Source organism: Crocodylus siamensis, chromosome 9, assembly GCF_052110815.1.
Source record: "Crocodylus siamensis isolate JL-2025a chromosome 9, ASM5211081v1, whole genome shotgun sequence".
Taxonomy (NCBI): Eukaryota; Metazoa; Chordata; order Crocodylia; family Crocodylidae; genus Crocodylus; species Crocodylus siamensis.
The window spans coordinates 41,960,313-42,030,464 of NC_143403.1; the positions used below are offsets into that span (position 1 = coordinate 41,960,313).

At 51.2% G+C, this 70,152-nt stretch overlaps 2 protein-coding genes across 5 annotated transcripts in view; one reads left to right on the top strand and one right to left on the bottom strand.

Annotated features, from left to right (window-relative positions):
* Positions 1-15,060: 15,060 nt before the first annotated feature.
* Positions 15,061-41,406, bottom strand: LOC149857442 (C-type lectin domain family 18 member C-like). Of its 2 annotated transcripts, none has more exons than XR_016444188.1 (13): positions 40,924-41,406; positions 39,366-39,457; positions 30,692-30,925; positions 28,591-28,688; positions 27,758-27,879; positions 27,495-27,602; positions 25,761-25,853; positions 23,890-23,996; positions 22,709-22,838; positions 18,453-18,549; positions 18,118-18,209; positions 16,721-16,934; positions 15,061-15,188 (listed from the first exon to the last, which is right to left on the bottom strand). XR_016444188.1 is itself a non-coding variant. In XM_090062881.1 (13 exons), exons 2-13 carry the CDS (start codon positions 41,051-41,053, stop codon positions 16,897-16,899), a joined length of 1,341 nt encoding a protein of 446 aa, XP_089919007.1. In that variant the 5' UTR covers positions 41,054-41,090; positions 41,211-41,406; the 3' UTR covers positions 15,061-16,896. The 2 variants fall into 2 exon arrangements, 1 of the variants encoding a protein (XP_089919007.1); XM_090062881.1 differs by having other exon boundaries at positions 15,061-16,934; positions 40,924-41,090; positions 41,211-41,406.
* A 14,645-nt stretch (positions 41,407-56,051) lies between these two features.
* The window catches only part of LOC149857443 (fibulin-7-like), a 14,408-nt gene continuing 307 nt past the window's right edge, over positions 56,052-70,152 (top strand). The window contains exons 1-9 of one of the 3 annotated variants that reach the window (XM_090063427.1): positions 56,052-56,223; positions 57,123-57,248; positions 58,624-58,780; positions 62,084-62,254; positions 62,973-63,098; positions 63,718-63,840; positions 64,634-64,771; positions 65,889-66,027; positions 69,452-70,152. The exon at positions 69,452-70,152 is cut by the window's right edge and continues 307 nt beyond it. In XM_090063427.1, coding sequence (XP_089919553.1) covers positions 57,177-57,248; positions 58,624-58,780; positions 62,084-62,254; positions 62,973-63,098; positions 63,718-63,840; positions 64,634-64,771; positions 65,889-66,027; positions 69,452-69,812 — 1,287 coding nt within the window. In that variant the 5' untranslated portion in view covers positions 56,052-56,223; positions 57,123-57,176 and the 3' untranslated portion in view covers positions 69,813-70,152. The remainder of the gene's footprint in view (positions 56,224-57,122; positions 57,249-58,623; positions 58,781-62,083; positions 62,255-62,972; positions 63,099-63,717; positions 63,841-64,633; positions 64,772-65,888; positions 66,028-69,451) is intronic. The other 2 variants (XM_090063428.1, XM_090063429.1) reach the window with 2 other exon arrangements.

The window sequence follows — 70,152 nt, forward strand, 5'->3', positions numbered from 1 at the left end:
TAACTGGGAATTTTAGAGGCCCTCACAACTAATGATGGAGATGGAAGCACCTGTGTGTAATAGCATTGTTGGCTGCCTCAGTGTCCCCTGAGGTGTTGGCTCTTCCCAGAACACCTTAACCTCTGATCTACCCCACTGATCAAAAGATACAGGCACCAATTCATTCAGGGGTCAGACCAAGAACACCAGGCAGTCCTAATATGACTGGCCACTATGGTTATATGCTTCCCTCTCATAAGACCTGTGGCCCTTCTCTTCCTCTTCCTGATGGCGTGCCAGCCGGCTAAGCAGCTCTGATGTGGAAAGACCATCAGTTGCCTCCCAGGGCTCATATCTTAACAACTGCCTCCATACCTCCGATTGCCGCAGCAACTGATTGATGGGCCTCTCGCCCCTAAGTGGGGTTTGTATCCTTGGCCTCTGCCTCTGGGCGCTCCAGTAAAAGCTGCAATCCTTTTCTTTCTGGGCGCATCCCCCAGCCTTGCTTCAATCCTGGCCTATGTGGTAGTCTCAGTTAAGTCTCCTGCTGCTACCTTCATTTCACTATTAAGGGACTGCAACAATGAAACTTTGAAATCCCAGTTTGCATATCCCTGCTGTGGGATTGGCACCACTCCAGATAACAAAGCCAAAACCTTTTTTTGCCACAAATGGATTTGGGTGCTCTCCTGGTTTCTGTTTTACTGAGTAAAACAAACCTAACAAACTCACTCCAGGTAATATAAAATGCAAAATGCGTTGCAAGGTCTCCCTCTCGCCCCCTGCATATCCATACTTAAGATCAGGGGGGAGAGCTAAAAACATTGGAGGGCTTAATGAACACTGCAGTAGCATAGGGGTGTCTAGCTGACAGTGAAATGCTGGCAGGTTATGGACTCGGTAACCCAATCTATGAGCGTCTCTTTGTTAAGAGGTCCCAGAGTGGTTACAATAGCCTCAGCCTGAGTGGGTGAAAGGGGTGCTCAGTTCTTGTGTCAGTGCCAATTAACTCTTCATGGGCATTCATCCTTTGGATAGACTGTACAGTTACTGGTGCCATGGGGGCAGTAGGCGGGGACATGTAGGGGGTGCACGTGGGTGCATGTGCACCCCCAAAAAATGTCAGCAGCGCCTGTGAGTGGTCGCCATTCACCACCCTGCCACCTCCACTGCTGGCAGAGTCTGCAGGCAGTCCACGATCCCCGCAGGCCACCGCTGACCCTGCTGGCGGCAGCTGCAGGTAGTCACTGACCCTTGGCCGGTGCTGTGGTTGAATGATGTCTCTATCATGTGCCTGCAGTTATTGCAATATCTGTTGGGTATGAATGCATAAGGCCGTAATTTTGTCACAGTTGTTTTTAGTGGATGTCAGGTCTGAGGTGTATGTGGCAAGGGGAGTGGTATAAGCTGAAAGTTTAGCAAACAAATCAATACTTTTACTGAAAGCATCTCCTTACAGGTGCACTGTCTCATGGGAGTTCAGTGGTGGGTTAAGATTTATTGGGGCCCTGGGCAAACAGAAAATTGAAGACCCCCCACAGCCCATTATAAATATGAATGTATCAAGGCGAAGCATGGGGGTGCCCTGCATGTTTGGTGGGGGGAGGGAGAGGCCCTGTGGCCACAGCTCGGCTGGGGACTTACTGATGTCATGGTGCTTGGGAACCTGGGAGTAGTTGTTGTGAAGCATGTAGCTTTCCACTTGTAGCTCCGCAGACCCACAAGTGTCGGCGCTGTAGTGGGTCAGCCAGAGACACTGGGCCTGCTGGGCATGGGTAGCCTTTGCTAGGAACCCATGGCTCCTCACCTAGCCCTGCCCCAGGCTGGCCTGGAAAGCCGCGCCTGCCCGCAGAGCCTTGCCAGTAATGCAGAAAGTGAGCGGCCATGGACACCCAGCACAACGTAATGATGCTGCCTCTCCAGAACTGCTGCCCCAGTTGCAGGGCCGCCAGGTAGGGGTGTGTGTCAGGCAGCACCACCAGGCCCCTGAACATGTGCTCGTGCTGTGACTGGCTCTTCCCATAGCACTGCCTGTAGCCCAGGGCGGAGCTCCCACTGACCCCCATGCATATTGGCTCCACCTCAGCCTTGGCCTGGTGTGTTGCATCCTCCGGCACCGTGGTACCTGCAGGAAGGCAGCCGGTCACACGCAGTTAGCCTCCCCTCTGAATTTTTCCCAGGGGCCCACACCCCATGGACCTGTGTGTTAATCTGCCCCGTGGCAGCTACAGTGTGGAGATCTACCGACCCCATTCTTTCCTATAGGCCAACATTTCTAGCTGAATGACATCCTGTGCGTCCTGCCTGGTATTGGGCAAGGCACCTTATGGGAGCCACAGAGGTTCTTTGATTTAATGGTTTCAGTGACCTCCCTGACAAAAATTGATCAAGTCCTCCCCTGCCATGAATGCCACATGCCCCCGGAGGCTGGGGGCGCAAGATGAGCTCCTACAGGCAGCAGCAGCGCTGTCAGCGGTGGGACCGTGGCAGTGGCAAGCAGGGAGCTCCTACAGGCAGCCACGGCATGGTTATCATTGCAGGGAGGCAGGTGGCAAGCAGTGACTGGCCGCTCGTGCCACTGGTAGTGTCAGTGGCGCTTTTCACAGGGGATGCACCACCACGCTCAAGGGGTGCACGTGCACCCATTATGCGTCTCCAATGTCCCCTGTCACCTTTTGCTAGACCTGCAAGCCAGGTGGTACAGCTGATGCAATGGTGCTGGGGGAAAGGATCTCCAGTAAGGACAGAAACCAGTTCACAACTTCTTTGCTTATGGCAACCATCCTTCCCAGCCTCACAAATTCAGACAAGCTAAAACCCCTAGTCCCGGCTACTGCATTGCTTCAGACTGCAGCTTGCCAACCATGGCTTGTTCTTCAGTGTTTCAAGGCTGCTGTTATTGATGCTGCTTTTGTGGCAGATGTGACATGGGCAGGCACCAGGTGTACTCCCATTACCTAGGCCCTGTACCCAGTCTCTTCACCTTTTGAAAACCAGATCAGTAGTACAGCAACACTATTAATTCCACTAACACCTCTGCCATGGTGCAGCATCTGACAGCAGAGTCCCGATGCTGATGATGGAGCTAGCTAGTGCAACGAATCCCTCCCTGCAAGTTGATTCCACAGAGATGAGGAGTTGTCTCTGCTCTGGCCTACAGGCCCAGGCAGGTACCATTTCTAATCACTCTGACACCCACACCCACACCCACTTTTGCTGCATGTTCTTTCCTCTAGCCCTGCAGTACAACTGAGACAAAAGCAGCCCCATCATGAGCAGATCCAGCATGAACAGCTATATCACAAGATTCAAGACCAGTAGGCATACGTCAGTGTCTTTTAAAATACAAGTAAAACATTTAGTTCCCTTGTTTTTTCTCCAATAAATGTATTGATTAGATAGGAAGCCTCCCAGAGAAGGGACCATGATTTGCTGGCTCAGACACTCATTCCCAAATAAAGAGATTGTGCTCTGTCACAGGCAAGTCACGGGACCTAGGACAAGCCACTGAATCTCCCTGGGAGATGGTTCCTTTTCTTACAATGGTGATGATAATGATGATGCTGATCCACTTTAGGAGTGCGGGGAGTGCTCTTTCACACTTGCATTCTTGTCTTTATCTTCTGCCTACACACGTGGAGCAGCTTTGGGGTTTGAGCTTGAGAAGATTCTTTGGATTTGTACTCAGGCTATGCTTCTGAGTAGCTACCATGATGGAAAAGGTGACACCATCAGAGGAAACATTCTACAGCAAAGTGGGCTGCAGACCTCATGATGCTGTCTGTAGGGTCTGTACAATCACGACTATAGGAACACTAAATAGGGAACTGTTATTCACTGTGGGTTATAATGCAAGAACTTGGCAGCACCCAATGAAATTATTAGGCAGCAGGTTTAAAATAAAAAGAAATCCTTTTTTTTACACAGCACATAATTAACTTGTGGAACTCCTTTCCAGAGGATGTTTTGGAGATCAAAAACATAATGGGTTAAAAAAGGGTTAGACAAATTGTTAAGGCCTATTAAACACAATAGTTGAGGATGTAATTTCAGGCTCAAGACAGCCATAGACTTATGACTGCTGGTAACTGGAAGGGTCTGACAGGAAAGGGATCACTCTACACATGCGCTGTTTCTTATACTCTGCCTCTAAAGCATCTGCCACTTGCCTCTGTTAGGGGCATGGCACTGAACTTGGTGGGCCTTTGCTTTGACCCAGTAGGACAGTTCTTATATACCTGGCAAGTCTGACAATCAAGCTCACTCACACAGGCCTATAGCATTGGGGCTGTTTCTTCCATGTGCCATGCTTTCCATGTGCTTTCAGCTGCAGCACCCTTGATTACTGGCTGGAAGTTTGCAGCAAGTACTGTGGGCAGCACCAGGGACATGCTTCCCCCTGTGAGGGACAGGAACAATGCAGGGAACAAAACCAGAACAGTAATATCCACTACCATAGACACTGCACTGCCAGGATCTGGGTGACTCTCCCAGGCAGGTACTATGAGTCAGTGGCCTCTCACTTCTCTCTGGGCCTGCCACACTCCACTCCTGCCATCTTCAGTGCCAGTCACTCACCCACAGCTGTTTCCACCACCTTTTTTCCACTGGCCTCCTATCCAAGCAGCTCTGAGCTGAGGTCACAAACAGAGGCATTTCCTAAGTAAAAATTCAATTTAGTATGCCCATCCTTGTGTTCCTCATGTCTCCTCCACTAGCAAACCAAACAGAGATGGCTGTGGGCTACAGCTTGTTTATTATTTTCAATAGTCTGAACCTAAATGAACTGGGAGGGCTAGGAGTCAGTTGCTGGTGACCGATCCTGCCCCAAACACCTTCAGTCCAGCCACTGGTGTGGTTCACAAAATCAATCCTGTCCTTCTGAGCTGATCTTGACTAAATAATGACAGGCCAATCCCAGAGCATCTTGTATCATGGGTGCTCTCAGCAGCCTGTTCCTCTGTTTCCCTCTCTCTAAAATATTAGTGATGATACCTTCCCCTCTTTCTAAAAGCTCCCTGTGAGCCTTTAGCAATCCTTGCTGCCAGGGGAGCTCACTTCCTTCCAACAGGAATGTCAGGCTACAAGCCCACAGTGCCATTCATTTCCATAGCTCACTCCCAGAGAAGCCAACCTCCTTTCTCTTACAAATGCCATGTACCATGCTACACTCTCCTTGGAGACATCCCTAATGTCATTGTCTTTGCACTTCAGTAGAGACCTCCACCTCCCCCTCAGCTGCACGTTCCAGCTCTGTTCGCTTCCTGCCAAGAGGATAGTTGAAAAGTCACTTCTTCCCATCAAAGTAGTCAGGATCTTCCTTAATTATGCCAGGCAGCAGGAGAACCCAGGAACTGCCATGGGAACAGTACTCTGGATAGCTCTGAAGGGAGCTAGAGAAAAGGAAATCGTAACAGCCCTTCCCAGCAGATTGCTGGTATCAGCCCTTCCCAGGAACTAGACAAAGGGATATCATAACAGCCCTTCCCAGCAAATTTGTAGTGTTTGGTGGCCTGGGAGTAGTTGTTGCAAAGCATGTAGCTTTTCCAGCAGATTTATGGAAGCACGAAGCATGTAGCTTTCTCCTTGTCAGCAGATTCGTGGTGCTTGGTGGCCTGGGAGTAGTTGTCCTAATACATCTCTGCCCAAGGGACATTACCAGAGCAACCAATTTTAAGCAAAGCTGCTCTGGATTAGAAACCTCAGTTAATGACGGGCCTGTGGCTTTGAATTTCAGCTTCATTTGGAATGGAAATGAAAGGAAACACAATTTTGTTTTTCAATGATCTCTGAAGGAAAATTAACAGATGCTTCTTGTTTAGTTTTTAATTTGGCAGAATATTATAGAATCAGCATCATGACTTAAACATTGTACAAGTGAAACATTCAAAATGAAAAGTTGTTTCACCCACCACCTGTTGGAATGGTGCATTCACACGAGGGAATGGGGCATTTTAACACTGCTAAGAGGTTTCTTTTTCTTGCTTTTCTTCCTAAATGAAATTCTCATGAAACTGAAATGATTTCACAAAGTCATTTGAGCTTCAGCGAGCTAACTGTGCAATGGAATACAAATCCTTTGAAGAGAGGCATATTGGGATGCCTGGGCACCCTGGCAGTGCTGCCCGCAGCATGTTAGCAGCCAGTCCAGCAGTGCAACTGTTGCTAGTTTTGTGTCCCTCTTCCTCCAAGGTTAGCACCCAGAGCTGGTGCCTCAGTTGCCCCTCCCCTCCCAACTTTGTTACACCTGTACTGTGCTGTTTCTCTGACCAGTTCTCTTACATATTAATATTGAGCGTTAGCAACATTAATGTCTATGTGGCGGAGCACCTTTGGGGGTGCTCACCACTTGAGTGCTTTCACAGGCTCTGAGGGGAGCCTGCTTTGGAGGAGCAGCTGGGGAAACTGTCCCCAGGAACTATATTAAGGAGGGAGGTGTGTGGCAGGGCACTGTTGGTGCCTGCCACTTTAAGAGTGAAGCCAAGCAGCCAGCAGGTGCTTGATTGCTGCGGCCACTTAGCTCTCTGGCTGCCCATATAAACAGAGCAGTTCCCTACTGGCAGGGGAGGTAGTAACATTGTCTGGCTGCAAGGCTGCATGCAACCTCCTGGTAGTAAGGCCAGGAGCTGTAGGGGATGGTTTAGAGGCTCCTGGTCCTGGGCATGACCTAAAACTGCACCCTGCTGCGAGTGGGTGGCCTGGCGAGGCTCTCAGTGGTGTGGGAGCCCCCAGGAAATGCCAGGCCAGTTACCACCCCGGTGAAAGGTGAGTCAGGGTGCCTTAACCCCAGCCCTCACCTTTGGTTGGGTCATTTATCATCGGAGGTAGTTGGGGCCAGGCACGGCTGCAGCCAGCTGAGGCCCATGGGGTGCAAGACCCGGAAGGGGTCAGGCATGGCTACGGCCACCTGAACTCCAATGGGGAGGGAAGCCCATGGCCCCAGGGAGTGGGGTGGCCCCAGGGAGGGGGCAGAGATGAGGAGCCCCAGTGAAAACCAGAGGTTCTGGGAGCCCAATATGCTTGAATGTAGAGAGTTGCCCTGGAAGAGGCCAGGGCAAGCTTAGACTCGGTCAGGTAATTGGCTGGCCACTACCCCAGGGAGGGTCATGGGAGAGGCCCAGAAGACGGTATGTCTGCCACCCAAGGTATGAGCTAGCTAAAGCCTATGGCCCAAGAGGGAGCAAGGCGATACAAGTTGTCGAGGCGTGAAAGAGACCCTGTGAGAGGGGGTGGAGCATGAGAGGCCCTAGTGAGAGGAGGGCAGTATGAATGTGTGCGTGTCTGAGGCCTGACAATGAGGCCTAAGCTTGGTCTGGCTATAGGCCAGGAGCATTGAGCCATCTGGATGTCATCTGCGAGGCTTGGGCTGCGATGTAGGGGAGGAATGGAGCAGCAGATAGCACCCCCTGGCATCGGGGCAAGAATGGGCAGCCTCCTGCCCTAATTAACAACTTAATTAATTAACAACAAGGCATGGCAGGAGAGACAGGTGGGTGGCGTGCCCAAAGGCAAGTGGGGAAACTAGCACTGTGGCTAGTCAGGGAGTCCCATGTTGCCAGTCTATTAGTACCAAAGGTCTGGTATCAGCTACCAACTTGGCAGACCACACAAAGTGACGTTGCTGGTGAGTGCAGTAGCAGTGGTGTTTTGGGTTGAGCAGATAACGGGAAAGCATGTTCTACTCATGTGATCCGAATGTCTCCTACCTCATGGTTTTGTTAATGGTCACCATAGAGCAGTTATTCTCAGTCCAGATACTGTGGCACCCTGAGGTGTTGCAAGAAGATCCTTTTAAGGGTGTATGGGGTACCACACAATGTTAGTGCTGTTAGCTGTGCAAATGCCTATAAGTGATTCACAAGATAACCCCAGAGATTTCAGACAGGAATCCATAGGTCCTGCGCCTCCCCACTTCCCCCTCCCCGCCCCCATGGCACCAGCTAGAGCACAGGTGGGCAAAATGGTGGATCCAGCCAGTGGCCGGACTTCATTTCCCAGAAGCCCCTGATTATGTCACTGCGGCTAATTTCCATGCAGACCCCAGGAGCAGTGGCTCTGTAACAGCAGGGAGCCAGAGTTTCCATGGGGACTGGCCCCAGCAACACTGGCAAGGCTTATGGCTAGGCGAGGAGCTGCTCCGGGGCACAAGAGATCTTGTGGTGGTGACAGTGTGGTGTAGAGCTGCAGTCCGCTACCTACTCACCCCTCCCGGGGGCATGCAGGTAGATTGCAGCTCTACCCTGTCTCTGGACCATGCTGCCACTGCTACAAGATCCCAGCCTCGGCCCTGGAGCAGCTCCCTGCTCAGCCATGGGCCCTGCCAGCACTGCTGGGGCCAGTCTCCATAGAAACCTGGCCCTGTGCTGTCATGGTGTTGCTGCTCCTAGGTCTCCATGGAAACCAGCTGCAGGGACATGGGTAGGGGCTGCTGGGAAATGGAGTCTGCTGTGGGCTAGACTTTACCTGCCCCTGAGCTAGAGTCTAGCTTCTTGGCTCAACCAGGGTGCCTTGAGGCTAAAAAGGTTGAGAACCACTGCAATAAGGCATTAGCTGTGAATGTTTATCTCTTGGCAACTATGGGAGATACTTACTGTCAAATGTCCTTCTTCCACATAGATCCTGTGGTACACAGCTGTGTAAATGCAGTGCCTTTGCTCTGGGTGTTCTGCATTGGTGTACTGCTAGGAATTTTCAGTGAGCAGAGCCAGCAGCCATTTTGTTCTTGGAGCGGCACACAGAGGAGATGCACACACTATGCTCTCTCCAGGACACTTCCTTACATCTTCCTTCTATTTCCTTTCATCTAAAATTGAAGACCTTCAGGCAGTGACCAGTTGTATTTTGCATACTGACATACTGACCAGATCTAGGGAGAATGTGAGGTGACTTTTTATTATTGCATTTATCATGTTTGATATGATAGGACTCAGAGACCAACTGAAAATGGGGCCCCATAAGGCTGGGCACCACACAGTAGCTCACAGCTCCAGCACAAAGACTTTACAATGTTTAGGACAAGACACTAGAGCACTTCACAAGCCCTAGAGTGTAAATCCACTAGTGTTTGTGACAGTCATTCAAACAACTTTTGGTGGAAGGACCCCAGTCTTCCATGCTAGGCCAAGCCATCTCTGTGGAAGGGCAATGTGGGGCTTAGATACCCCAGTGCTTACAAGTACCAATGGAAGGCAAAGACTTCAGCATCCCCTCCTGCTGATATCTTGCAGCTCTAAAGAGCAGCCTCCACCCTCCCTCTGGACAGGGATCTCCAGCCCCGGTGCAGGCCTGAGCTCAGGGAAGAGGATTAGCTAACATGCCCGTTGAGTGTGGGGTGGCAGGGGCAGGGGAGGGGGGCAGCAGACACATACTCAACCCTCACCCATAGCAAAATGGCACCTAGGCACCCCTCACCCTTCATTTGCCTTGTTCCAGCTGCATCCGCGCTGATTCAGATCTGCCTGCTCCTGCAGCTGAGTGCCATCCATCATGATGACAGTGACTGACAGGACTGAGTGTTCACTGACACGCCCCTCTGTTCTCTCTTCCTTGCATTGCTTTCTCTCCCCCAACCCCAAATTCTCTTCCTACTCCCTTTCTCTCCATTATCTTCCTATATCTCCTCTCCCTTTACTGCTAGACATATAGCAGCACTTGGATGTTCCTCTGTGCCCAGTGCTGCCCAGACCCAGTGAAGGAATACCTCTTCCCCTAACAGCTCACAGGCTAAACAAAGGGAACATCCTAGAGCTTTGTTGTGGCTAATTCTCTGCTTTAAACCCTGTGCTTTCTTCCTTGACTCCTGATACTACCCATCAGGTCTTGACTCTGAGCTGTTGGGTTTTCCCTCAGTAGCATACAGATGCTCATTAAGGGTTTGGTAGCTGTAAAACTGGCCTGGTTAAAGTCTGTGGTTATTGTGACTGTAGATCAGTGGTACTCAACCTTTTTAACAAGCTGTGGACCACAGAAAAGCATTGCCACAGCAATGAATTCACCAGCAGGCGAAAAGAAAGGACAAGGAGTAGTTGAGTTCACGCCTGCACTCTGGAGTTGTACAAAACCACTGCCTCCACACCAACAACAGGTGAGCTCAGAGAGCTCGCTGTGCATGCAGAACTCCAACAGGAGCCACAGCGACATGCCAGTGTGCTCGTGCCAGTGATGGCTGTTGACACAGGGCTTCACAGGCCAAATGTTGAGCACCACTGCTCTAAATCAAACTGGCTCAGGTTACAACCATATAGTTATGGTTGGAGTGACCCCATAGTGCTGTTACAGAGTCTTACAAGGAACCTACAGAATATGGTGTTTGAAAAATGCCATGTTACTGTTAGCTGTGCAGTGTGGTACAGCTCGGTGGAACCATTGCAAACAGCCAGAGTTTGATTTCTCTCAATCTTGCAAAGTGGAGTCAATTTTTGGGTCAACATTGGATCCCAGCAACAAGGCAGTGAAGTCTGAGTGAGACTTCTCCATCTGTGTATGATCATCTCCACTCCAGGACCGGTGACTATAATTAAAAGTCACACAAGAAAAATTCCCAGACTCCATGTCTCTGATTTCTCCTCCGATGGGAAGCTGGCCATGACATGAGCTCCCATTCAGCAAAGGTGAACAATAATACTTATAGGTACCTGATTGGTAAATGCAGCCTGATATTGGAAAAGCAAGCTGGGATCTTTCCTTGAGATTCAGACACTTCTGCAGGGCAGATTTGGCCTTCAGTAACAACTGCAGTCACTGCCACCCCAACCTTTATTTGTACTCTCCATAACATATGCCAACTCATTCCTATCAATGGCTTTGCAGAGATGCGCTGACTGAAATGCATTAAACAATTTGGCCAATGATGCACAAAATGGAACAGACTCCAGCTTTTCCCTCTCAGAGGCCATCAGGAAAAGCTTCCATCGTCTTACTGTGAGCTGGCTCAGGATCCCATGCAGGTCAAACAGGAATGAAAGGCAGTCGGGTAAGATTATGTATCATAGAATCATAGAAAATTGGGGTTGGAAGGGACCTCAGGAGTTCATCTAGTCCAACCCTCTGCTCAAAACAGGACAGTCCCCAACTATATCATCCCAGCCAAACCTTTGTCTAGCTGCGTCTTAAAAAACCTCCAAGGATGAAGACTCCACCACCTCTCTGGGTAAACTGTTCCAGTACTTTACTACCCTCATGGGCTAGGGACAAACATTCAAAAAGCCTGAGCCTAAATTGATTCAATTTTTGCAGGTTAGTTTAACCTGGCTAGGCTCTATCACTTTGTAACTGCACAGACATGCCAGACATGCAGGCACATGCCTGTAGTAGCTCAGGCCAGAAGCCAGGGGGCAGTAGAGCAGCCCTCCCTGCCTTGGACAGAGCTGAGCTTGCAGGGGAGGGGAGCATGGCCAGGCCTGAGCAGGATGTTCTGATTAGGGAGGTCTGCCTGCAACATCCTAGGCTTTTCCCTGCTTGCTGCTCAAGAGGCAGATGTTGCTAGACCCCAGATCCCTGCTAGCACTCTGAGGCAATGGGGGAGAGGGGTTGCAGTGCATGCATCTGTTGATGCTACAGAGCTTTTCAATCGCCCTACCTGCTTCTTTATACTGTCTGCAGCACACTGAAAGGCAGCAAGCCAGCAAAGGGCTGATAACAGCATTTTTCACCTCATTAGCAAAACAACAGCCTCTCTCCATTACTTCAACTCTTCTTAAACAGCTTACTGGCTGACCTGTTGATTAGCTCCAAACAGTCACTGTTCTGTCTGCCTATCCCAGTGAAATTGGAGAGACTTAATCACAGACACTTCTCAGCATTAGCTAGCATACCACATGCCTAAGGTCCATGAGGCTAGGGTCCGTGCTGTGGCGGATAGGAGAGGGGGAGCCCTGCTTGTCCAGCAAGCAATGAGGGGGGAGGGGTGGAGCCAGACAGACTGCTGTGCCTGCAAGTCTCTGTCAGAGCGACAGGCAGGGAGCAGAGGGGAGGGGCCAACCCTGCTGTGGAGCAGAGAGCCCTACCCTTCCCAGAAAGCATTCTGGGATGCTGGGGGTCTCTGGTTTATCTTAAACCAGCAAGGGGTCTGGGACAGACATTGCATAAACTGATTTGAGTCAAATCAATTAAGTCTGATACTACATTCAACCAGTTTTATCTCAAACCAGTTTCAGCCATTTTCAAACTGGTTTATGTGCACTGAACATCTGTTCTGTTACAGGTTTAAATCAGTTCCTGATCATTTAAACCAGTTTACGTGCAAGTCCCTAGCCACGGTGAGAAAAATTTTCCTAATATCTAACCTAAACTTCCCTGGCTGCAACTTGAGACCGTTGCTCCTTGTTCTGTCATCTGCCACCACTAAAAACAGTCTGCTTCATCCTTTTTGGAACCATCCTTTAGGTAGCTGAAGGCTACCAAACTAAACTAAACTAAATACACCCAGTTCCCTCAGCCTCTCCTCAGAAGTCATGTGCCCCAGCCCCCTAACCATTTTTGTTGCCTTCTACTAGACTCTCTCCAATTTGTCCACCTCCTTTATGTAGTGGGGGGCCCAAAACTGGACATGGTACTCCAGATGTGTCTTCACCAGTGCTGAATAGAAAGGAAGAATCACTTCCCTCAATCTGCTGGCAGCACTCCTACTAATGCAGACCAGTATGCCTGCAGTCTTCTCTGTAACAAGGACACACTGTTGGCTCCTATTCATCTTACTGTCTACTGTAACCCCCAGTTCCTTTTTTGCAGAGCTACTGCCCAGCCAGTCAATCCCCAGCATGTACCGGCGCATGGGATTGTTCTGTCCTAAGTCCAGGACTTTGCACTTGTTCTTGTTGAATCTCATGAGAATTCTTTTGGCCCAATCCTCCAATTTGTCTAGGTCACTCTGAATTCAAGCCCTACCCTCCAGCATATCTACTACTCCCCCACCCCAGCTTGGTGTAATCAGCAAACTTGCTGAGGGTGCACTCCATCCCATCTTCCAGATCATTGATTTGCTATTTACACTAAATATACATAGGTTAGCTACTCTTAATTAAGAAAGAGCTTACTTTACAGGCTCCTACCCCCCCTTTTTTTAAAGAAATGTTTCGTGTTCCCAGCCAAATCAAGTCCAAATCCATGAGTCGGTCCAGAACTAGAAGTGGCCCTACCACTGGCAAACATCCTCCACCCCCACCAGGGGTTTTATATACTTCCAGAGTCTTTTGGCAGGCATCCTAACATGCAGGCCCAAGCTTGGAGGCTTGGGGTTCAGATGCCCCCAAGTTCTGCCTACCCTCAGCCATATGGCTGCAGGAGCAAGCTAGGGAGGAGCCTCCCATTTCCATAAAATAGGTATTAAGCCCCAACACATCAGTGGATACTAAACCATGCCAGCAGAACAGCTATCACTGAGAACACTTAAGGAAAACTGCTTTAATGGACCCAGACAAATGGTGCTTCCCCTGCCCTTCAAGGGGTGGGAGGAAGGGACAAACTGACCTGCGGACTGACTTGCAAACAGTTTGGAAACTGCTTGTCCTGTGTGCTGCCCCTGTTTCACCGCTCGGGGTCAATTTTCTGCAGAAGGTGGTAGTACAACCATGCCCAGTGCTGGGCACAGTATTTGGTAGACCCTGATGCCTTACAAGAAAAACGACATTTAAACAGGATAAAGGGAAGGATTTCTGGCTAGGTAGAGATGCCAGATTCACAGCTCCCAAATCAACCATGCTCTGCTTAATGATTGGGCAACAGCAGTACCAACTCCTCTGTCATTGGCTGGCCCTAGCACTGCCCTTAGGAGCTCCTTTAGTGGTGAGAAGTGTACAGAACATCACTCTCTTTAGTAGCTATTCTGCTTGTGGACATTTCCTTTCCTGACTCTTTCTTTTAGGGCAGGGGTCAGCAACCCCCCGCACACGTGCCAAGCATGGCACGCAAGGCCATTTTGCTTGGCACACCACTGCCAGCCTGGGCTCTAAGCAGCTGCTGCCAGTCACAGAGCCCAGGCTGCTCCCACCAGGTGGCTGGGAGGCTGCAAGCCCCGCTGCAAGCAGACCGGGCTTCATGGGCAGCTGCAGCCAGGAGACTGCAAACAGCTGTTCTGAGCTCTGGCATGTTGGCACTCTGGCACCTTCCAAGGTAGACATTGTGGTTTTTTCGGCACTCCAGCCAAAAACGTTGCCTACCCCTGCTTTAGGGCAAGAGAATCACCATCCTTTCAGGGGCCCCTCTGCTTCCATTTTATGTTCCTCAGCTGGAGCTCAGTTCCTTTTATTTATGAAACTGCAAGTAGTTTCCATGGAAATACAGAGCTTGGATTGACCATCCTTTGTGCAACACTTTCCACACTGTAATGCTCAAGATGTCAGGATTCAGGATCGATAGGTTCAGGAGCATGGCCTCAGTGCAAGTGGGCATAAGCAGTAGAGTTGATGCTTATCTGGATGTAGTGAGCTGAAGAGTGTCCTGGGCATGACAGAACACCCAAGAACTGTCCTGACTCCCAACTACAGCAGGTACCTGGATCCCAGCACTGCCCTTACTATAGAAGCTGCCACACAGAGCAGCATCCTTACAGCAGAATCCCTCACAGTGTCACTCAGGCAATGAAATGGGATGAGATTTGACTTGTCCAGTGAGGTGACACCATTAGTTCCCGCAAAGGCCCTGCAGGAAAGCTTAAAACCTAGGCTTCTTTAGGGTGGAAGATGGCCTGACAGAAGCACTGGTGGCTTTTCACTTTCAAAATCTTGCTTCTTTCCCTACACTCTAAATAGTACATCCAGCTGTGTTAGCAGGCTGCTGGATGCTTTCAGGGAAATGCATTTGGTGAAGATGAATGTTTAACAAAAGTCCTTCCTCCAGAATATTTGCTAGGAAGTGGACTGCAATAGGCATGAGCAAGCACAGCTGCTTTAAATACTGTGCTTGTGAACCTGCTGGGGCAGGGCTGGTCTCTGCTGAGCACAATGGGTGGATTAAGGAGCAGGCAGGGGAAAGGGCCTGAGGAACAGGGTAAGACCCAGGCCTATTTGTGTTCTCCTTTTACCCACTCCTGAAGGAGCTTGTGTCCCAGGGGCAGCCATACTCCAAGAGAACTCCAGAGGCACCTTCCAAGACAGAAGCAAATCTTTATTAAACCATCCAAGGCTCTTACAGAGGGTGAGGTGTTAATGTCAGCCAGATAAATGTCCCAGCACCAGAGCAAACACCCTAGGACATAGGGCATGAGAACAGGCCTGAAGGAGAAAAAAGCCTAGTTTTCTAAGTCAGCCCTGCTAGAGAGCTGGGAGTCCCCGCCCCCTGAGATCATCTGGTTAGTACTGGAGCTAGACAGACATATATGGAAGCAGCTTGACTATTGCACAGTGGAAAAGCCATGGGACTGCAGGCCGTAGAGGTCACAGTGTGGGCCCTGCCTGCAGGGCACCTGCAGGACTCCCCTGTCTATGGAGCACCAGATCCAAGGATGCTCCTTGCCTGCAATTCCCAATGCCTGGCAATACCTCTGTCATGCCCCTCCCTTCCCCCTCCCACTGCCCCCACCCAAATTCCTACAGCCACAGCCAAAAACCCAGGGATCCAGGAAGTCTAACAGTCCTAGTGTGCACCATTCCTCAACTCTCTGACTTGTACCCCCCATCAGAAATGCAGAGTCCACTAAGCTGGCATGTCTTTTGCCTCAGGGCTGCAACAGGAAACGTTCTGCCTGGGGATCTGGGGCAGAAGTTTAACAGGGAGAGACCCCATAGCACTTCCCTGCTGAATGCCAGGAGCATGGGGTCACCATCCCAAAGGAAACAACAGCGACTGGAGACGGTCCCAGGACACGCCCAGGAGCACTGCCCCCAGTCAACGACAGGAAGCTCTAATCTTATTGCCAGAAGTCAACCCCAGCCCTCAGAGGGGAGGGTCTCTACTGAGTAGAGTCCCTTCTAGAGGAGCAAGGGGGCCTGTTCAGGGCCTGGGCACATGGGCCTGACCCCCCCTGCTCAGGATATCTTCTTCCCCCTGCCTCCCCCCACATGGCAGGGGCACAACTGTCTCACCTCAGCTCCTCTCCAGGTGGGAATGGGGGTGGGGGCAGAAGAGGCAATGAGTGTATACCCTCCAGCACCTTCCCCTTCTGGTCAGCACCTCAGAGCTCCCCCCTCTCTCTAGAGAAACCCTCATCCTACTAATTTAAGCCAGGGCTGTGTCCCTTTGCCACACAATGACCCCCTCTGCCCCTGGGCACTTCTGGGCTAGTTCATGTGGTCGGGGTGATGCCAGAGGGAGTCAGCACATGGTGTGTGATAAACCTGTGCTGAGCTGGCTACCACCTGCCTCAGGACAGCAGAACGGGTTTTGCCCTTTCAAATAGCTCCACTGCTCTTCAATGTCTTTGAGTCCCCTCAGACCAGAGCGAAGGTGGAGGGGCCTAGAAGGTGCTGTAGGGGACAACTCTTTCCCTAAGGAAAAGCCATAGGCCACACTGGGCTGTAAAGAGGTCTTCCTGGGATGGTGAGAGGCATGTCTTTGCTTGGGATTGGCCAAAGCTCCAGAGACACAACCTCACCCTGACCCAGCAGGGGTAAGGATCAATTGCCCCCTTGCACCTTTAACTTTCTATTCCCTCTCTGTGCTACTCTATGGTTTGGAATGTCAGTACAGGATGTGCCCTCTCCCCTCCTTCCCCTGTCCTCCCCTGAGCACTCAGCAGGTCCTGGTGCCACAGCTACCTCATGGCCCTCAGCCGACACACTCAGAAGTCAGTATGTCTGACACTAACCCAAGCACCCAGTTGCCTCTGAGTGAGCCCTGAAGTCCTGGGAGGAGCCATCAGGGGAGCAGCAGAGATGGGAGTCCTCTCTCAAGCTGTGTGCAGGATGAGGGTGACATTGCAGCCATGACTCAGCAGCTAGCACCGTGATCTGGAGCAGGGAGGTGATAGGAAGCTGCATGTTCTCAGGGCTCTGGCTGCCACAGGGAGATGTGTTCTTGAGCTGCAAATACAGACACCAGTGTTAGCAATGCCCAGCCCACCCTGGGCTGGGGAGCCAGCGGGGCAGATGCTGTAGCCCACTGCCTGGTACCCAACCTGCCCAGATCACCCCACACTGTAGCCAGTCAGTTAGTTTGAGCCCTGAACTCTCATCCCCTCATCATCAAATGGGAGGAGGCCATGGGCCTGCAGCAGGAGAAGGCAGTTATCCCCTATCTTGTCCAGCCACCAGAGGATGCCCCAATGCATGGAACACTTTGCTAACAGGGTAACAGGTCATTAGACAGGGTAAAAAGAGGGAGCAGAGGAGGATGAAGAGGACAGCAAGAGCGGGTGGGGCTGGGCTGCATGCTACCATGCTAGATCCCTCAGTGCCAGTCTGAGCCCTGGGCTGCCGAGACCAGTTTTTAGTTCACAGATCTGATCCAAAAGAGTTTTTTAACCAGTGTTAGTGAATTCATTGCTGATAAGAGGCAGCAGACACCAACCCAGGGCCTCTGCTAACCCGCAGACTGGCCCAGGATGGGCAGCAGTACGCATTGTTCCCCCCCCTCAACCGAGTCATAGCACCTCACCCTCTGCTAGGTTGCAGCCTTCTGGGGTAAAGGACTACTCCTGCTCTGCTGAGCCTGATAACACAACTCTCTAAGCTAGGTCAAACATAAGGCAGAACCAGACCTGGACTCACAGGTAAGGACTGAGGGCACTGGCAGATTGGCAGGAAGCCAGGGCTGGAATAGTAGAGGGGCGGCATGAAGAGAATTGCCAGAACTGCATGCAAAGAGCCCAGAAGAGAAGCAAAGAAGTATGGGATGGGACTGCAGGCCATCAGCAGAGCTGGAGGCAGGAGAAGTTGGAGCTGAAAGCTGGGACAGCAGCAGGCTTCCAGCTGGGGTGCAGGACTTCAGCAAAGCTGTGTTTTTAGATAGATCGGCACTGGAATAGCAGAAGAGCAGTGGCTTGGCACTAGGGGGCATTAGCAACACCCCACTGCAGCCACAGCAGGGGATATGCTTGTACAGTACCTGTTAGCTTGTACAGCACCTCCAGGCCCTACACCCACACCAGTCAGTGCTATCCAGGGGCAGATGAATACCCCAAGCAGTCATCCCCTAATTGGAATGGGGACAGGGCATACCCAGCACAGCTGAGAGAGCAGGGCAGAACAAAGCTGTGCCACTCACCAAACTGGCAGATGTACCGGTTTCGGGTCTTGCAGCGCTGGTCATTCCAGTTGAAGGCAGCTGATGCCTGGAGCTCAACACAGTTCCCAAACCTGAGATGCAGAACAGAGTGGAGAAGACTCCGTGGATGGAGTAGGGGGAGGTGGGGAGATGTAGCAGCGAGTTTCAAAGCATGGGGCAGGGCTGCCACAGAAAGCTGTGAGGGGCACAAGTCTATGCTTGGAAGCCCAGAGCTGGAGGTGGCCTAGCAAGAACCTGGCACTATTGTCCCTGGGGACTGAGCTGGAGAGGCATCTTATGGTAGGCTGTCTGAGGAGCCCTGCACAGACACTCACCCCTGGTTGTTCGGCTGCCCAAAAGCAAAGCTGGCGAAGGAGTACTGCCCTCCGGTGTCCCAGCGGAATGAGTCCTTGGATGTTTTATAGGTCAGACCTAAATGAAAGTGGAGCAGTGACAGAGCTTTAGCACATGGGGCATCTGCACTCTGCCATGGCATCAGGCCTGTCGGGACATGCCACCAGTACCAGCAGCACAGCAACCACAGTGCCAGTAGGTGTCACAAGCCCCTGTAGACATGCGCTTCTGCTGGCTAGAATCCTTCAGCACATCCAACGGAGCTGTGACTGCAGAGGGCTCCAGGGCTGTTCCCACTAGGGGCTGTCACTATTTGACACTCACTGAACTTGTCAGTGCTGAGAGCCCACACATGGACACACTATGATCTCCACTACAAACACATGCTTGCTCATGGGAGTGGCCTCCTGGCCCCTGGCAATATCCTGTAGTCTCTATGGCAGTGGGACACCACCTGGGTACTAACCTCACTTCTCTCCACCCTGAGCTCTGACTTCAGTTTGGATACAGCCCACCCAGTCATTCCAGGAGTAAAGCCGGCTGAAGCTGCATGGAGCTCTGCAGCCTCCCACAGGAGCCCTGCTCCTGCTCTGAATGTGGGGCTGTAGCTAGCAGTCTGAACCGTCCATACCCATGTGATCCATCATAGCTTATCCACAATCCCCCTAGGAGCCAGCTGTAACAGAGAGTCAGAGGCTCCTGTTACTTGAAGGCAGAAGCAGCAATAGATATCCCCATGTGAGGGGGAGGCTGCATGTTACAGACCGGCTGCAGGGGAGTACTGGCTGGAGGGGCCATAGAATAAAAATGCCTATTGCAGAACTGGCAGCTCAGCAGTAGGACAATAGGGCAAAACCCTGCCTGAGCAATAAAGGCACTGTTACAGCAACCAGGGCAGTAACAGTAAAGCAGCCCATTAGAGCCAGAGGCAGCTGTGCCAAGGCTAGCACACCACCTGACTGGAAGGGGGCAGGGCTTGTGAGGCATATAAGTCCTGCGCCAGGCAAGGCAGTCAGTGTGGTGCTGCAAGCCATAGAGGGGAGAGGGCTGCTGTGAGAGGCCTGTGGCTGAACTTAATGCCTGAGATCCTGCTGCACCTTGTGGTGAGCTGTGACCCAGAATGCAGATGGTTTCATTAGACAGCTGGTAGGCTTACAGCGTTGTTATAGCCTGTGGGCTTATGTGTTCATTTAAATTTTAAACCAGTGGTCTGGATGGGACTGTAGGGGCATGTGAGGAGACTGCAGTGGGGTGCCTGAGGAGTGTGTAACCCATGGAGATACACCAATGTTCCCAGGCTCAAACCAGGGGGTTGTAGACTGGAGAGGAGCTGAAACCCAACACGGGTGTAAGCCAGACTGCCCAAGTGGGGCAGCATGAGAGGGAGACCAGGGCTGCAACCCAGAAGCCAGGTCAGGCAGTGGCCTAGACTAAGGGAACCAGCGAGAGCAAAGGGGCAGAGGCCAAGAAGGCTGAGCCTCCAACAAGGACTAAAGTGGCCTAATATTGGCTTGGGCCAACCACCCCTTAAAATCACCAACTAGTAATGTCTGTGAGGCATGGGCCTAGCTGTAGGAGAGGTTGGAGGCCATAAATAGACCTAAGGGTACAGGTGCCTGGGGTGGGAGGTACAGACGAGCTGTGAGAGCCCAACTAGCAATATCTGGAAGGGACCTGTTGGCAGCTAGGGGAACTGGGGCTTGCTCTAGGACCCATTAGGCAGCCTCCTTTTCATAGATTTCATAAACATTGGGACTGGAAGGGACCTCAAAAGATCGAGTCCAGCCCCCTGCCCCAGGGGCAGGAAGTCAGCTGGGGTCAAAGGATCCCAGCAAGATAAACATCCAAACGTTTCTTAAAGGAGTCCATAGTAGGTGCCTGCACCGCCTCTGGAGGTAGTCTATTCCAGGCCTTGGGGGTTTGGACAGTAAAGAAGGTTTTTCTTGTGTCCAGCCTAAAATGGTCTTGGAGGAGTTTTGACCATTGGTTCTTGTTGTCCCTTGGGGCACTTCGGTGAACAGGCGTTCCCCCAGATCCTGATGTACTTAGGCAGCCACCAGGCCACCCCTGAACCTGCTCTTTTCCAGGCTGAAGGAGTCCCATGGCTCTCAGCATAAGGTCTATTCTCTTGCCCTCTGGTCATATTCATGGCTCTCCTATGGACTCTCTCAAGCCTCTCCACATCCTTGAATTGTGGAGCCCTGAATTGGATGCAGTACTCCAGCTGCAGCCTCACCAAGGCCAAGTACAGCAGGAGGATGACGTCCTGAGATTTATTTGAGAAGCATCGATGGAGGCAAGCCAGAGTTTGGTCACTTTACCAGCTGTGATATTGCATTGGTGGCTCATGTTCATCTGGTGGTCAATCACGACCCCCAAAGCTGTTTCAACCATGGTGCTAGCAAGTGTAGCACTGCTGAGCCTTTTAAGTGTGCTGTGGGTCCCCCCCCACCCCCGAGGTTGAGTACCTTGCTTTTTTTGGTATTGAACGTCATCAGGTTTATGTCTGCCTACTTTCTGAGCCTATCCACGTCAGCCTAGATCACCAGTCTATCCTCAGATGTGAATGCTGTACCCAAAAGTTTAGTGTCATTGGTGAACTTGGCCAGTCCACTTCTGACACCAGTGTCTACATTGTTGATAAAGATGTTAAAGAGATCCAATCCAAGGACAGAGCCTTGGGGGACACCACTGGTCACAAAGCGCCATGATGAATCACTTCCATCGACTGGTACTCTCTGGGTCCGACCTCAGAGCCAATTCCCCAGCCATCAGACTGTGATGTAGCCAAGGCCACAGTTGGCCAATTTTTCCATGAGGAGATCATGGGACACCAGATCAAAGGCTTTTTTTAAGTCCAGAGATATGATGTCAATCACTTCTCCCTTGTCCAGGTGATATGTCACCTGGTCATAGAAGGAGTTGAGACTGGTCAGGCGAGACTTACAGGTGAACCCGTGCTGGCTGCCCCTCAGGATGCTACCATCAGCCAGCTTGTCAAGAATGGTCTCTTTGATAACTTTTTCCAGAGTCTTACCAGGGATTGAGGTCAAGCTGATTGGCCTGTAGTTCCCCAGATCTACTTTCCTTCCATTCTTAAAGATTAGCAACACACCGGCGTTCTTTCAATCTTCAGGCACTTCTCCTGAGTGCTACGAGTTTTCGAATATTTTTGCCAATGGTTGGGCTATGACATCTGCCTGCTCCTTAAGTACTCTAGGGTGTAATCTACAGGGCCAGCTGACTTGAAGGTGTCCAGCCTCTCAACGTGTTCCTTTACAAGGTCTACACTGATGCTTGGTATAAATTCTTCCTCACCCCAGCCATCCTGCATCATGCTAAGCAGGGCGGTTCCTTTGGGCTGATGGAAAAACTGATGCGAAGTACCCATTAAGTAGGTTTGTTTCAAGCAGATAAATACAGCAAGCCATAGCAGGCAAGTGAGAGGGTGAGGGGAGGGTACTTTAGAGCTGCAGCAGGGCAAAGGTTGCAGGGCCATCAGGAGGTGTCACAGCCACCCTGAAACCCAAACTTGCTACACCAACCCATCACTTTTCCTCAGACTCCTTAGCATGGAGGCAGAATTGTTCTTGGGCCAGATGTCAATAGGATCCAAAGTATACCACCAGCTCCCTGGGCAACCCCTAGCAAAACAAGTCACTTCTGTACCTTAGTGCCATCAATGATAAAACACTGGTCCCTTCCACACTCTTGAGGAAGCCAGGGGGTAAGAACTTAAAATGCTCTGTGGAAGAGCTAAAGGTCATCAGAAAAGCAGTCAGAGGGGCAAGGGGAAGCTGGGCAGTGCCTTAATTAGCAAGTAGTGAAGAACCCCCATGCAGCATGCCACAAGCACAGCATGGCACAGCAGCAGTCATGCCCAGGCACCTGTGTAGCTGCATCCAAGCTTATTATTGCACTGGAAGGAGTGAGATCCCTGTGAATGCTTAGGGCTGGGATCTCCTGACATGGAAAGGAGTGATGTTTACTGTAATGCAAACAGATGACTTTCTACAGCTGGTGCCTTGGCTGCCCCAGGCTTCAGGTGCAGAACATAAGAGCTCTGCTTGCATTGTAGTAACCTAGAAATGGGGCATTGTAGCACTCTGTGCCTTCCAGGCTAGCAGCATCATGGAGAGACCCAGATTGGGAAATCCTCCATGCTAGGACTAGCTCCTCCTTCCCTTCAGTGCAATGTGTGCACGCCAAGGGCATCCAGCTGCCTCCAGGTACTCACCAATCCAGAAGTTGCGAGTCTCAAAATCAGTGTCTGTCACCTCATTGGTGGTTTCCAAACGGCCCAGGTAAAAGGCCAGAATGTCCTGGACTTTCTGATTCTTGATTTGAGCCAGTACTGCTCCTTTCTCCTGCAGAATATCAAACAAGGCAGCAATGCAGGGACAGCCGAGATCAACATGGGCAGAAAGAGACAGGCAAAGCACTAGGGTGAACTCAGCTACATTTTAGAACTTTCTACCTAGAAAACCAGGTTCCCTTTCTGTGTGTTCCCACCAGATGTACCCAGAATCCACTCCAGACAAACAGGGAATCCCATCTGTACTCTCCTTAATCCCAGTGAAATGATGCAGAGGATCCCACCAGCACAGAGCCCATTATTGTATGGGAGTGAACACTACAGAGCTTATGTAGACCATGGAAACTAAAGTCCAGATCTCTCTGCTCGGATGAAATGGTCTCTCCCTCCATGGTGGCTTTTTTGTTTTTAATTGGTTCCATGAGCACTAATTATTGTGCCTTTGGGCTGATTAACTTTCCTGTATCCGGGGGTCAAATGGAGCCAGTGTTCTCACTGTCATTCATCACTGTGAAGTGAATAATAATCACGCATGACACTGAGATCAGAAGTAAAAACCAAAATCTTATTGCAGATGTAGCAGAAATTACTTTCCTAACAACATATGAGGTGACTTGCTCCTAATGAGCTGGGTTACATTTTCAGCTGAAACTTTTTTCTTGATCAGTGCAGGCTTTGCTTGAGTGAAATATTTGCAAACTCATGTCAATTTTGCTGACTGCTTCAGCAGGAATAAAAAAAACCCTGAAGACAATTCTGAAGACATCAAAACATTTTGCTTCAACATTTTCTCATAGAAACATTTTGATTTGAAATGGTTCCTTTCAACAGCTACTGGAATTAATTCAAAGTTTTCCAAGACTTGAAGCCTAAATGAAACTAGGTCAGACAAAACCCTTTGTTCCACCTCAGACGTGTTGCTTTTTTTTTTCAGTTGGCCACAAATTTCAGTTTTTATTGTTTATGTCGAGTCCCCTGGAAATCAATTGAATTTTTCCTTAATGTTTTGCATCCACAAGTGAACCAAAGAATCATTTATTCACACATGCCTATTCCCAACCTGGTGAAAGGAGCCTGCCTTGGCCCAGGGTGAGGGGGGTTACCTGACATTTGAGTTTGGCTCCGTAGTATGTGTCTGCCTCAGAGGAAACCATGAAGCAGTCCCCATCTATCCTCAAGTCACAGGCATGGAAGGGGAACTGGATTTTGGCTACAAAAAGAGAGAGGGGAAGCTCAGTCCTTATTCTGGCTCTAGTGACTTGTAATCCCTGCATGTAGGAGAGAAATAGAGACTTCTTTATAGAGACAAGAGGGCTCTCGCTTTTAACAGTTCCCTGCCCAATAAATGAGAACCTGCATTTCTCCCATGGAGACACTGGGTGCTGCTATTATACCAGGCATTGCTCAGACAGAGCAGCATTTTCACTGGATATGTAAGTGACTCTTAAAGGAGCCAGCATCACTATGCAGAAGCCGGAAGTTTGTTTAGACACCTGCATCTTTCCCTCTGGCCCAGTTGGTCAGATCCCCCCTCACTGGCAGTGCCCTCTGCACAGAGATCAGGGGCTCCCACAGGAAAATGCCTTCTGCCCCTCTCCTTCCAAACATGCATTTAGTGACGCCATGATTTTCTTCTTTGAACCGGCCCAGAGATGGGCAGATACCCTGTTTTTTGGCTGTATTTCACATCTGGCTCCAAGCTGTCTCCCCAAAGCCATGCCCACAGGATGCAGAAGGGCAAACCATACAGCTGCCTCTGAAGTGTATGCTATAGAGGCAGAAAAGCAACAGACTGAAAACCATCCCTTTCCCTGTTGCATAGGTTCGCTGGTAGGAAGAGCAATCTCACTTGCCTGTGTATTTATTAGGGGTGTGTGAAGTGGGCTGTATTTGATTTGGATTTGGCCCCAATCAGGGACAGTGATTCAATTTGTTGATTCAGATCACTGTCCCTGATTCGATTTGGCCAAATCCGAATATGAAGATTCAATGCTGATTTGGAGAATCAGCGATTCGGACATAGACACAGCATTTAAAAGCTTTTTCTACATACCTTGAGGTAGCAGCTGCAGCTCGTGATCACTGTGATACTGGGGCACATGGAGCATCCCACAGGAGTGCGGGGGGTGCTTCTGGTTCACTTCCAGGTCTGCTGCCAAGCACACTGAGGAGCGCCCCATGCTTCTGTAAGATGCTTCATGTGCCCCAGCATCGCAGCACTCACGAGCCCCTGCTACCTAGAGGTATGTAGAAAAAACATTTAAAGCTGTCTCTTATGTCTGAGTCTCTGAATCGATTTGGAGGGTTCTGATTTGATTTTGAAAGATTAAAGAGTCCTCTGATTTAATTCAGAGATTCGGTCACCAAATCGGGCTGAATCTCCACCAAATCGAATCGGGGACTGAAGCTTTGCACAGTCCTAGTGTTTATACCCAGGAAAAATGAGTGAAGGATGTTTGCCAAGTTTTGGCTTCACTGGACCGTAGCCTACAAAGGCCTGCCAAGGTATCGGCACCAAGGTATCCAGGGCTGCCTGACCCCATCTTAGATATGAGCACTGAACATTGCATGGCACAATTCTGGGGGTAATATAATGGTTAAAAGACTTTGCACATAATTCCTGCAACTCCAACACGCTGGCAGCCTGAGGGAGGAAGGGTCTGCAGCCTGCAACCAAACAGAAGATGTAACAGACCCCGACAGCAGAAGTTAGGCTGCAGTGCAGGTGCGACCTCACACACTCTTGGGCAGCACATGAAACAGCATAAAGTCCTACCATGGGAACCATGTGAAGTGGTTCCCTGTGCCCACTGGCAGGGTAGCAACCTGCACTGGATCCCTGGGCTCTTTTGAAGGTCACCTGGGACCGTTCATGCACTTCCAGACCAGGCAGGGCCACTCGTTCTCGGGAGGATAAAGGGAAATGCCTGAACTTGGGAGCACCCACAGCAGAGGTTGCCAGGACAGGACTTACTGCCACATTCAGCTCCACCATAGCCGATGTCACAGAGGCAGGAGCATTCCTCCTCCTTGAACTTCCCATGGAAGCACTGGATACTGCACTTCACTGTAAGAAACTCACATGTTAGTCTCTTTTCCTGGCCTGTCACTGGCCCTCCAGACCCTGGCAGGGTCCTCAGCAAAGCCAGCCCAGCCCCTGCACAGAAGTTGGGAGGTACTGGTACCCATTCCATAGCCACTGCTAAGCCTGGATTTCTTTCCTCAGCCTTATTTACTGTGGATAGGAGCAAGGTCAAACTGGGAAATCTCCAGCAGGGACTGGGCAGGATTGTCTCAGGGTGGGGGGGAGTTTGGAAAGTGCTGGGGTAAAGTGCTGTGCTCATGCACAGCAACCTGGGCTGCTGCACTTTCTCCCTCAGTGTGAGGCAGCATATTGGCTCACATGCCTTGCAATGGGAGCTCCTCAGATCCCAGGCCTTGCCCCAGAGGCAGCCCCTGGAAAGGGCAGTTCCACTTCTGGAGGCAGTTCCCCTGGGATGGCCATTTAAGAGCCTTCACCTGTATGGACTGGAGCCATAGAGAGGAGGAGAGGGTTGGGCTAGACAAGCCACTTCCATGATTCCTGGGGAGCACCGTGCCTGTTTGCTATTGGGTTCTTGGACAGTCACACCTCCTTTGTTAAGTTCTTATATGGCCTTATGAGTACACCCCAATGATTCTGTGTTTTGGATAAAAAGAGTTGCTTTTCCTCACCACAACCTCCCTGGAATCTCTCCAACTACCTGAGAGAGATGGCGGAGCTGTTGCAGATTTTTTTCTTCTTCTCCATTAATATTTCACCTTTCCCTTCATCCCATTCTGTCCTCTCAAATACCCTCTAGCACAGGGGCGGGCATTTATTTCAGGTGGAGGGCCACTTACTGAGTTTTGGCAAGCCATCAAGGGCCGTAGGATGGGCAGCCAGGGGCAGGTAAATATTAATTTTCTAAATTTTTTAGGGGCCCCACGGGCCAGGTAGAATGACCTGGCAGGCCGCATCCGGCTCGCAGTATACAACTTATTGGGACGGCCTGGGATGAGTTGGGGGCATCCACATATCGCACTATGCAGCCCCTCAGCCCTGCATGGGGTCCTTGCCAGTAAGGGGTCCCAGATCCACCCTTGAGATCCTGGGCTCATTGTAGCCCAGGCAGTTTGGTCTCAGGGAGCAAGGACCCAGGGAACCTAGGAAACATAAATATTAAAAAGGAAACAAGGGAATTTCCAGACAAAGCCCTCTGTTACCTGGGGTTCATGCTGAACAGATCGTTTTGGTGACTGAGAGGTAGAGAAACCAATGTCCGCAAACCCACGTGCTGGAACATTCAGGCAGTTTCAAAGAGAAGAGGAAACTTAAACCCCAAACATTTGAAAGACTGGAAATATCCAAGTGAAGCACCCAACCCCCCTGACTCTAACCTGCTGTCACAGCAGCCTCCAGTCTTCTCTCTTCTGCTGTCCCAAGCCTCTTAGCCTGATCCTGAACTCCCAACACACAGATGCAGACAGACAGAGAGACACTGCCCATAAGCACAGCACAGACAGCACATGATACACACACACAAGCACAATCCTCACACATCCACATGAACACTCATTGCAGAAATGCAGAGTACAGAACAACTGCTAAGCAGTGAAGACTTTCTGTGGCACAGATGTGTAAGACATAGACCTACTCCCAGACAATGCCCCTGGCTTGCTCTCTCACCTTGGCAGTACCTGCCTGTGTACCCTGGTGGACACTTGCAGTGGCAGGAACTCATGTTTAACTGCCCATTGTTCCTGCAGCTCATCCGACATGGGTTCCTGGGTACTTCTGAGCAGACAAAATGGACAAATGCAGCAGTCAGACCTGGGTGCCCAGTTGTGCAGCCAGTGCCCAGTGTTACACTGGCACAGACAAGAAGCAGTCAGGGCAGGGGTGGCCTGGGGGATCATTAGCAGTGGTGAGGGAGAGCAGTGGGCACTCACCACAGAGCCCTCCACTGTGATCCCATGATTTGAAGCATCCAGAGAGTCCTGAAGTGCAGAGTGAACACCAGGCTCCCTTCTTATAAGGGACAATCGTCTTCCCATTCATCTCCCAGTTCCCTCTAGGATGGAACAAACAAGAAGCCTCAATGCCCATGCCCCAGCCCTACCTCCACCCTTCCCCAATCACTGGGGCTTTATGTCCTCTTTATTGTGGGCCAGCTTGGCACAGCTGCCAGCCACATCACTCCCAAACTACACAAGGATCTGTATTGCCCAGGTGCCCTGACTCCCTGCTTCCTCTGTGCCTCCTGCAGGAGACCAGCTATTTACAGCCCATGACCTAAAAAGCCTGTAGCAGGATCCAAAATACCTGGGGGCACTTGTTCTGGTTTTGCTTAAGGGCGGGAGGCCTACTTCTAAAGCAAGGGGATCAAGTCTGCTCACTGGTAAGCCCCATCTCCTTTTTAATTCCTGCAATCAAGCTGCACCTACTTCCATTAAAGTCCCACCCACTTTATATTTCCCTGCTGTCGACCCCAATCTACTTTCATTTCAGACCCACCTAGTTCATACTTCTGTGCTACCAACTCCCCCTGCCCCCCCAAATGATCTAATAGGCCATGCCCACTGTACTATAAGCCGCACCCACCTTCTAAGACTTCCCCCTAACTTCTGCGTGTGTCTTGCAGTCCCCAGTGGGCACAGGCTGGTGGAAGATATAGGTTTCCCCTCAGACAAAGTTGGGGAAGATGTGGGTCCAGCTGCCCTCCCAGCAGCCCCACTGGACAGCTGTGAGGACCCAGAGTGGGCACACAGCCCAGATGCCTTACCCTGGGGAGTAGGCGCAGACAAAAGCCTCTCTCCTCTCTTGGCCCTTGGCGCAGATGTACTTTCCACAGCCCAGCCTGCTGGAGGTAGCCCAGACCAACTGCAAGAGAGACCCCAGCCTCAGTGTGCTGCGCAGCCTCATGATGCCTGGGATGCAGGGGGCTCCCTTCCAGGCAGTAGGTGCTGGGCTGGCTGGGCAGTATGTATCTGGGAGAGAGTGCTGTTTGGTTGCATTTCTAGTCCCTGCTGGCATCAGAGCCAGTGATCACAACTTCCCAAGCCATGCTGAGCATAGGGAGGGCCAAAGAGAGCCAGAAGCCATTCCTTACAGGGGCAGAACATGCCCAACCCCATGCCCAGGCTTAAGTGGGCAGACAGGTCAGAGGATCCTAGGGTGAAGATCTGCAGGGAGCTTGCGTGAAAACTGAATCTTACATCATGTGTGCATCTGCCCCATCCCTCCAGCTTGTTCTACAGTGCACAGCATGCATCCTACTTCCCATGACTGCTGCAGCCTCTCTGGAGCCTGGGAAAACCCCTCCCTGTCAGCTTGGAGGTGGAGGAGGAAGACATTCCTTCCCACTCCCTAGCCCTGTGAAATATGGCTTACCCTCTTCTCCAGCTCCTACTGGGGGGCAGGTGCTGTGTGGGAGCTGACTCAGCCCAGGGCCCAGCCCTCCCATTGCAACAGCTGCTCACACGGTGGTGGGGGCGGGGGGTGAGGTGACTCCCTTCCCCTTTATGCCCCCATGCATGGGAGCCAGCCCAGGCCCTCCAGCTACTGGGAGTGGTGGGCAAGGCCTCCATCTGGCCCTTCACACAGGGGTCTCAGAAGAAGAGCAGCTGGGCAGTTTGGCACCCTGGCCAGTGGCAGAGCAAGGGCCAGCAGCAGCAGCTGGGTTGGCAGCAATGACAGCTACTATTTTTGCAACCCCCACTAAGTTAGAGCCTGAGTCTGCCTGGTGCCTCTGCCCACCTCTTCGGCTACTGGTTTCATCAGTGGGCCCAACTACATCAAATCACCCTGGGAAAGGCCTGTCCTGGTTCAGTGACGTTAGGGCATGCCCTAGCTCCCTTTGCAGCTGGCCTGGCTCTAGTTAGCTGGAGCCTATCTAGGCGCTGCTGGGATCTTTTAATTCAGAATTGCAGTCCAGGATGCTTATGTGGTGATCAATAAGGATTCAGGCACATGTAGATCCTCCCTTCCCCAGAGCCCTGCAGCCCTTTACAGACCATGGACCAGTGTCCCAGATGGGGCAATGAATGTCAGTGAAGTCTGTGCCAACTGAAGGTGGGCACCAGCAAGATGCTGACTGTGATGTTCCTTCGATCAATGCCTGTCAGCCTCTCCCACAGGCACCAGACCTACTACCAACCAAGATCTTCAGCCCCCGCAAGGTAAGCTGCCACCTGCCTCCTCCCCTTTCTCAGTCCAACACAGCTTTGTGTCTAGAAGATTACTGTCCCCAGTCCCTGGCATGGGGGTAAGACAGATTCCAATATTGCAGGCCCCTTGCTACCATGCCCTGACACTTCCTGTTACATGCTGAGTGTTATGTATATATATCTCGTACTGCTGCCAGAAAATGGCACTATTCCATGTTGTGTTAATTTCCCATTGATTTCTCTAATTTTGCTTGAAGAGCATTAGGTGAAGCTCTTATTTTGGACAATAAAGATGGGTGCCATATTGTCCCTGTCTGATCTCATTGGGACAATGCTGACCCACTGCTCTCCATCTGTCCCAGATATGGGCTTTCCCCAGAGCTCTGCTTATGTCCCTCAGCCCCATCCCAAAGCCCCCAGCAATCCCAGTCCTCAGATCCTTTCCCTCAACACAGGACTTGGATGATGCCCCTCAGACCTGCTTCATGGCCCTCCTGTTATCCCAACCCTGGACAACCCACAGACAGCCTAGTCATAGTGAGTCGTTGGTACGCACAGATGGCTCCCCCCTGCTCTCTCTATTCACTCACCATTGGAGGATACTGGGATGTTAATGTTAACCCTTGGGCTCTGGCTGGGAGAGGCCTGTTCACTGCCCCCTACTGTTTGCAAAACCAGCAGGGTCAGGTGTGTCCCTGTGCCTCGAGGGAGTGTTACCTGGGTGTAGTGGCTGCAGGTAGCATTCTCCAGGCACTGTGCTGCATGGTAGTCATAGCTCTGCCCTTCTCTGAACCACAGCTCCACCACATCTGTAAAGGTGGCCACCCCCTCGGGGAGCAAGAGAGCATTCCAGCTGATGTGCTGGGCCTGGTGTGCTGGTGGTGGCAAGGCCTTCCCAAGGCAGCTGGCTGCTCGATCCTGTGCCAAATGTGCCAGCTTGTCACTCCAGTCCTGTCGAGGGGAAAGACAAGTATCAGCACGTGACCTGCTGAGGGGCTGTCAGGGCAGTTTGGGGGCAGGGGCATGTTAGTGGAATGGCATGGACTCCAAAGAGGCTTTCTGAGGCTGTATCTTTAATACTGATAGGAATAGCTGTCACCCTGCCCCATTCCCTGAGAATGATCCAAGGAGCACAGGGAAGGCTTCTCAGGTCTACGGTGATGGGAAAAGCTCAGGTCCCTAATCACTGCCCACCCCTGCCTGGCCCAGAGAGTGCTCAAATAAGCCTAACTGAAGGGCTGCATTTCAGGATCCCCCTGACAGACATGAACAGACCCCCAGAGCCATGAGGTGATGGGGGAGCCCAAGTGTACATTGCTCAAGGCCAGGCTGACCCAGACAGTCAGAGGTCTGGGCTGGGGGCACTGCCCCTCCTTTGAACTGAGACTCCCTGCCTTCCACCTCAATGCACCTGGCCAGTTAAAGAGGTCAAGGAGAGCGAAGGGATCTGATCCTCTTCTTCCCCGCCCCTGCAGTGTGGACTGTGCTCCTGGGGGTAGCCAAAATGAGCGGTGCCCTTGACTGTGCCCTGAACTGGGTGGGGTGAGGGCTCCTTGTGCCCCCTCCTTGTCGGTGCACCAGGGGACAATTTAATGCTTTGTTTCCTGCAGCCTGAAGCAAGCAGCCTACGCAAAGCCAAGCAGGTCATCCAAGACTGTTGTTCGTTCTGTGCCAGGCTGAGCAGGAATACCCAGAGCAGGGACCCTTTGTCCTTGGGCCCTTTGTTGTGCTGGGGCTGTGGCACAGACAGTGTTGCTGCTGTGGAAGTCTGGCCCTAGCCTCTGTCTCCAGCACAACTCCAAAGCGGGCAGAAAGAGAAGAACTGCAACTGGGTTTTCAAAAGGTGACACTGATTTGAGGAGCCTGGCTGAACACTCCCATCCCCACTCCCAACTATGAGAGCAGCTGGGATCTCATCCAGTGTCCCAGACCCACAACCAGCGTCTGCTTCAGCAGAAGCCTTTCTGGGAAGCAGGATATCCCCGTTCCCTCTGCTGTGGGGAGCAAGGTCTTGTCATCAGCAGTGCCCAGTGGTCCCTCAACTGGCCCCATGGCCACACCCCCTCCCTAGCAGATTGTCTCAGTGCCCCTCTCATAGGGCTGATGCCCTTAGGAATTGCTGGTTCCATGCCAAATCCATGGGAGCAATATTGCAGAAGGTAATCAGCCTGCAGGTGGGGACTTAAGTAGGAAAAGAAGGTGCATGTCATGGCTTTTAAGAGGCTGCTATGGACAGGGAGGATGAAGACAGGGGAAGGCAACCTGAGCAACAGGATGGGGCTTTGAAATCTGGCTTAGGTGAATTCAGTGCCCCAGCCCCTCTCTGCTTGATCCAGCACATGGACTATATGTGGGAAGAGAAGGAGGGAGTGTTGGGGCAGTGGAAGGATGAAGCAATTGTTTGTTACTGAGCAGAAAAACAACTTGTTCCAGGAAGCTAAAATTGCAATTTTTATGGCTGTTAGGAGAGCCAAAGGGAAGATGAACTAATGAAGTATTCTCACAGGTCAGGAGCCAAGGGCAAATCTGTGCTGCCTGGGAGTCACACTACTGCTTGGCTCCAAAAGAAGCAATGCCAGTGCCCTGCTCCCTCTGCTATGAGTGCCATGAGGCTCTACAGCAGGGACAGGCAACCCGTGGCATGGGTGCCAGAACATGGCATGCAAAGACATTTTGCTTGGCACATGTGCCTTGGTGTAGATAGTGGGGAAAGGACCAGGGCACTGCCACAGCAAGGATCAGCTCCCCTGTGGCTCCCCTGCCAGCCACCCCTGGCACTCCAATATCTTACAAATCGAGGTCATAGGTGTTTTTGACACTGTCTAAAAACATTCCCACCCCTGCTGTAAAGCAGGATGAGATTTAAAGGGCCAGGATCATAATGAATCCCATGTAACCTTCATTGTCCTCTCTCTATGCCCCTGTCTTGGGAGCCATGAAATCACTATTTGTGAAACACCTGGCCATTCATTTTCCATCTAACAAATGCTATCATTTGTTCCCCTGCCCAGGACCTCAGATTTGTAACACAGAAAAAATCTAACGTTGCCAGTTCTTGCACTGCTATAATGGCTTCCTTATATCTAGTACTTTTTCTTAGGGACCCAGTTTCTGGACTCATGGGATTTAATCAAATATTTCTGCTTTCAAGAAAAGAAAATTAAAATTTCAGCCCTCAGATTTGTAGAGGAGAGGTGGAAAATATGCCTCAAATGCCCCCCAAAAGCTTGGGAACTACATGGCAAAGAAAAAACAAAAATACATGTTTTTAAGGACCCACTTGGACCCTGCTGCCGCTCCTTCTCTCCACCACCCAGCAGCAGTGTGGGATGGGAGAAGCTCCTGTGTCACTGAAGCCCTTTCCCACCAAAAACCACCAAAGTCCAACCAGCTCTGTGGGCCATAGGTTGTCAACCCCTGTCCTAGGTAATGAAGGGTTCAGGCACAACAGCCCACTATGGTTTGCTACACAGATATGCAGCCAGAAGGGGGAGCCGCTCACAGCTTTGTTATTGGAGACCCCACAAAAATGTTGACACTTTTCATTTGTTAGTTGCGGTTCAGTCCTTTATATCAATGATTAACAGGTAACCAAGCTGTTTTCTGGTTTGCTAAGTTCCTGCTTCTGCTAACATGCAGGTTAATGGCAAACCTCTCAGCAAGGTCAATGCAGACAGGATCAGGCCTGAAATGTGTTGTTTATTAATCTGCCCAGTCCCTATAAGCCTGTTGCTTAAATGGATAATGCCAATGGTTCCCTTGCTGCCTTCCTTCCAATTGTCCCACAACTGGACACCAGCGCTCATGCACAATAATTATGAGTGACCTGTTAGTACCAAGCTACCCTGGAACTACACGGTTCATTTTTGGTGAGTCTTTCATAAGAAAGCCAATAAACTGGCCTGTTTCAGAAACTGCAGAGCAGCAGCGGATGCTTTGTGGAGGTCTGAAATGCCTTCAAGCACTAGGCTGGGAGGTCAGTGCCTGGGCCACTGGTAGGGTTGCCAACTGACTGAAGCTATTCCGGGAGATTTTTTTTTCCCCAGCATGAATGTCATTAATTTCATTTTCTTAAAATATCCTATTAAAATCTCCTGGAATGCTTTCAGTAGTCACCAGGAAACCAGTGCTGATTCCAGTAGACTCCCAGCCAATCCAGGAGGGTTGGCAACCCTAGCCAAGGAGTTTATGGGCCATTTCTTCCGCAGAGCTGTTGTGGGGTCACAGCCATGGCAGAGCTTGGAGGAGTGCTTTATCCTTGAGGAAAACAACCAGAAGCACATCCCCCGCCTTCTTGTACCTTCACAATAAAACACCAACCTTCCCACTCAAGTTAAACCCACTCAAGTAATTATTGTTAGCAACATGCCAGGCTGACAGAACAAGGAGCTTAATGGCCTTTCATGCAGAATGCTGTCCCAGACCATCCCACCATGGCCAGCTCTGTCACTCCCACTGCCCACAGCCTCATTGCCAGCAGTGCCAAACACCTCATGCTCTATGCCCACAGCTCACCCACTCCCTGCTGCCCCAGTCCTTCCCTAGCTTCATTTACAAACCATCATCTACACCAGTGTTTCCCAACCTTTTCCAGCCAAAGGCACACTTACATTAATAAAAATTTTCCGTGGCACACCTGTTAAGGCATTCCCCATCCTCATACCTACTGTAGCTCATTGTAGCTCATTGCCATGGCAAAATTCTGCGGCACACCTGTTCATTTCTGATGGCACACTTTTGTGCCACAGCACACTGGTTGGGAAACATTGGACTACTAGTGCTCTCAGGGGATGGCTTCCTCTGGCTAAAAGAGGCCTGTGAGAGCCTGCTGTTTTAGAGGTCACTACAGCCCATGGGTGCAATGCAGCACTGTTATAAAGGACCCAAGATGGACCCAAGTCACAGAACAGGGGCATGCATATTGTATATATTGTAACTCCCTTCCCCATAGATCAGCTTCCCAGAGCCAGGGAGTTATTTTAACCCCATCAGAAACTGAGGGGTCCAGTTCTCAATTGCTCAGCACTCAACAGGCTGCACTGGGCAAAAAATTGGGTCCTACTGGCCACTGACAAAATAAAGACCCAGAGCCATACTGGATCAGGGGTCCACAACCCCAGGAGGAGTCCAGCACAGCCCCCACAGCCCTCCCAGGGGTGCAGGTGGGCCCCCAATCTGCCTGCCAGATGACAGGAGGCTGCTACTGCCGGCTGGGACCAGCGCTAGGTGCAGCCTGCACCCAACACCAGCAGCAGCAGCCTCCTATCATCCGGCAGGCAGATCAGGGGCCCGCACCCCTGGGAGGAGTCTGGCACAGCCCTACAGCCCTCCCAGGGGTGCAGGAGGGCCCCCAGTCTGCCTGCCAGATGACCAAGGGCTGCTGCTGCCAGCTGGGACCAGCACTAGGCACAGCCCATGCCAAGCGCTGGAAAGATCAGTGCTGCTGCTGGCCCCAGCCAGCAGCAACAGCATACTATTATCCAGCGTGCAGATCCAGGGGCCCGCAGCCCCACAAGGGCTGGCTGATTGACAGGAGGCTGCTGCTGCTGGGTGAGACCTGCACTGATGCCAAGTAAGCCCGGCTTCGAAACTCAAAACATTTCAAAACTTTTGAAACGTTTTGAGTGCCCCTGTTTCATTTCAAAGCTGTTTTGAAGGCTTTTGTTTCACTTCAATTTTGCTGTTTTGAGCTCAAAACACATCAAAACAGCTTCAAAATTAAACCCCTGATGAAATTTTGCACAGCCCTTGTAGCGAGGCTGAGAAGGAAGGCAAAAGGAAGCTATTTTCCCTTGGTCAGCAGGCATTCTGGGGGCTCCCAACATAACACCATGCAGAATGGGAATCCCTACGTTGCTCTGCCTCCCCCAGCCAAAGAGCCAGGGCCTGCCAGACTTCACGGTTCCCTTCCCTTCCCCTTCTTGCCCTGGCAGGCTCAGGGCCCAGGACTGCCCTTCACCTGCCATGGGGTCAACAGCATCAGCTAGCATGAGGTCATGCCCACTGGGGGCAGGAGGGAAGGGGCCTGGCCTTTCTGGTTAGGGGCCCAGAAGCCTCATTTTACAGAGGGGCTTGAGAGAGAGAGCAAGCTAGGCCACAGTCAAACCTCACAATCCCCACAATGTCCAGGGGCCTGTTCAAGCCATATTGCTAGAACAGGCTACACCCATCCCTCAGGTCAAACCCCTCCCAAACAGTCAGTCTCAATTCACCATATGTGATTAGGCTCTGTCCTCACCATCAGTTCCTCCTGCCCAGCAAGGAGACTCCCAGGTTCACAGAGCCAAGTTTGTCTATTTTATCCTTTCCTATTGGGAATCCCTTCCCCACAGATTGCAGCTCAACCTAGTCCCCCCTTTCCTAACACCACTTGAAAAGTGAGCAATAACAATGATAATGCCTCCTATTTCTGATGTCTGCACCTTCTCAGAACTGAGAGGAAGTGGGCCAAGGCCCTTGTCCCAGCAGTTTGCCAATCCCATTCTGAAGCTGGGGTTGCCAGACTGGTAGGATGTTTCTTTTCAGCTCCAAGTGCAGCTACTGCAATTGGAACCTAGGCTGGTGTCATCCCCCCTCCACCCCTCGCCCCCCAAACCTCTGAAAGCATAGCCTTTGGTTGCTTGCAGCTGGGCCTACCTGTCACAACACCATTTACATCCAGCTGGCAGAGGTGGGTGGAAACTCACAGCAAAGCCAAGGGTCCAGGCAGAGCATGGTGCAATGAACTGAAACCTTAGGTACCCTTGTGCCTTGGTTTCCAAAATGTCTTTGCAGAACAGCTTGCAATGTCATTTAAAACCAGCCTAAATGAGTTCAGTTCAGAGATGGTTCAGCTAGCCTGTGTGAACAGAACCAAACTGCCCTTAAATTACAGCTGGGCTCAAGCGAAAGTGTCCCTGAACTTCGGAAATGGGCTTGGCTTTAGTTTAAGCTTAAAGTTTTTTCTGTTGGGTGACTGTTAAACGCACTGGTTTGTCAGAACCCTTACACCCATAGATAGGGGCCAACTTTTTAAAACTGCTTGGCAAGTAGGAAACATGTTGGGTTCAGAGCACTTGAAAATCCAGCCTTTTTGAGACACTTAAATGGGAACTGGGCCCTTGTGAAAATATGACCCTGGGCACTAAGCACTTAACAGCTGGCTCTCTATATGTCTGAATCATGGCACCAAAGAAAGCCACATGCTGTGGCTGACCTGAAGTGTTTGCCCTCAACAGCTGGCCCATGCATGCCTCTACTCCAAGCAAGGTCAAGTAACTTCACAGACCTATGTGGCTATTAGGAGTTGTCTGGCTAGAAAAAGAGAAATCCTGGGACTTGGATCTTCAAAGAGGGATTGGTATGGCACACAGGATCCATGTCTAGATCAGTCATCATGGTCCCATGCCCCAGCAGCCCCATGCCCACAGCAACACATTTCCTAATTAGCTGTGCCATTTGTGGAGCATCTTCGATCCATAGAGCCCGAAGCACTTGGCAGACTAAATAATCAGTCCAGATCCAGGAAGCCTGTCACCCTTCACTGGGATGCAGCCAACTGCACCGAGTCTTCCAAGAAACCAACAGTAACCGTGTTTCCAGTGCCTGGAATTAATGCAGGAGTCCTGCCCACCCTAGCTAAATCACTCCCTCCCCATTAAAAGCCATTGCAAGGTGGAGCTCTGAAAGAAGGTACTCACCCAAATTATCCTGTTGGCTGGGGGGAAGGCAGCCTCATGAGGGAAAAGTCAGCCCAAACTCGATAGCTTTGCTCAGGACTCATGGCAAACATGAGGCTACCATGCAGCATCCTGGCTTCTCTAACGGTGGCTGTCTCTGGCTATACGAATTTGGGGGGCAAGGTTTGGGAGCACAGAGGAAGATATCAGAATTGCACAGTGTGAGGCTGTATTGCATTCTTCGTGTTAGTGCTATGGCACTATGCAAAGGACAGTGTGCACTCTCCAGGCAATCTCAGTGCCTTCCTTCCCCTGTGTGAACCCCAGCACACACCAAACCCTCCACAAGGGCCCGGGAGGGAGGAGTGAGCCCTGGAGATTCCCAGGCCCCATGGCTATGAGGAAGAGAGACTGTCTGCAGGGGACCCATTCTGCCTTTAGCTTCAAACCAATCTGATAAACCCTAGTTAAATGAGAGTGGGTTTGCTCAGAGAAATGACTGAAACTCGTCCTTTTGTACTCATCTAGTCAGGTTCCCTTGGTGGGTGCTGGCTTGCAAGACCTACACATGTGCTTGATACTTTAAATTCCTATGAGCTTGGGGGAGTCAGCCCAGCCAAGAAGAGGAACCTAGAGTCTGTTTCTGGTTTACAGAATTGTTAATTAACTTATATTTGCTGAATCTTCATAGTTGCTGATGGGTGAAGAGGACTGTACCCAGGTGGACTCTGGGGCCTGGGCTGTGGCTGCAAGGCCACCAGCTGGAAATAAAAAACACCTGAACTGCTCCCTGAGCATGTTTTCTCTGGAGTCGCTGTGCTGATGACAATGAACATGGGGCTCCCCACTGCCAGGGGCCACTTTGACGTACGCTATGCTGCAATGGTTAGCAGCAAAGCACCTGCAGTGTGCGGCTGATGGTTAAGTCAATAGGAAAAACACAGGCTGATTCCTTGTAAGTTCTTAAAGATCAGAGGACTGCTTCAAGGTGCCCAGGACAAGAACATTGGTTGGCTGTTACTGAGGTGACAGCCTGCATTGGGGTGATTAATACTGTTGGTAGTTATATGCTAATTTAATTGCCTAAACAACCCCACAGAGCTGAATGGGAAAGATCCATTTATGTTGTTGTTCTCTGGCTGGACTCCAGAGGGTACTACTGAGCAAGGGCACCAAGGGGCAGTTCACAGCCTAAGAGTATTAAATGAAGTCAGCAGGAGCAGACAGAGGGACAGTACTGTGCAAACACCCTCTCATTTCCTGATAGTCCTTATTTTTTTCTCCTGCCCAGCAACTGTGGGCTTGATCATGCTCCTAGGGAAACCTGGAGGCTGATTCTTCTTTGCTGACTTTGACAAGACTGTTTTCATGTGTCTATGCATTACACATGGAGGAGCTGGCAGACTGCACCCATCTCCACTCCCCGCCCCCCAACCCCTCCTCTCCCCATCACTGGTCTGGGAACTATAAACTCTGGGTCCACGATACACCAGATCTGGGCTGTCACCTGGTGTCCTAGATCCACTGTGCAGCCTCTCTGTTCTCCAGCAGTATCCCCTGAAATGGCATCACATCCCACCCTCAGTTCAGGAGTGCCACCTTTATCATGAGAGCATCTCCACCCTGCGGCTGGGCCAAGACCTGATGCACTCCACACCCCCTGGCTAAGAGCCTCAGAGCTGCGCCAGCAACAGGTCCTAGAGGTGAGACAGGGCAGAAAGCAGGTCACTCACCATCCTCTGCATGTTGGCCGCAGGTGGGTGGACTCTACTGCGCAGTTTGTTGTGCAGGGAAAGCAACAGGAAACTTTCCTTCAGACCTAGAGCTGGGGAGAGAGAATAAAAACAGGGAGTCAGGGAATAGGAGCTGGACCATACCCCAAGTCCCCCCTCTCTTCCCAGCCCTACACCGCATGGCTGAGCTGGGGGCTGGGTGGGATTGCTTCTGCCCAGCCCGTCTCTGCTAGCAGGTCACAGATCCCAAGCCAGGCAACGCCAGACACTCACTGTAAGGAACAGGGCCAGCAGGGAAAGGAGACCTGTCACCATGGTGACAGCAGGGCAAGAAAGCCTGGCTTTGGAAGTGAAATACAAAGAGGCAGGGGCTGCAAACTCCAGCGCCGCACTGGCTGAGCCACTGGCTCAGGCCCAAACAAGGTTAGACCCCAGGGACTCCACTAGGCTACAGCCCTCTGGTCTCAGTGCAAACTGATGGTGACACATTGAGGCCCCACAGCCAGACAGACAAGGTGATGGGGGTTTTCAGGAGAGCAACAAGCTATGGTAAAAAATCAAGGTGAACTATCTCAGAGTCCCTGTCCATTCTTGCAATAGCTTAACAAGGGCAGCAATTGGGGCTGTAGCTCCGGACACTCGCTTAAAGAGGAAGCAAGAAGCAAGAACAGCCCCTGCCACCACCCAGGCTGCCACTGCCACGTAAGGCAGAGACCCTGGCTCTTATGCCTTTGCCTTCTCATGTGTTTGCTCTCCACTGTGATAATCACACACAAAGTGCATGAGGGCATGATGATGGCAAAGGCAGGATCCTGAGTTCCCATCCCTGTTTCAGGCACACTACAGAGCCCTTGTAGGACAGCATCTTCATCCTTGGCTTGTAGCTGCTGCAGGTTCCTGGCATGGCCTTCCTCTCAGCACATGATGGGTAAAAAAAGCAAGCCCCCAGGACAGCTGGCCAGGACACAGGCAGCAAAACAGCTGCAAAAAATAATCCTGGAATAAATGATATTTTATAATCTCTCTTGGGGATCAGACAGGCAGGGAACCCCCTGTCCTCCCTAATCACCCTATGCCAGATAAACCGTGTCTGCTGCCATGCAGCCAGTAATGCCTCCAGAGCGGGCATGGACTACTTCCACAGTCTGTTTGCCTGTGGTTTGCGTTACTGTTAGTTAAAGATGTTACAATGGTCTGCTCCCCTTGTTCAGCAGCTCCCAGCCCTTCCCTCCCACCACTGTTGTCACATTCCACAAGTTAAGCTCACTGGAGCTGCACCAAGTTACACCCGCTGAGAATCTGACCCAGCCTTGGTCTGCATAAATAGGGTCTGATCCTGCAAGATACTGAATATTCCCATTGACTTGCATAGAGGTTGTGAGTGCAGACTATTGGGGTTTCCGGAGGTCAGCACCGGCTCCAAGGATTAGTAAACATGGGCTCCCCCCTCCCAGGTCAGAGACAGTCAGAGCCAAGTGCCCCTGGCACCCAGCTTTGCTGGTGCTGGAAAATCTCCACAACACTTCCATTGATTACCCCTGTGGAATTTGCCAATTACCTCGCTGCAACGGAGCCACGGGGGACAGCTTCTCATGTTGTTGGTGTATCCTGATCTCCCCCAAACTTGAGCCAAGAAAGCTGAAAGCCAGTGCCAGGACCTGACATGCCAGCATCTGTTTAACCTTCATGAAGGTGGTTCTGTGTTCAATCTTCCAAGGTTAAGTTCTGTGCAAAAGACCAGTCCAGCTGAATCAGAGGTGTTGAGCTACGCAGTTATCCCTGTCTCGTACAGCCCTGGCTCTGCGATGCACACGTGTGTGTGCACGTCTGTGTGTGGGTACGTACGTCTCTCTCGCTGAATGTTTCCAAGTTGTGATCCTATTCAAACCTTCAGACAAGCACTGCCAGGCAGCTTAACAAAAGGGGGACTGGTGAGTAATAGCTCTGTCAAAACCGTCTTCTGCCAACAGCTTGCTGGCATGAAAAAAGAGACAGCTCCTGTGGAATCCTTACAATCCTCCGCCCCCTGCTCCCCCGGGACCAAGCGCGACACCACATGAGCCCTGCTAATCATTGAAGGATTATTATTATTCACACGGAGCGGTAGAGGGGCCGTGCTGATTGGGCAGTGAAACATTCCAAAGGGGCGGCTTAATGAATGAGAAGCTCAGATGGCCTTAGACTGTGCAGTTCTCAGCTACTGAGACACACACTTCGCTAACTCCAAATGCACTCCCCCACATACGCATGCACGCAGACACTTGCTCCCCTCCTACTCTGTTAAGATTAGCAGCAAGGCAACTACAACCGATGGGGTTAATTGTAAAAGAGATGCTCTGAGGGCCTAAGGCTCCAAGGTGTTCCTGGCCCCTGATTCCTAGCACCTGGAAGGATCCTGGAGATGAGAAACATAAAGAGTTTATTTCTTTGCTGGGAATCTCACCACTTCTCTTGTTCTGCCCTATGAATTAAACATGCCGGTGATGTAACATACACCATCATGAAAGTGGTACATGGCAGGAAGCCAAGTTGCTGTATGGGGGAGTGAGGCAGAAGGGTAACTGGGGAAGAAAGCTTGCTAGGAGCAAGGAGTGGCTTTGCAGGTTGCCTGCGTGCAAATGAGACCCTATAGTAGGGAGGGAGGAATCTCTTAAAATAATGCTGTGATTGTACAGATTCCTTGGGGATGTATCACAGGAAAGCAAGTGACCTGCAGTCTATAAGTGCACCACCCACAGTGGGGGATTCAGCACTGTCCTTGGGAGCAAGAGCTCTCACTCCACCACAGCCTGCTCCCGTGGAGGCTGCTTCTGCCACTCTGCTGGACCCTGAGTCCCTCAGTGATGTTAATACACAGGCTGTCCTGAGCACTGTGCCTAGCAGCCATGGGAAGGAATTCCCCCCACATCATGAGCCTTTGTACTTCAGCAGTGCTTAGAGACGCTGTTGTGATCATTTCAATGGAATGAATGAGCCCAGAGATTCAAAGGTATTAAAGTGACCCTGTCCCTGCATAATGCTGAACAGCTAAACAAGGCTCAGGATTTGAGTTCAGAGACTGCAGTCTGCTCAGTGTCATGGCAACAGCCACCATGATAAAAAAATTCCAACTTTTTATTAAAGATGCAAGAAAAGAAGGGAAAAGGGCTAACGGATTGGCATGCAAAGTATTAAGTGAGGCTTTCATGGTAATAATAGCCATCATTCCCTTCCCTTTAGCTGTAAAGTATCATTATAAGGAGAACTGCTGTCTCCTCCCTGTTTGACTGTCCTTAAGCTGCTGCTAAACAAGGCAATACTTCTCCTTTTTGCAAAAAATAGATTCAGTTAGTCAAGATGGGCTGGAGCTGTTCTTGTCCCTGGGGTTTGGTTCTGATTCAACTTCCTTGAAGACAAAATGCCCACAAAAGAAGATCAGGTAGGGTGGAGGACAGGATTAGGATTCAAAACAGCTTGGATACTTTGGAAAAATCAGATGAAATTCACTCTGGACAAGTGCAAAATCCTGGATTTAGTAGAACGATGGGTACTGCAGTACTGCAGAAATGGACTTAAAGGTTATAGCGATTGCAAGATGAATTATGAAAGAGAAGTGCAAAAAAAGGAGAATAACAACAATGATGAGAGACCAAGCAAAAAATGACACAGGAAAAATTTGAAAGAATTGGGATTATCTAACCTGTAGAAGACTGGGTGGGTGGGGTTGGATTACAGTCTTCAAATACAAAAGAGGCTATTTCAGAGAGGATGTTGACACATTGTTTTCAGTGTCCAAAGGAGATGGGACAAAAAGCAATGGGCTGAAATTGCAACAAGGAAGATTTAGGTTAGCTATTAGGAAGAATTTTAACTTTGTGGGTGATTAAGCATTGAAACAGATTACCTAGAGAGGCCGTGGAATCTCTGTTGCTGGATGTTTTAAGTGTAAGTCAAACAAACATTTATCTGGGATGGTTTAGACAGGGATGATCCTGCCTGAGTAGGGATTTGAGCTAGGTCACTTCCTGAGGTCCCTTCCAGCCCCCTTTATCTATGATTCTGTAAAACCACATCAAATGAATCATATGCCTCTGGTATTTAGTTTCCTCTGATCAGCCCCTTTGAAATCTGGCAAGCTTGAACCAGCTTTGGGGTGTTAACATCAACGTTTTTAGCTGTATTTTGGTCAGGTTCTTACAGCAGTTCTGGAAAAAAATCATCTTGGCCAGTTAAGGCAGACTCATTAAAAACATAGCAAAGAAAGAAAGACTTTTGACTTTTTAATTACTTTATTCAGGGGTTCAGGGATACAACAATGGTGACTGCTTGCAAAGCGAAAGCACAAACAATCCCCGGAACAACCAAACCACCAACACATCACACCGTGACACACCCCTTCACTGCATTTCCCGTCGTGTCTCACATGCTACGCGGTCGGCGTGCCGGCCACACAGTCCTAAACAATTCCGACCCTGCTCCATCCCATCATACACGTCACACAACCTTCAACTTCCACACAACAGAGAGCAAAAAAGCAGCCTGGCGAGGGCCCAGGACGCAGCAGAGAAAGAAAGAAAGAAAGAAATATGATGGGATGCGAAAAGTGACTCCTGAGGGAGGGGGAGACTGCAGGATCTCAAGTCTCATGTTCCAGAGGGATTCAAGATTTAGCCAAAGCTGGAGGTGGGGAGAGGAGGATAGATGTCATTGTTCCTCTCTTTCTGGTTCAGTCTGCTCAGGAGATCCTTCAGGATCAGAGTGATGGGTAGCACCCCAGGAAATACTCAGTGGCACCATGGAAACACCATGGTCTGAGAAACTGATACAGTGGCAGCTTCTGTGGTAAAAGTTCATTCCTCCCAGTCTGGCTGCCCCAGACAAAAGTGTCAAATTAGGAACCCAGGAAAGGGTAAATGGGATGAGTTGCCCATTGTCTCATTATTTTCTCCACCAATTAGGACTTATTTGCAACACAACAGTTTTAGTCCATTGCTTTCTGGTCCCATGCTCCTTTTGTATATCACACATAATCTCAGCCCAGTCCTTTATATCAGTGTTTCTTTGGACTCATTCTGGTGCCTATCTTTAACTTTTGCTGACTTTTATAAACATTTTTATGCAACAGGCTGGGGTGGACTTTTGTTATCTTAGAGTCTGGGCCTCTGCCAATCACAGCAGTCAAGACCAGGGCTTCACAGTGCCGGGCGCTGCACATGGACCCAGTAGGAGAGAAGCCCTGCCCATCTAAACTAGGGGTGGCCAACCTGTAGCACATGTGCCACAAGTGGCCCAGATGGCCTTTATGTGGCATGTTGCCAACTAGGGAGCGGAGAGGCAGCACAGTGACAGATAGGGCAGTGTTGTTTTTGTAGAGTGGTGCTTGGGGGGGCACAGAGCTAATTTGTGGCACCTCTGACAAAAAGTTTGGACCCCACTGATCTAAACATATAGGGCAAAGACTGCTGCTGGGGGGGGAAGGAGGGGCCAGAAGAACAAAACCCCAGAGTGGGAGATGACTTGCCCACCCCTGGCAGAGGCAGGACTCCTACTGCTTTGCCCAGTACCCCATGCACAACACCTCAGCACTGTTGCTCTCAAAATGAGAAGTAACTGTTTCTTTGTCACTAGTGGGCTCAGCTGATCTCCCAAGAGTTAATGAATATAGTCTCACAGCCACCACAGGGGGCGGCAACCTGATGTGGAAGTCAAGATAGGAAGATAATGGGTCAGACCCTGACCCCAGGTCTGGTGCAGCCCTCCCCTAAGGTTCTTTAATTACTTCTTATTCACCCCAACAGAAATGCAGGATTGGGCCCATTTTCAAAAGCAGCCAGCAGCAGCTGGGTGCAAAAATAAAGGAGCTTGAGCCCTGGTATATGAAGCCCTGGCAGAGATGGGTGTAAAAGAACCAGGGGCTCTTGGCGCCCACGGCTGTGCCTTCATGACAGGAAGGCTCTTCTGTCCTTAGGTACTATGGCTAAAAAGTAGGGCTGTGCAAAGCTTCAGTCCCTGATTTGATTCGGCAGAGATTCAGCCCAATTTGGTGGCCAGATCTCCGAATCTGAATCAAATCAGAGGACCCTTTAATCTCTCTGAATCGAATGGGAACCCTCCAAATCAATTCAGAGAGATTCAGAAAAATTCAGAGATTCAGACATAAGAGACAGCTCTATATGCTTTTTTCTACATACCTCTAGGTAGCAGGGGCTCGTGAGTGCTGCGATGCTGGGGCGCATGAAGTGTCCCACAGAAGCATGGTGGGCTCACCAGCATGCTCAGCAGCAGACCTGGAAGTGGACCACAAGCACTTCTGGTCAACTTCCAGGTCCACTGGGGAGTGTGCTGAGGGGCCCCTCTGCACCTCCCCCCCAGCTCGGTCTGGGGGGGACACCCAGGATCCCCCTGCAGCCAATCCCTGAGCCGGAGAGGCATGGGGGGAGTAGGGGGGAAGGGGAGGGCAGTGCATTCTCCAGCAGACCCAGAAGTGGACCAGAAATACTTCCAATCCACTTCCAGGTTCACCGCTGAGCACATGGAGAGCCCCCCTCCCCACCCCCACACTCCTGTGGGATGCTACATGCGCCCCAGCATCACAGTGATCATGAGCCGCACCTGCTACCTCAAGATAAGTAGAAAAAACTTTTAAAGCTGTATCTATGTCTGAATCGCTGATTCTCCAAATCAGCATTGAATCTTCAGATTCAGATCTGGGCAAATCAAACCAGGGACAGTGATCCAAATCGACGAATCGAATCACTGTCCCTGATTAGGGCCAAATCCGAATCTGAATCAAAAAGGGCCCGCTTCGCCCTTACTAAAAAGGGTGGTCTGTGAAAAGTGCTGGACCCCTCAGTACTCACCTGCTGGCAGCAGGACACTGGGCCATCGGTGACCCAGCACTGGGAAGCATCTCAGATATTGAACCTGACCTTGACTAATTAGCTGAAGCCTGAAGGCTCCCAGTACTTTTCTCCATCCCCACTGCCTCTTTGAGCTGGACAGGTCTGTGGGGAGACAAGCTGGAGGAGAAGTGGACAATATAAGATAGTACTGCATAGAGGTTGCAGTTGGGCTGGGGACTGACACAGGGAAGGTGAGAAGCAGAAATGCCTTGAAGGTCCCTCCAGTGAATGCGGGGGGGGGGGGAAGGGAAGGGGCTGAGAAAGCAAATAAACCCTCACAAGGTAGGCCAAGACTCTAACAGCACACAGAGATGCAGTTACCTGAGGAAGACGTGCAACAGTGAGGGAGGGATGGTGGGGAGAACAGGGCTGTAAATGCAGCATCCCAAGGGATGAGTTGCCCATCTGGAAGGTCAGCTCGGTGCGGTGCAGGCAGGGCAGACGAGGGAGCTGGAGGATTCCAAGCTGATGACAAGCATCATCTACTTGAAATGAATCAACTCCGTGGGGGTGGGGGGGAGGCTTAAATAATAGCACAATCGCTGTAGAAGTTTTCCTGCCTCCAGGACAGTAGGGAGGAGCAGCAAAATAGCAGCTTTAAGGCTAAGAAACAACAGCACTAGCTACAGTGGAGAAAACTTCCCCTGCACAACCCCACAGTGCAAGGCTGATGCAACTCTGGCTTGAGGGAATCAGTATCAGCCAAGTATCAACTGTATCAACTGAGCCAGATCCTGGGAGAAGCAGAAAGACCGCCACAGCACTGCAAAACTGGGAATCCCATGCCATGGTTGTGGTTGTAGGATAGGCATAACAGCATCCTTAGACCCAGCTTCTCCCTCAGCCCATTTTTAACCCATTAGATACTTTAGGTTCACCTGATCCCATTGCCAGGAGGCTACACTGCCCAAGGAATGCTGTCTAATCATTATAATTAGAAGACCAGGACTCTCACCCTAGCTGCTCCATAGGGCTAAAGTTACAGTATATTATTCAATATACAAGGTTCTGAGATGTCTGTGACTTTGGGCTGTATCCTAGACTCATGTCTGCTCCCAAATTCCCAGGCAGAAGGAGAGGCCATAAATGCAGTTTTCATCCTTGGCCAACTTGTAATGTGCTGAGTAGTCCTTCCTCCACTGCTTGATCCAGAAGTTAGGGAGGCTCTGTGGGGTGAGCAGGAATCACAAGCTGTGTTTTGTTGGCCAGAGAATATCACAGGGTCTTTTTGCGTCTAGTAGTCTCAAAACCAAACCCCTTCATATTCTGTATAGCCAAGCCCTGCCCATACCAGGAGGGCTACTCATCCCTTGGGATGCTGCATTTACAGCCCTGTTCTCCCCACCATCCCTCCCTCACTGTTGCACGTCTTCCTCTGAGGTGCAGGCCACGCTGGGATCATCTGCAGACTGGTTAATCCAGGCAAAACTAAGGGCCTGAACTCCACCAGAGCTGGACTGGAATGGAAGGGAAGGATTCATAGATTCATAGCAGCGTTGCCTGGTACCCTGCACCCACAGTTAATCCAGGCAAAACTAAGGGCCTGAACTCCACCAGAGCTGGACTGGAATGGAAGGGAAGGATTCATAGTTCATAGCAGCGTTGCCTGGTACCCTGCACCCACAGAATTGCAGAACCTTTCAGGTGATGAGTACAAAACATATCTCCCCATTTTTTCAGATGGAGAAACTCAGGCACAGAGAAAGCAGTGAATTTCCAGAGGCCCTGCAGTCCAGCCCATGCCACAGCCAGGAACTGAACACAGGCATCCTGAGGCCTAGCCCTGGGTTCTAAAACCCAAGAGAAAACACAAGCTTTTTACACACCCTTCTTGCTGCTTTTATTAGCAGCTCCTTTCCTTTGCTATGCTGCAGCTCCAAGCAGCAGACATGGGTAAAGGGAATGCCTACAGGGACCATACACATTTTACTTTTGTGCCCAGTAGCAAGGAGCCAGAGGCTCCTGTTACTTTATGGGGATACTGCAGTAGGCTAAGCCAGCGAGGCATGGCAGGCAAGAGGGCAAAATGGAGGGTGCCTAGAGAGCTGGAGCAGGGCGGGTATCATGAAGCCACCAGAGGATGTCACAGCTCTCCCTGGGGCTCAGTCCTGCTACATGCCCCATGGCTTACACAGTCCCAGGGCTTGGCAAGGAATACACAACTGAGAATTATGTTCCAGAATCTGAAGGCTCATTTAAAAGAAGCTATAGGGCAGCTCCTCAGCCAGTGAAAACTGGCACAACCCCATTGAAGTCAAAGCTAGGCTGATTTATACCTGCTGAGGACATGGTTCTATGTTTCTAGCTTTCATGGTTAAAAAGACGTTCTTTTGAAAATGACCTAGTGATCTATTTGGTGCCTCACTCCTGAGGCAGCATGAGAGGAACCTAAGGACACTAGCTGACATGCAGACACTCTTAACAGCTCTACCTCAATCCTCTATCCATCTATGGTGCCAATTGTGACACCTATGGCACACTATGTAATCAGCTGACTCCACTAGCAGGTGAAGTGGCTGAAGGACCTTCATTTGCAAACTCAACTCAGACAATTTCTCTCTTTCTTCATAATTTTGAAGCTGCTGCATGAGCTTTTGAACTCTGCAGCACAGCAGAGGGCTGCAGTGCAACTGAGGTCAGGCCCACTGCACAGCACGGGGGTCTTGATCATTGCTAGGAGGGTTAAGCAGTAGAAACCAAATCCTATGAACAGAAACCTGAAAGCAGCATTTGTGTAAGTCCAATATGTATTAACTGCTATACTGTCTGCAGAGGGCGTCCTTCTCTTGCTTATACTACAGGCAGCTCTAGGGAGCTGACATGCAAGGACAGGCTGAACATCCCACGTGAATGGAGCGGTTATTTCCTGTTGAATAGACATAGTGTCCAGTGCCCTGAGGACGGTTGGCAAAAACACTCTGGCTGAAGGCCTCTCATCCTGTGCTCTTTTCCAGAGCCTCTGGCATTGACATGAAGGCAGAATGTTTTCTCCAATAACCCTGGGCAGGGAATGGTACAGCTGGAAACCCCCTCTAACAATCCCCTCTGCTTTGGTGTGCTAGGATCCCCCAGCCTGGCTTAAGAGGGTCACAGTCTCCCAGAAGGCCTTTGGTGAATGCCCACACGTAGCAGATGCTCCCTTATTTCCCATCCATGCTGTCTAGGTGCCTTTTAACTCAGAGCTGACATGGGTTTTTTAATGAATAGCATATGCGAGCATGGAAAAGGAACATGGTGAAGAGGAGTTTGGCTGATTCCAGTCTCTTGACAAACCTACCCTTCCATTAGACTTCATCACAGGAGTGCAGCTAAACAGGTTCATGCTTGATCAACACCTGGGACACACCAGGAATGTTCAAAGTGTCCCAGATCTTTCACAGTCTGTACTGAAGCCCCTCCAAGGATTGCTGGGATGCTGGTCCTGACTCCATCGTGGTTAAGGGTACCAAAGCCTGTCTGCAGGTGTTAATTCCAGGGCATGGGCAGTCACTCCCTTGTGCCACTGCTGTGTAAAGTAGGTTTGGGACTTCCTGTCTGCCTAGAAAGTTGGAGTGATTTAGAGGTCACCAGCTACAGTGGTGCAGGAATCTTTGGTGTCCCAACACAGTGAAGGGGGACTTTGTGGCTGGGAAACATAGCTGCATAGATAGCTAACCCTTGGCTGACCTGCTTTGTGCTTTGTGAATTAAAATGCCAGTGGCTGGCAAGGACCCCCCAAAACACGCTGAGAACCCTGCACAGCATCTCCTGGGGACCAAGATGCCATTCCCACTGAAGGTGACTCCTACTCTTCCCTCCCCACCATGAGAGCTGCCCAGTAAGAAACCTGCCTGCAGGCATTTTCACCAACACCTGAACTAGTAAATGCAGACTTTTCTAATACTATATGAAACCTCAAGTTTAAGTCGGTGTTGCCACAGCTTTAGCAGGGTGTCCATGTTGAATAGGGTGAGACAGAGAGGCATAGCCAGCTCTTTCAGCGCATGGGGTAGGGGCGAGCAGTAGAATTAATCTGACCACTGGGTGAGAGGGAAGGGAGAGGGAAGAGGAGTCCTGCTGAGGCTGTCCTTACTTGTGTGGCAGTTTCTACTGCTGCAGCTGTAGCAGCACAAGGTTGGGCTGCTCCTACTGTGGGACAAGCAGTGGTGCAGACTAGTCAGGGAGCTCCTCTTGGTGCCCCATTTGCACCCCCACCCCTGGGGCAGGCCTGTGCCTCCCATGGCGTCATTCCACACCCCCGATACATTGCTGGGCATGGGGCTCCACCTACCTAGCTGCACCTGCCCAGTTCCTATGGCAGGGCTGCACCGTTATAAACTAACTAAATAAGAGACACAGAGAAAGCACACATTTTCCTGAACCTAAGTTCACTTCATCAAGTGCTCTCTGTTTCTCTCTTAGTTAGTCTCTGAAGATGCATATCTACCCTGCCTTCTGAGCTGCACCTGCCATGGCAAAGACTCCTGGGGAGTACCCCTTTAAGTTGGGATCCAGGGCTGGGTGAAGGCCTCTCACCCTACTCTAGTTACATTACATAAAGGGCTTAGAGAGATGGCCCATGCCACAGGCACTGCCCCTTTCTGAGGGTATGAGTGGCCAGGATCCCATGTGATAAGGAAAGGCAGCCACCCAGGAAGTCCCTGCCAGCCCCATGTCCCTACACCCCATGATGATACTGCCATGCATAATGAGTATGTGTTGCAGCTTCTCCCATAGCTACTGTTCATCTACCACAGCCGGAGCAGGACTTCCCCTCATTATCTCCGTTGTCTCTAATCCTCATTGTCTCTCCTTTCCCAGCAAATGAAAGTCTGTTGGTATCATTCTGTAAGAGGGGAATCTAGTCGCAGTTCTGTGGGTGAAAACCTGCCTGATTCTGACATGAAGGGAGGGAAGTGAGTTCCAGCGGGAACTGGGGGAGCACTTACAGAGCCAGGCTGAGCTTGGAGAGCAGGTCAGAGTTTGAGTTTCTTTCTGGCCAGCTGAAGATTGCCACTGAACTTGGCATGGAGATGCTTCCAAAGCAGCCCAGCTCAACACCTGCCCTGCAGCCAGGCAGAGGGAACTCCCAGCTCAGCCTGGCCTAGCTGGGCCAAGAAGAAGGTAGGAGTAATGGCATCCAGACACATTCCTCCCTCAGGAGCAGGTTGGCACTCCCGGAAGTCATCTCCATGGGCAACTTGCTGCAGTGGTAAACACAGGCACACACATGAAAGGCTCAGGAGATTTTTTCCCCTTCTGGCATGACTGCAATGCAGTCTTCTGCAAAGACAAAGCCCCCAGTGCCAGGGACTTTCCCAGGGCATGTTTCAGGCTCCCACAGCCACATTTAATGGGCTATTTAGCACACTTCAGTACATATACACTGTATTTATACTCCTGGAAGGCAGTGTGACCTCCAGACCAACTGGGTCTTGTTCCAGACAGCTCAGGTTGGTTGAGTCACTCTTGGTGTTTAAGATCAGATGAGACAATTAGATCATCTAGCCTGGACTTCTGTAAAACCCTCAAATGTCTGCATAGAACCTAGTGACTTGTGCTTGGCTACCGTTCATCTCTGAGAAAGGCAGCTGGTCATTATCTGAAGACATCAAAAGATGGGAGAATTTGTTGCTTCCTTTGGGAGTTAATTTCAGGGGCTAAGTATCCTCACTGCTAAAACTCTTGTGTTTGATTTTCCTTCTAAATGCATTTGGGAGCAGCAGACCCTGACTATGCAGTTCCAGCACAACCTCACCTGAGGATTGAACTGGCCCAGAGTTTCTTTTTGCATTCATTGTTTTGGGGTTTTTTTCTATAGCTAGACCACTGGTGTTCCAGGATAAGCAAAGGTATGATGTCAAGTGAAACTTCCCCCCACCACAACATGTTTTGGCATTGTGAGGATGGGATGCCTCACAGGAGGAGAATGCTGGAGGGGAGAAGATAATGACAGGATCTAGTAGAAAGGCCACTCAAGACAGTAAGTGGTAGGGGCATTGGTGTCATCTTACACAAAGGCCACTGCTGTGATCTAATGGATGGGCCATTGGTATGAGCCCACGGAGAGGCTACTGGTATGACCTAGTGTAGCAATTTCTATGTTTCTGCTACTTCATCATAATCTGACATAAAAAGGTAGCCTAGAAGTATTTGAAAGCCATCACAAGGCAATGAGGCCACAAGTTCTGGGCCAAAAATCAGGCATTTTGTCTTCCGGGGCCCTTTTTCATATTTGTGAGCAATTCCTTACCCAAGTCATTCCACTGAGGTGCACAAGGTCACCCAGGTAAGGCACAACTCACCAAAGGGAGTAAGGTGTTCACAACATGGTCCCTATGAAGCACCCAAAGCAAAGCATCTAGAGACAGAGAGTTTCTTAGATGTCACTTAGCCCAGCTCCCTGGCTAGCAGGACCATCCTTTATTGTGCATTTAACAGGGTTCTCTCTAAACCAGCTGTAAATTCATCCAGCTTTCCACATCTCTCAGTGATGGAGTTTTGTCCCTGCCCTTGGGAGGATATTCCATAGGCTAGGGACAGACATTACACACAGACTGGTTTAAGTGATCAGAAACTGGTTTAAACCTGGAACATAACAGATGTTCAGTGCACATAAACCAGTTTGAAAATGGCTGAAAACCAGTTTGAGATAAATCTGGTTGAATGTAGTAAAAACATCTACTAATAAAAGTCAAACTTAACTGATTTGGCTCAACCAGTTTATGCAATGGCTGTCCCAGACCCCTTCCTGATTTAAATTAAAACATTCCCCCAGCATCCTGGCATGCTCTCTGTACTTGGCAAGGCTCTCTGCTCCAGACAGCTGGGGTGGCCCCTCCCCTCTGCTCCCTGGCTGCAGCTCCAGCTCCAGCAGAGACTGCATGTACAGGGCATCTGCCTGGTCTCCTCCTGCTCCCCCACTTCCCTTCACCACTCCCTGCTGAAGCAGGGATTCTCCTCTCTCCTCTGCCTTACATAGACACCTCTTAGCATTAGCTAGCATACCGCATGCTGGTTATGGTCTGTGCTGTGGGAGACAGGAAAAAGGCAGACAGGACAGTGTTGGCTTAGGGCTTTTGAGAACTAATCAACAGGTAGTTAGTAACGTTTCTCTGTCCCTCCATTTCTCCCTTGGAAAAAAGTTGTTTAAGAAGAGCTTAAACTAATGAGAGAAGCTCTTGTTTTCATAATGGGCTGATAAACACTGAGTTAGGGGTGATAAACACTGTGTTATCAACTCCCTGCTGGGCTGCTGGGGGGACCCCTCCCTAATCAGAGCATCTTGCCAGGGCCTGAACATGCCCCCCCCCACCCAACTCAGCACTGTGAAAAGGACAGGAGGGCTGATCTAGCGCCTCCCAGCTTCTAGCCTGAGCTACTGCAGGCATGTGCCTATGTTTCTGGAATGAAAAGGGAATGTCCATCCACCTCCAAATCAGTCCTAGCTTTGGAGGTTAGACTAACCTGCAACAACTGAATCTATTCAGGCTCAGGTTTTTTGAATGTCTGTCCCTAGCCATAGAGTTCCCTGGGAGGGTGTTGTCCCTGCCATTAAGCCTAAATTGCTTTGATCTATGCAAGCCCTTTTTAGAGTAACTCTCCCTGTTTACACCCTTGAAATATTTATAGACCAACATTAGTGCCCCCTCATTCATTTCTTGGCAAACTGCAGCTCTTCTGAGCTCCCCACATCAGGCAGCCCCTCCACACCCTAAGCATTTTTACTGCTCATCTCTGAACTCCCTCTAATTTATCAGTATATTTTGGGCAATGCGGATCCAACACCAGCTGTTTAGATGTTCTAGATGTGGTCACTCCAAAGCCATAGACAGAAGACTTATTTATTCTATGTCCCACCCAGAAGTACACTTGGCCTTTTTGCTATCAGGTCTCACTGCAAACTCTCCTGCTTCTGAATCTCCTTGTTGTTTCTCAGGAATCTCCATGCCACACATACCGCCCCCCGCCCCGAACAGGTGTTCTTGCTTATTTTCCTTCCCTTGAATATGTTGATGTGCATTTTTAAGTTGAATCTTATCCTTTTGCCCTGCTGGGGTTTCCAATCTCTCTCATGAATTTCATTCATCCTCCTCCAGACCATTTATAACATCTTTAAATAAGACAACATTTCCCTGTGGTTTCTCCCTAGAGACATCCCAGCAGCCCAGTGCTTAGTCTCCTTCCATAACTTTTGCTTAGAGAAAAATGTTATGGTCCATCAATTAGTTTCCAGCCCATGCCACTCACAGCCCAGTTAACCCTAATTAAATAAGAATAAAATCCTGTGAAGCACTGAATCAAAAGCCCTACCTGTACCATCCCCTGTCATCCGAGGCTCTAACCAGCACTGATACTGCCCAGGAGTGCTTTTATATATTGAGGAATACAAAATGAGAGGCTTGGTATGGGTAGGTGGGGACAACTCTTCTGAAAAGCTAAACATAACCATCACAATGGGGATTGTAGGCACTTCTGACAAATGAGCATTTATTTAGATGCCTAAAAGGAAGCTGAGACCATTTCAAAATCTGGCCTGGATTATGGGTTCTGAGCACTTTGAAATCTGGGCCTTCTTGTTCAAACTTCTCTTTATCTCCTTTGCTGAACAGACTTAAACTGGAGCTTGATGCCTCAGTCACTTCCAAGTTATTTCATCCTATTTCATTTACTGAAGTATTTATTGTTTTTTCCCCTATTTCTGTCCTTTCTCAGTGCATTTGTAACAACATTTGTATAAATTAACTTTTGGGCTACCTGTTCTTTTTTCCACAGACCTCCAACAATCTTCCCAGAGACTGCCAGCCTGTGGCAGGCACCAGTTTACCCTGGTAGTGCTTAGATGTGATTAAACACATTTTCATGGCATAGTACAGACAAATGCCTTGAAGAAGCTGTGGCCTCTGGCCTGCTCCAAAGGTGGATGAAGTCAGTGACAGCCTGGGCAGGGGCGATACATAGGGGGTGCACATGGGTGCACATGCACCCCCTGAGTGTAGTGGTGCACACCCTATACAAAGGCACCGCTGACAGTGTTGGCAGTGCCTGTGGACGGTCAACACTCACCACCTCAGTTGTCTGCTTGTCTACAGGCAGTCCGCAATCCCCCTGGCTATCATGGACACTGCCGGCAGCATCTGTGGGTGGTTGCCGAATCCTGGTCAGCACTCCCCACCCCCCGGCCCCAACACTGCTGGACACGTCTGCAGGAGCTTGCCCATTTACCGCTGCTGCACTCCTGCCACCGCGGTGCCCCCAGCTGCTGGGCCCACGTGTCGTTCATGAGTCTGGGAGTGGGTTAGAAGGGGCTTTGGATCAGGCCCTGATTAGGATCATGCCACAGACTCCCATGTGCTGCAGGGATGCAGCAGCTTGGTCCAGTGAGACAGCAACAGGCTCCAGGGGTAGAGTGGCTATGTAGTAAGAGGGTGAACTAGAGAACAAAGATGACACAGGAACTGCTAATGAAAACAGGGGTGGAGGAGAGGGGAGGGGGCATCCCCTGCTTCTGCCATGGGGTAACACCATCTCCCCCCTGTCACTTCATGGGCCATCACAGGACACTGTCCCTCAGGGGGAAGCTGCTCTCTGGTTGTGGGAGCAGCATTTGCAAGGGATTCAACAGATGAAAGGCCTGTAACCTTCTGATCTAGAGGGAGAGAGGGAGAGGAGAGGCTGGTGCTGGTGCCAAGGGAAAAGTTTCCTACCGCTCGCTGCCCTCCCTCCGCCTTAGCCAGGGGAAAAACCAACAAACACACACACATTCGGAGAGGATAAATCCCAGCAAGCGGTGGGGAGGGCGGGAGGCAGGAAGGGAAGGGACGCCAGCAGCGAGGAGTCTGCATCTTACCAACAAACTGACTGCCTCTCCCCCCTTCACGCACCAGGGAGAGGCCCCTGGGAGCTCGGCTACGGGGTGGTTATTCCTCTCATCCCAGACCTCCCAGAGGCTGCAGGAGCTGAGCAGGACCTGAGGAGACTCCACAGGAGCCGTCTAGGTCTGTGTGCCTTTCTTTTTTGTTCTCAGTGCCGGGATCCTCTCCCCCTCCCTCCCATTCTCCAGCAACAAGGGAAGGGAGGGGAGCAGCATTGCCCAGGGCTGCTCTGAGGGCAGATCTTTGGCAGGTCTCTTTGTTTGGCCCCTGCCCAGGGGAAGAAGATTCAACCTCTTGCCTTTCTGGGACTAGGAGGGGAAATGCAATCAAATTCCCCTGGACAGAGGGTGGGATGGGAGGAAAAAGAATCTCCCCAACGTAAGGCCCTTCTAAGGATGGGCTTGTTTTGACGCAGGCCCTAAGATGAGGACACCTCTGAAATGAGCAGGGCTGAGCTGTCCTTCAACACCAGCCTTGGAGATGCAGAGCAGCCTCTGTATCCTGGGAGAGTAGCCCAGCCCACCCTCGGTCTGCCCAAGGCAGGTGGGGAAAGGCATCCCCCCAAAGCTTCATCTTTGTCTAGGCACAGAAAAACTGAGCCTTGTTTACCAGGGCAGTGTCATGGTGAGGGACGGGGAAGAAAAGGGTGAGTGGGGTCCAGGACAGCCCTCTTAGGGGGTGGAAAATGTTGTGCCAACTTTTATTCCAAAATGTGGGGAGTTCTGCAGTTTCTTAGCATCCCCATAGTGCCTGTGTGAAGCTCCTCTGGTAGGTAGGTGATGAGGCCCCTGTAAGCTGCCATGGCTGCAGAGAAGGTGAATAACATACTATCTGCTACTCGCTACTCACAGGTGAGAATACAAAGCACAGGAAAATATTGGGAGGGAAAGCCCAGGACCTGTCTTGCCCTCTCTTGCCCCCATGACGTGTCTTGCCCACACACACGCAGGTGCAGATAGAGCCAAGGGGATGGGGCTGCTGGAGCCAGTCCCCACCAGCAAGTTACTGTCTCCCTCCTGTAGCAGCCACAGGGGAGGCAGCAGTAGAGGGAGTCAGCTTCTGGATCCAGCTCCTGCATGATGCTGTTCCTCACGGTGCCGGCCTTGGCAGCCCTGTGCTTCCTGCAGCTGCCCCTCAGCAGTGCCCAGGTAAAGAGGCTGAGGGAACCTGCAGGGCCCACTAGAAGGGAATACCAGGGGCTGTGGCACAAAGTCCAGTCACAGGGGGAGGAGCCAAAGCCCACACACATCCCCCCACACCTGAACACAAAAACACCCCCTGCACTATGCAGACTCCTCATTACAGGCACAAATGTGCACACACTCCCCCCTTCATTGCACTGTTATACAGACCCTTCCCTTCCTTTATTGCACACACACAGTCACACTCCCCTCACTACCCAGGTGCTAATGCCTTCCCTGCACCACCTCACACTTCCCCTTCATGCTGCCCACACACTGCACACTCCCCACTCCACACAACACACACAGACACTGCCCACCCTCCCCTGACCTGCACCTCATCTTTGTGCTGTGTGGTGGCTGAATGGTCAGTTCGTCCTGCTACAGCTCAAGCTTGACTGGAGTTGTACCCAGGGGCAGCACCCATTGAGCGAGCTGTGAACAGAAATCTACTCATCAGGGTTGTGGGGGTCAAAGTTAGGCACATGCGATATTAGGCACTTGCAATGTTAGCCACATCCCACCTTTGTATGCCATTGGCTACAGAAATGGGTATGCTTTATCCACACTAGCCTGAGGGGCCCTTGTGCTTAGCTGGCCTGCACACCGCACAAACCTTCCTACACAGACACCTCTTTGCTCTCCTTCCTTGTGCTCCACATCACACATCCCCTGCCCTGAACAGCATGAACTCCGCCTCAGCACACATCACAGCATAAGCACACTCCCTCGCTCCCTTTCTGGACACCTCACACCACACACATCCCTGACACACCTACGTGGGCCACATGTATTGCCACACCCTGGCCCAATATCATACCACATCACAATCCCCTCCATACCCCATAACAAACACACATACATGCCATCACCACACATCACATCACAAACATGCCCTGCCTCACAGAGCACCACATCACAGGCACATCTTCACTTTCTCTGGACACCACATGAGAGGTCTGCCCCATACCACAAACCCTGCACTCTTCTCCCACCCCTCACCACACACATTCCCACACCCTACTCCAATACCACACTATGTCACAGACCCCACAATACTTCACAACAGTTATGCATACATATGCTCTCCTCACAGCCTCTAGGAGCCAGCTGTGTGCCATATTTAGCTACTTGTGCCAGTGGAGCACATCTAGCCAGAATCTGTCCCTTTTGGGCTTCTAAGGAAACCTGATCCAATTAGCAGGGATTTCCATAGGGTGCGTGTAGGGGGCTGGGGGGAGAGAGTACCTCCCAGGTCACAACAGGAAGCACTGTCACCTGGGGGACTTCTACAGACTCTGCTGAAAACTGCCCCTTTCCGGATACATGGGCTTTCTCCCAGGGCTGTCTGAGTAAGCGCCAAGTGCTGAGCACCATTCGGCAGATGCAGAAGCTGCTGTCTACCCAGGAGGCTGCCCAACTGCAGGGGATGAGAAACCTCAAGAAGCAACTCACTGTCCTGCAGAACAGCGTTCACAAACAAGCCACCAAACGCAACGGTAACACCCATCAGGCAGCACATGTGCCTCCCAGTCATTGGCACCACTTGGGACCTGTAAAAACCAGCCACTGGCACCCTGTGGAACCAGTCACTACCAGTCACTGGTGTCACAGGAAACCGGTGACTACTGGCACCCAGTGCCAGCCTAGTCTAGTCTCTACCAACCACAAGTGCCATGCAGAACTGACAACTACCAGCTACAAGTGCCACCTGGGTCGGTAACCAGTAGCCAGCTATGCTATGCTGGTGCCCCGCTGTTACTGGCAACAAACACCACCTGGGACTGTCACTGTGCAATGCTCACCTGACTCCCAGAGTGCTGTGCCAGCAGAGAATTGTGTAGAGTCCTCCCTCAGAGTGAGTGGCATTGGATGCAGTCACTGCAAGGACCAGCAGGGTTACCAGTGAGTGACTTGAGGTCCTGAATTATCTGCCCTGCAGGGAGCTCAGGGGAGCTTAGAGATGGCCTTCATTGCCCTGCCAATATGACTGTCAGGCTTTAAGATAGCAGGCCAGGGCATGGATATTGGAGTCTAGTTGGGTTTTTTCATAGTTTCATAGTTGTTAGGGGATGAAAGGGATCTTAGAGATTATCAGGTCCAGCCCCCCTGCACTTGGGCAGGAAATACTGCTGGGGTCAGATGACCCCAGAAAGATGGGCATCAAGCCATTTTTTGAAGATCGCCAGCGTGGGCGGCTGTACCACTTCTGGGAAGAGCCTGTTCCAAACCCTTGGCACTTGGCTTGTAAACAAGCTTTTCCTTATGTCTAGCCTGAAGTGCTCTTCAATCAATTTTGTTTGTTTGTTTAAATTTTGTCTCAGGCCAAATCGGCCAAATCAGTTCCAAATTCTGTCGCCTGAGCAGAATTCAGTCATTTAAGTCTGTGTAGCACTACCACCGGCAAGTATCCTCCCTCCCAGACTTTTCAGCTTGGGGCTTCAGATACTCTCAAATCCATGGCAGACATCCTACATGCATGCCCCAAGCCTGGAGGCCTAGTTCAGATGTTCCTGAGTCTTAGCTGCCTTTAGCCAAAAGACCAAAGGAGCAAGCTAAGGGAAAGTCCCCCATCTCCATAAGTGTAAAGCATGTAGCCAAGATCCTCCCATTGGGAGGCTATAGTAGACTGTCATGGGGGGGCTGCCTGCAGTCCACCCTTAACTACAAAATACCATTCAAGGTGATCTCAGCCTGGTGATCATAGTATTTCTCCTTGATCTCAGTCAAAAGGCTGAGAAGCAATTGGAGTCTAGGTGTAAGGACTACTGACAAGGGATCCTGGGGAGCCTTCTGCCCCTCTGACTTGGCTGGCCTCTGCATGTGCTGCCCTGACAGCTAGGGCAAGCTTCAAGGCTATGGCAGGAGGGACTCTAGAGCAGGAGCCGCAGGTGTTCTTAGGAAGGATCCTGGTTCTGCTGGGTCTGCAGTATTTGCATTAGTGGTGGGAGAGTGGCACTGTATGGCAGCAGAGGGAGGAGGGGAGGAGGTTTTCTGTGGTCCCTAGCCCAGCTGCCACAGTATCACCCAGGGTGGGTCAGATCTCCTCACAGTAAGCAGGGGGACTCAGATGCCAGGAGGGGCAGCTATTCCAGAAGAGCCTGAGAAGAAATTACCACAAAGCCACCAAAAGCCAGGGACCAGTGGAGCCAAGGAAGAGAGCAGCTCATTCACATGGATAAATAAGGCAGCATCAGATCACTTCCACAGGAGATAATTTCATAGTTAGTAGGGTCGGAAAGGACCTGAGCATACCATCAAGTCTGACCCCCTGCCATGGCAAGAAAGGGTACTGGGGTCAAACGACCCTAGCAAGGTGATTGTCAAGCCTGGTCTTAAAGACCCCCGGGGTAGGAGCCAGCACCACTTCACTTGGAAGTTGGTTCCAGGTCCTAGCCGCCCTGACAGTAAAGTAGCGCCTCCTGATGTCTAATTTGAATTTACCCTCTGCCAGCTTGTGACCGTTATTCCTGGTCACTCCTAGCAGTGCTCGGGGGAACAGTGACTCCTCCAATGCCTGGTGGTCCCCTCTGACTAGTTTGTTTCAGGCCACTAGATCCCCCCTCAGCCTTCTCTTGTGAAGGCTGAACAGGTTCAGGTCCCATAGCTTCTCCTCATAGGGCCTGCCCTGCTGCCTCCTGATCATGCGAGTGATCTTAAATGCATAAAATATTTAAGTGCATACCAATTTTCATCTGAATACATCCAGTCCCTCCAGAAGTTCCCTGACTAGATCCTCCCTGACCCTTGGCCTAGGTGCACCTCCCTGGGGCCTGAGGGGGCCCCGGTGTGGGGGCTGATCTGATCCCTCTTCAGGAAAATGGAGGCAAAGAAATCGTTAAATAGGTTAGCTTTGTTGTCTGGTGTGACGACCAGATTTCCTAGCGTGTCTTGCAGGGGCCCCACATTACCCAGTACCTTCTTTTTGCCCCTATGTATTTAAAAAAGGACTTCTTGTTGTCCTTAATCAGGGAAGCTAGTCCCAGTCCCATCTTCGCCTTGGCCTTCTTGACTGCCCCCCTGGAGCCCCGAGCAACCACAGTATAGTCCTCCCTGGTGATGACCCCTCCCTGCCATTGGGTGTGCGCCTCCCTTTTAGCTAGGAGACATTCCCGGATGCTTTTGGTGAGCCATGGGGGCTTGTGTGCCCACCTGCTCCCTTTGATCCATGTTGGGATTACCTCCCTTTGGGCTTGGAGGATCGTCTCCTTAAGGAGTGACCGTTCTTCTTGGACACCTGGCTCCCCTCCCCTCCAGGACCTCAGTGCCTCCCCGACTATTCTCCTTAGCTCATTGAAGTCTGCCCTCCTGAAATCTAGGGCCGCTGCCTTACTGCATGCCTTTGCCACCCTGCACTGGATGGTGAATTCCAGCAGGCAATGATCGCTGTCGCCCAGGTGGTCGAGCACCCACAGCCCCCTCACCAGGTAGTCACCTGTGGCCAGCACCAGGTCCAACAAGGCGTCTCCCCTGGTGGGGCTGGGCACCTTCTGGGTTAGATGGAGGTCCTGTATTTGGGCTAGGAACCTACGTGAGCAGTCAGACCTCCTCTGACTCTGTGCTACCTGATGAGGATGTGTATTCCTCCTTAATGTAGAGTGCCACACCCCCGCCTTTCCTCCCTGTCCTGTCCCTGCTGTACAGCCTATAGCCCTTGATATTCACCGCCCAGTCATGCGTTGGGTCCCCCTATGGCTCTGCTGCTCCCCATTCAGAGACGGGGGTGGGGGCTCAGGCAGTGATGCCCAAGGTGAGCAGGGCCTGGGTCTTTTCTAACCTACCCCCTTTCTGTGTCTCATCAGACAGCTGCCCTCACCTGGCAGTGCCCATGAATGGCAGGAAGCTGGGCAGGAAAGCCCTGGTGGGGCATGAGGTGCACTTCCTGTGCGATGCTGGCTTTCACCTGGTGGGCTCGGAGACGCGCACCTGCCTGGACAACCGGACCTGGAGTGGGCAGCAGCCCTTCTGCAAAAGTGAAGTGCTGGCCCATGAAGCAGGAGCCACTCAGGGCTTCATGTCTGGGCAGACCTGAGATGGGAGTGGGGCAGACTGGGCTGGGCTCCCTGGTGGGAGTTGTCACAGGGGACAGGCAGGTCCAGGGGCTGGGAACTGATGCCCTTTGTTCAAACTTCCCATCAACCCTGAACCTTCACCCCAAAATGGATTTCACCCTGGCCTGGGCACAGGGCTTTGCCACCTCACAGCATCCCTGAGCCTTCAACTCAAAGCAGATCCCATGCCATCTTGGGTGCCAAGACTTCCTTCTAAACCAGCTTCACCTCACACTGACTGCAAGGCATCACTCCAAAGCAGATTCCGTCTCAAATGAGACCTGAGCCTTCACCCTGCCACAAATTCTCACCAACCCTGCCAAAGGCCTGCGCCCAGACCCATGGCTCCCCTGCAGGGTGGCACACAGCTCAGAGCCAGCTTGGGGGAGGGGTTCAGATCCAGATGTTTACAGGGACCAGTATTTGGAGAGACTGAATAGGAGGGGAGAGGTATCTGCAGTGCTGATCAGACATCACGGTAATAGCACATCAGGTGTTTATAGACTGGATCAGAAGGGGAGGCATCAAAGAGGGCACTAAAAAAACACGTTGCCCCTGTCACCTCTTTTTCTGTATGTTAACATTTCCCCCAGACTCAAAATTGTTGACTGTCTGTAGAAAGTCTCTCTCTCCCCATCAGGTATCAATGACTGTGCTAGCAACCCCTGTGCCAATGGCGGGACCTGTGTAGATGGCATTGAGCGCTACACCTGCCTGTGCCCCAGCGGCTGGTCAGGCAGCAACTGCCAGAGCCCAGTGTATTCCTGTAAGTCTTCAGCAGTCATCCCAGACAGTTCCTGACAGGGCAGCACAGGCCTGGATATTCCCATAGTGTTGCGTTGCTGGATAACCAAGGCGACATCCTGGGAGAGGTGAAGTTGACAGGGCCCAAGGCTTCTTCCCAAGCTCTGTCAATCCCAGCCAAGATCTTTGCCACCCCTTGCCATGTCAGGCTTAGCTCTTCATCTAGCTCTGCTCCCACATTGCCATCCTGACCCATTGCTGCTCCAGCCATACTCTCCCATAACCTTGACCCCAACCTAGCTTTCACTGAAGCTGTCTTCCCATCCTCCTAAGTGGTGGCATCATGTTAGGGACAGACATCTTGGTCCACCCTGGGGAGAGCAGGGCAGAAGGTTTCTGCCCTTGGCCCTCACTAAGGTACCAGAGCAGGAGGCAGGAGGCCATTTGTCTCTGACAACCATGCCTGGGACAATCAGTGTGTTTGGCAAGGCATGTGTTGTGGCTCATGCTGGGACTCTGCACCTCTGAACTCCTCCCCTGACCTGGGCATGGGCTGCAGAGTCCAGTTCAGCCTATGCCCCAACCCTCTAGCATGACGTCAGCCAGGCAAACTCACCACCATCTTTCTCCTGCTGCCGCAGACTGGGTGACGCTCAGCAACTCCTCCTTCAGCCGGCAGCCCCGCTGTGCTGACAACATGCTGGGCTCCCGCCAGTGCAGCTGTGACACAGGCTTCCAGATGAAGGCTGGTGACGTGTGCCAAGGTAAAGAGGCTTCCCCTGTAGCTGCCTGAGCACCCACCTCTCTTACAAGACCCTCTCCCTCATCAACCCTGGCCTGCAAGGCCTCCTCGCTCTGTGGCCTCCTTGCAGGTCCACTCCCTACTGAGGCCCATGAATACTGCTGCAGGCTTTTTGCGTCCATGTGATCTGTGTGACTCTGAAAGCTGGTGTCCCTTGTGCTGAGGGAGGCACCATTGCTCTGGGGCCACCAAGGTGAGCAGCTCCAGTGGTGGCAGGCCCCTGCTGAGTCATGAGGACTGTTTTCCCTGCAAAAAATATCAGCGGTGGGGCAAAGGTTGGGGTGGTCAGAATAGGGAATGTCCAGTTTGTGTGGAGAAAGGAGGAGCCTGAGCCCAATGAAACAATGAGAGACACTGAAGACAGGAGGGTAACCAGGGGGAAATGCCCACCCAATCCCTGCCTCGATCCAGAGAGCAGGATCCCCAGCACCAGTGGGGCCCTGGGGCTCACCTTACCTGCACAGGAAGTGGGATCAGCACTCATGGGTGCCCAAAGGAGTTGGTTTGTCAGAGCCAGGAGGAGCATAGTCATTGTGAGAGAATGCCGGAAGGGAGCCTATTGTGTGGCACTGGGATATGCCAGGGGACCTGGCTGTGGGGCAAAGGCAGAGGGACATTTTTGACACTACGCAGGCCAGGCTAATGAATGCCTGAGCTGGGAGCTGTCCTATTGAAAGTGGTCATTGTGCCATGAGCTGCCATCACTTCTAGCCATCTCCATGCCCTAGTGGTCAGCATTTCTGCTTTGCTTCCAGATGTTGATGAGTGCCAGTTGTTCCAGTCCAGGTGGCAGACCCGTATCTGTGTTCATGACTGTGTCAACCTGCCAGGCTCCTACCGCTGCATCTGCCCCCAGGGCTACCTGCTCAACACAGACTTGAATACCTGCAATGGTAAGAAACCTCCTCTGTGTGTTTGTAGGGAATCTGTCACCCACCAGGAGTGTTTGGGATTTGGCAGAAGAACAGAACTGTCTTCTGTTGTGGCCCCTTGTTGCATGTCAGTGCAAGGTACTCTGACCACCCGGGGCAACAACTGGTTTGACAACTCTGAGAAGGGGAACCCCCAAAGCTCCTAGTGGTTTGGTGCCTCTGACATCAGCCCTGACATAGGCAAGAGTTTCCTCCTGAATCATGGTTACCGTTGCCCACAGCACAGCACCTCCTACTGCCCTGCTGCAACTTGGTGCCGAGGGGAACACCGAGATTCCCAAGGGTCCAGCCCCAGGGAGCCTTCTGACTCTCAGTCCTAGGCCATGGCCTCCTCCTAAGCACTTAGCTCAGCATCATGTTCATTGTGAAGCCTCCGTTGGTGCCCATGTGCCCTGACTTAGCACCACACTTAATCCTGGTGCCATCCTGCTCACAGCCCCTCAGGGACCCAAAATATGCCAGGGTCTGGCAGGATCAAATGACCAATCATGCTCCCCTGCAGGGACTGAACTGACCTGTATGTAACAGCTTGGCCCAACAGGGACTATCCAGATACCCGTGAGGAGCAGCTCCAGGCAGAGCACAGGTGCGACTGGGCCCTGGCTCTGCTGTGTAAAGTTTTTGTTTTTTCAAGGAAAATGTTCCAAGCCAAATCAATTCCAAATCTGTAAGTCATTCACAACCCATAAGTGGCCCTACTACCAGCAAACATCCTCCACCCCCACCTGGGGCTTCAGAAGCTTCCAAATCATTTGGCAGGCATCCTACATGCAGGCCCAAGCCTGGAGGTTTGGGGTTCGGATGCCTTGGAGTTTCGCTTGCCCTCAGCCATATGACCACAGAAGCAAGCTACAGAGGAGTCTCCCATTTCCATAAAGTGGGCATAAAGCCAGGATCTTCCCACTGGAAATGAAAATGGGAGGTTAACTATAGATTACCTCTGAGAGTACTACCCCATACCAGAAAAGCAGTTACCTCCAGTAACTAGGAAAACCGCCTTAGTAGTCACGGTATTTCCTCTGCCAGTAAAGTCCCCACCATGCTCAGTCCAGGCTCTGGGTTCTGTTTGCTTTGCCAGATGTGGATGAATGCACCAACAGCCAGCACAACTGCAGCCGCGGTGAGATCTGCGTGAATGTCTTTGGAGGGTTCCGATGTGTGCGCCCTGAGTGCCCCAAGCCTCGGCACAACACCAGCTACGTCAAGACCTCTGCCTTGTAAGTGCTTCTCTGCATGCAGCCAGTGATCACCCACAGAAGCACCCAGCCTTCACACGCTCTGTGTTGCAGGCTGAGGGGGGGCTCAGAGCTCCCCTGCATCACTCCCTACAGCCTGCCCGGCTTGTAGAACCTGGAACAGGTGCAGCAGTGCTCTCCTGAGGGGTCTCTACAGTGCCTCCTGTTGGGAAAGGCCAGGTGCTCCCAGCCATCTCTCCTACCCTGGACTGCCTGCAAGTAGCAGACATAAGCAGTACTGGTGCTGGTACAGCTGGCTTACCTCTTAAACATGGCAGACCCCCTATATTTATCACCTCTGGGGACAAAGAGAAGAATCCCAGCTACTCCCTGCACAAAGCTCTCACACACAGGGCAGCCAGGTACCTTCAGCCACAGCAACTTGTAGCAAAGTACAGAGCAATGTAAAGTCTCTCAGGCTGCAGCAGAAAGTGCCTGAGGCACCGACAGCCAGCCAGCCCAAAGTCCACATGGTTCTATGCCACCCGTATTGCCTCCATCCCATGGTCCTGCACCAGGATCCCTCAATGCCTTGCTGTAACACTGAAATAGCCTTGAAGCAGGGGAAAGCATCCCCTACTGAATTGACCCCAGTATGGCAGCAACCCTCGTGTCCTGCTACAGCATTGGTTCAACACCAGCTTTAGGGAAAGAGTGTCCTCAAGAGGGCAAAGACAGACAAGGTTCTTTGGGTAAATCTGATATCTTTTATTAGACCAACTCAAATAGCTGGAAAAATTCTTCTTAGCAAGGCTTTTGGGTATACCCTTCGTCAGGCTGAGGAAGCATCTGCAGTTGGTGTGTGTGCTCTTCCTGAATGGAATGAATAGTAAAGAAACCAGAGGCTGGTATGCATGCAAGAAAGGCAGTCAGTGAAGATGTAAACTGAAGAGTCAGTGGGTAGGAGATAGGTCCGGGGCTGGAGGGAGTGGGGGTGGGAAAGGAGGATCAATGCAGCTGGTAAATAGTTGAGAGGAACCTGGGGAATCAGATGTTAGGCAGGTTATAATGTGCCATAAATCCAACGCCAGCTTGTATCAGAATAAGTCCAACCAGTACAGAGAGAAGCTTGAGGGTCCTGGGGCATACCTTCCGCTGATGCTACTAGAGGTGGGCCCTGCCCAGCCAGTCATCCACGGCTCTGCTTTCCTTTGCCAATAAACCCTCTGCTTCCATTCTGCCTCCATCTTTGGCCTGCCTGGCAGACAAGGGCCCCTGAAGTAAAGTCATGTACCAGGCCTGGTAGCTGCATTGTGTAACCCATCAATGGATCAATCATAGTACAAGAGTCTCTATGTTTGCACTTTCTAGCCCACCGAGAACACTCAGTCATGCTCTGGCAAGGGCATCTAGCTAATGGGGCTATGCCAAGCAAAGCCCCACTGTAAGCACTGGTCAGGCAGTAGTGTTTTCACCTCAGCTTTCCTGAGTCTTTATCAAATGTCAATAAGCCACTGAGCCCCCGGGGTGCAGCCACCTGAACATTAGACTGCAAAGCAGGACGAGGTGCTGGCATTTCCTAAACATCCAGTCTGTTTGTGCAGCTCCTTCAGCTGAAATTCAATATCAAAACCAAACAGCCCTTCATTTTACTGTCCTTAGGCAGCCTAGCTGTAAGTGGGAAGCTGGGGAGTCAAAGCAGCTGGACTTTGTCCCACTGGTGAGCTTTAACCATATTCGCTCAATGGGCTGTTAGTCTGAGAAGCCCTCTGGCCTATCTGTAGTCCCAGATTATTTAGCACTCACCAAAGCTGCCCCAGAGGAGTGCTATTGGGCTACTGTCACCCCACTGGTTAGCTTAGGGAAGGGAAAGAATAACATCAGCTCCTCTCTGTGATAGATGAATTCTCTCCATCTGTAGACCCAGGACAAGCCCTCTTTTAACTGCATCAGGGAGCTCTTTCCCTTTCTTACTGAGTTCTGACCTTGTGTCTAGATGGAGTTTATTCCTCTATTGCAGCTGAAGTGGGAGATGAGCACAGATCACAGTTTCTGGCAACAAGCTGCCTCTGGTCCCTACATGTGAACCCTCTTGTCATCTTCTCAGCAGGGATGAAGGGAAAAAGCAGGTCGTCATTCCAGGATCTCTTTGGGCTCCATATTTTGTCATTTGAGACCAAATTCTGCTCTCCATTGTATCAGTGTAATTCTAGAGTCATGGCACTCATAGGAATGGGGTTCTGCTGGGAGCGCGCTACTAGCCTAGCTGAGAGTGGGATGTGCCAACAATGCCAGAAATCTTTGGATGATTTTTAAAATGGCCAGTGCCTTTGGGTTCCATGCTTTGTGGGTCCCTAATTTGAGAGAGTAGGTCTGGGTTATCACCAGTGCCCAGTTCCCTTTTATGTAACTAAAAAAGCAGCTGGACTTTCACAAGAGCTGGTGAAGCTGGGAGGACTGGAAATCTGGCTCTGAGCTCTTGGGAAAACTCAGTCCCCAGAACATGATTTTCAGGTTTTCTGAGCACCATTGCCTGCAGCTGCAGCTGAGAGAAACTCTGCACCTCTATGAGTCAGATTAGTCACCCACAGAACAGAGGCACCCAAAACAACAGACACTGGGAAGATACAAGGGTACTGGGTTCAGGTGCTGTTCTGCATATGTGAAGGAGAGTGGGAGTCCTGCTAAAAGGCACCATGTTGTGGCAGAGATGCATCCTTGAAATCTGTTGGGATTTTCCTAGGCCAGCTTTGTTCAGAGCATGTCTCTTAGGCTTTCAGCTCAGCCGGGTTACTCGGGGTGTGAGAAGAATTCAGCTGAAAAGAAAGGTAGCTGGATGTCCATTCATTGCACTGTAAGACTTGGCTGAGTGACTTGAACATAAGACCCCCAGGAGGCCGGTGACTTTGTTATAGAACCTCACGTCCTTAAGAAGTGACAGACAGTCCCTGCTCAGGGCAGCCAATAACTGGAGCAGGAGGGAGCTCAGCAGACCAGCACAGGAGAGCTGGCTGGAGCCATGTGTGTATTTGTGCAAATGGGGGTAGAAAGGGGGAGCTCAGGGCTGGGATAACAGGAGGATCGCAAGTCAGGATTGTGGAGCACTGACATAAATTCTGTGAGAGAAGCCCGGGGCTGGGGTAGCAAGGAGATGTGGGCATTGACCTAGTTGTGGGCATTTTAGACCTGGGGTAGAATAGCAGGTGACTGCAGCTTGGGATTGAAGGGCCCCAACAGTGCTAGATGTCATGGGGTACAGTGAAGGCTCTAGTTTGAGACTGGGGTGCTTTAGCAAGGCTGTGGGGGAGGTTTGTCCAGCCCTGGCTCATGCTGTTAACGCTTTAATGAGCTCAAGTACTAAATAATTGTACTTTTCAAGTAAAACTCTCCTGGAGAGAGAACTGAGCCCACCTGCCCCCTCTGCCATGCCCCGTCTCACCAGGCTCTCCCTGCTGTCCTTTCCCAGCCAGTGTGAGCGGAACCCCTGCCCCATGGACAGCAAGGCCTGCCGCACTGCCGCCAACTCCATCTCCTTCCACTACCTGCCTCTCCAGTCCAACCGCACTGTGCCCAGGGTCCTCTTCAAGATGTCCACCACTCGCTTTGTGGGCGACAGCCTGAGATTTGCCATCACAGGTGGGAGAGGCCACAGCACCTTTGCCGTACAGCGGTCTGACCGGCAGACTGGTGAGCTCATCCTGACCAGCCCAGTGGCAGGGCCAGCTGTCCTGGAAGTGGAGCTAGAAATGAGTGAGTTTGCCCGGAGGGTCCTTCTTGGGAAGCACATCTTCAGGGTCATGACCTTCATCTCCCAGTATGAGTTCTGAGCCCTCCTGCCCGACTAGCTAGTGAGGGTAGGAGGAGGACTGGACATCCACCTCAGAGCACAGATGGGGGCCTCGCTGCTATCCACCCAAGCTGGCAGCTCCAGCCCGACATCGGTAGAGGGGATGCTAACTTTCTACCACATTTCTCGGTAGGACACAACTCACTGGAGATCCTGGTTCTTTGCCTGCCAAAGACCTCACTCTAAAGCTTGCTAACTTCCTGCTCATGTCTAGTGGTAATGTTTACATGTAATTGCTTTGTGGAACAGTTCATGGGGGCTGACGGAAACAGCCCCATCTGTTTTTGAGAGAGAAATGGGAACAGCCAGGGACAAAGAAA

Coding starts and splice junctions, on each gene's coding strand:
- LOC149857442 (XM_090062881.1), bottom strand. CDS start 41,053: ATGAAGGTTAAACAGATGCTGGCATGTCAGGTCCTGGCACTGGCTTTC. Junction 27,603..27,757: donor TCACAGTGGAGGGCTCTGTG/GTGAGTGCCCAC, acceptor TTGTCTGCTCAG/AAGTACCCAGGAACCCATGT. Junction 18,550..22,708: donor GACTCGCAACTTCTGGATTG/GTGAGTACCTGG, acceptor ACTTTCATTTAG/GTCTGACCTATAAAACATCC.